At 39.8% G+C, this 72,089-nt stretch overlaps 1 protein-coding gene, 1 long non-coding RNA gene and 2 pseudogenes across 2 annotated transcripts; 2 read left to right on the top strand and 2 right to left on the bottom strand.

Annotated features, from left to right (window-relative positions):
* Positions 1-8,783: 8,783 nt before the first annotated feature.
* Positions 8,784-9,362, bottom strand: LOC149841799 (benzyl alcohol O-benzoyltransferase pseudogene; annotated as a pseudogene).
* Positions 9,363-36,718: 27,356 nt separating this feature from the next.
* Positions 36,719-47,260, top strand: LOC149841798 (kinesin-like protein KIN-4A). Its single transcript, XM_090000524.1, has 20 exons — positions 36,719-36,838; positions 37,243-37,389; positions 37,490-37,639; positions 38,209-38,456; positions 39,705-39,892; positions 39,999-40,210; positions 40,261-40,297; positions 40,669-40,760; positions 40,906-41,016; positions 41,123-41,236; positions 41,466-41,670; positions 41,760-41,875; positions 43,291-43,389; positions 43,925-44,005; positions 44,820-44,891; positions 45,737-45,830; positions 46,238-46,269; positions 46,584-46,687; positions 46,767-46,868; positions 47,029-47,260. Exons 1-20 carry the CDS (start codon positions 36,719-36,721, stop codon positions 47,258-47,260), a joined length of 2,556 nt encoding a protein of 851 aa, XP_089856650.1.
* Positions 47,261-49,878: 2,618 nt separating this feature from the next.
* LOC149841797 (uncharacterized) lies at positions 49,879-50,819 on the top strand. The gene is made up of 2 exons (XR_016431010.1): positions 49,879-50,166; positions 50,438-50,819. It is a non-coding gene; the product is annotated as an uncharacterized LOC149841797 (long non-coding RNA).
* A 19,457-nt stretch (positions 50,820-70,276) lies between these two features.
* On the bottom strand, positions 70,277-70,568 carry LOC149841796 (NADH dehydrogenase [ubiquinone] 1 beta subcomplex subunit 7 pseudogene; annotated as a pseudogene).
* Positions 70,569-72,089: the final 1,521 nt, after the last annotated feature.

The raw sequence follows: 72,089 nt of genomic DNA, 5'->3' as shown, positions 1-72,089 counted from the left end.
GCAGTAGATTAGCGACGACCACCTTCCGTCGCTAATCCGTCGCTAACCATGTTAGCGACGGATTAGCGACAACGCGGCGACAGTATGCTTACGTCGTGAATATTTCGACGCTAACTGGCGACGGAATAATTCCGTCGCCAAGTCCGTCGCTAATTGCGACGGAATAACGAGCGCTACATTCCGTCGCCAATCCGCCGGTACTAAACGGCGACCACGGCGTGGCGACGGATTTAATTCCGTCGCTAAGCCGTCGCTAGAATAATATGAATAGCGACGGAATCATCCGTCGCTAATCCGTCGCAAAAACGAAAAAAAATCAAAAAAAATTTATTTAAAAATTAATTACGGAGAACTGTACAATTTATATTTCATGTACAATTTATATTTCCTGTAAATAAAAAACAAACCACACAAAAAAATTCATATAACAAGTATCTATAATAATTAATCGTTCCACCTTAAAACTAAGAAGTTTAATTATTTACAATTCAACAATTACAATTAGGAAAAATAAAAAAAATAGAACTTCTTCAACAAAGTCCTCTAATCATCGCCAAGATTTTGTGCGTCTTCTTGTTCATTGTCTTTATCTGTCCCTTCAGCTCCACTACCCTGATTATCGCTAGCAGCCTACACAAGAAAAGAACAGTCAGTATTGATAAACAAAATATAATGAAATAAATTACACACTATATGTGATTCTATCATGTGCTCATGTGTGATCTAAGGCAATAAAAAAACTCTATATGTGATTCTATCATGCTCATATGTGTGCTAAGGCAGTCAAAAAATTGAATATGTGATTATAGCATGTTCATATGTGTTCTAAGGCATCTAAAAAAACTCTATATGTGATTCTACCATGCTCAGATGTGCTTTAAGGCAGGCAAAAAACTATATATGTGATTCGATCATGCTCGTATGTGTGCTAAGGCAGTAAAAAAATTGAATATGTGAATATAGCATGCTCATATGTACTCTAAGGCAGGCAAAGCCAAAATTTTTATATGTGATTCTATCATAAATGATATATAACATGTTCATATGTGTTCTAAGGCAGTTAAAAAACTCTATATTTTATTATAGCATGCTCATATGTGTGCTAAGGCAGTCAAAAAACAGAATATGTGATTATAATATGCTCATATGTGTTCTTAGGCAGTCAAAAAACTGAATATGTGATTATAGCATGCTCATATGTGTTCTAATGCAATCAAAAAAACTTTATATGTGATTCTATCATGCTCATATGTGCTCTAAGACAGACAAAAAGTTAAATATATATATATGTGATTCTATCATGCTCATATGTGTGCTAAGGCAGTCAAAAAATTGAATATGTGATTATAGCATGTTCATATGTGTTCTAAGGCATATAAAAAAACTCTATATGTGATTCTACCATGCTCAGATGTGCTTTAAGGCAGGCAAAAAACTATATATGTGATTCGATCATGCTCGTATGTGTGCTAAGGCAGTAAAAAAATTGAATATGTGAATATAGCATGCTCATATGTGCTCTAAGGCAGGCAAAGCCAAAAATTTTATATGTGATTCTATCATGCTCATATGTGTGCTAAGGCAGTAAAAAAATTGAATATGTGATTATAGCATGTTCATATGTGTTCTAAGGCATCTAGAAAAACTCTATATGTGATTCTACCATGCTCAGATGTGCTTTAAGATAGTCAAAAAAACTATATATGTGATTATACCTGAGAGGGACCTGGAATCGAAGATCCCCTATCCTGAACAGCGGCCTTGATCTCATTTCGGAGAAAGGGGGCGACGGTGTATTGGAAGTAGTTATTCAGTGATTCATTAATGATCTCGCGTACATCATCACCGGAAAGAATAGTCGACTGCTTGGAGCTTATGTCGGCGCAAGAAGTTGGTGAGCCGTAACTGGAAGAACCAATAACTGGTGAAGTGTTCATATTACTCCCAAACCCGAACACGCGACCTTTTTTGGGTTCACCTGCTGCAGTCACCCATGCTGTAGGATCAAATGATGGATGCTGAGTAGCGTCTTCACCATATCGCTCTACCATTTGTTGCTCATATGCCTCCTACAAAATAATGTTTAAAGTATTCATTAATAATTAATGATAACATTATGATGACTTGCATATATATTGCAATGATTATTAATAGAATTAATACATACCGTTGTCGTTCTCGCCTTCTCTGATACGAAGACTCCCGTGGTCTTCCGTTTATGTGTTTCTACAAACACATCCTTATATGGTACACTGCCTCCTTTTTCTGCTTCCTGCGAAGTTAAATGATAAAAGATTTAGTACACAAATTTGCAACTATACTTATAAAATTAATATTATATATTGATGAGTTACCATTTTCTTTAGGTGGCTCCCAAATGTCTTAGATCCACCTGTGTGTAGATGGGCTTCGGGCATCTTCGATCGATTTTGTGAAGCCTTCGCAGAGCGATTTTTAAATGCATCTCCCGCCCACATATCGCACATTTCATCCCAGTAATCTCTCCTGATAGTAATAGGACCATGGCCCTTCCACAATAATGGATCATCTACTACGCCAGATGCTTTTTTTGCTGCAGTCTTCATAGTGTGCAGCATGTCTGTAAATCGATTGGCAGCCACCTTCTGCCACACCTTCCTTGCATCATTTTCTTCCACCGTAGTTGCAAAGCGATTCGAAGCCTACAAATATTTTCAGAAAGTTAGTAGACATTGCTTAAATAAATTAAATATGAAACACATTAACTATGAGGAACAACTGTATACCATGAATGAGGACCACAATCTGTCTAATACCTCCTTTGGGTACTCTTTCCATTGAGCAACTGGTCCTGGTAGATGTTGAAGAAGTGAATTCCTAATCTCCCGTACTACTTCTTGTGGCTCAAACCTCGTGCTGCACATGAATTGTTACACAGTAAATATCAATATAAAATATTTAAAAGATATGCAATAATTGAAAACAAAATACTTACGGTCGATTATCGATATACACTATTCGAATGAGTCTTCTTGTGCCAGCCTGTGAAGACCCTGTTTCCTGTGTTGGCTGTTGACTTGTGCGATCAACTGGTGTAGGTGGGTCGTGTACAGGCGCAACATCATCTGTAAAAAAATACACACCAAGTTCTCAGAATGTGCATTTGAACTAATCAAGCATCTAATTAGTTATATGATATACCTATCACAGGAGCCCGTGAAGATGAAGGTTGAGCCTGGCTACTACTGGATGAGCGACCACTATAACCTCCACGAACCATATTCTAACAAATAACATATGTCATACAATACATTCAAATAATTCACATCAAGTATTACAATGCATTCAAGTCATTCACATCAAGCATTGCAATGCATTCAAATAATTCAAATCATTGACATCAAGTATTGCACTAATTCAAATCATTCGTTAATTGCATAAATTATAATACATTCAGATAATTGAAATCATTCACATCAAGTATTACAATGCATTCGAATCATTCGTATCAAGTATTATAATACATTGAAATAAAATTTTTAATCATTCACACCAAGTATTGCAATACAACTCACATCAAGTATTACAATGCATTTAAATAGAGGTTTCTAGTATAAGATTTTGCTCACTAGCTTGAGAATTCTTCCTCGTCACTAGTTTGACTTTCTTCTTCTTCTTCTTCTTCTTCTTCTTCTTCTTCATTGTTTGCCCATCCACTTGGTACATCATTTGGATCACATTCCTCTATGAATGTTTCATCAGCCAATGGAGATATGACATGCATATCATGCGCAACATCGTGACCATAAGCGAAGTCACAGACATCATCTGATTGATAGTAATCACTGTCTTCAGCTAACTCATCTTCTTGTAACTGATCATACTCGGGGTATAGTTTGGATTTCACCTTGCAAACTGCCCACCATTCATTTCTATCTGACTTTTTTATACTCGGATATGAAGTATAATAAACTTGTTGAGCTTGCGAGGCTAATATGAATGGTTCATATGTTCCAAACCTGGATTTATGATTCACCTCCACAATGCCTGAAGCTTTGTCGAGTCTTGTTGCAGTTGGATCAAACCAATGACACTTGAATACCGTAACCCTGTTATTCATGCCTAAGTAAGTCAACTCCATTATTTCCTCTATAACACCGTAGTAATCATGTTCATTTTCACCGTAGCTGCTACCCTTGACACACACGCCACTATTTATCGTTGATTTGTTTATACCGTAGTCTTTTGTATGGAATCGATAACCATTTACGATATACCCGTTGTAGCATTGCACAACTTTGGTCGGACCATTTTCTAAATCACATATTCCTTGATCTTTAACATCACCATGGCGAACCTACGCACAGACATAAACAATTATTGTGATCACGATCAATTAAGTAACTTAGTGTTGTTTATAAGTACAAAATTTATGTTAGCTTCTTTACCAACTGTTTCAACCACTCCACAAACTTAGTTTCACGTTCTTTTTGTACTTCTGCATTAGTGAGATGTGAAACTTTGCTTTGCAACTCCAGATCAAATCGTCTGCAAACCACAAATACTTATATTACCGAGCCATGTATCCACATATAGAACATAAAAGGATTTATAATTGAGTTGCATATACATATACTTACTCGATGTATGGGTCGATCGCTAAACAATTAAAAAGAATATAGATGTGTGCTGCATCTTGCTCTTGATCTATCAATAGCCTTGATCGGCAACTACCAAATGCATGCCCAAGTCGTTGAAATATCGACAGCTTGTCAGCTACAGTTACTTGTTCTCCATCATCGTTACGGGGCGGGCATGTGTAACGTGTTGAAATATGAGGTTCGAAGTACATAGATGAGAAATTTGAAATCTCTTCTAAAGTGTACGCCTCACAAATAGAGCCTTCTACTCTTGCTTTATTACGAACCTTTTTTTTTAGGTCGAACATGCATCTGACAAGAATATACATTTCAAATTTTAAATATCTGTCATTAAAGAGACAAATATAAAAAAACATATACCTTTCAAATGGGTACATCCATCGATATTGCACAGGGCCACCAACCCTTAGTTCATATGGCAAATGTATGATCAAATGTTCCATAACATCGAAAAATGCTGGCGTAAATATCTTTTCTAACAGACAAACAGTGGTGATGATAGAGTTCTCGAGATTCTTTACATCTGATACAATGACCTCCGATGCGCACAATGTTCTGAAAAATCCGCTCAACTCAGACAATACCCCCCATATAGGTTTGTCTAACATATCATGGAATGCTAGGGGTATCAATCGTTGCATAAAGATATGACAATCATGGCTCTTCAACCCATATAACTGTCCATCGTCAATCTTCACAGCCCGAGCAATGTTAGAGACATATCCATCTGGAAATCTCAGTTGTCTCAACCATTGACATACATGTTTTATTTGATCAGGTCCGAGCACGTACTTCGCCTTTGGTTTCAGTACTTTGCCATTATATTCTTTGAGTTCCAATTCTGGTCTTTTACATATTAATTTTAAATCCATACGGGCCTTCGGATTATCCTTCGTTTTTCCTTTAATATTCATTACTGTATTGAACACATTATCAAACACATTTTTCTCTACATGCATCACATCCAAATTATGTCGTATCAATAGGGTCGGCCAATATGGTAGTTCCCAAAAAATAGATTTTTTCGTCCAATTGTGTTCCTTCCCAAATCCACGGAAGGGTGTAGGACTGCGGGCATCTGTTAATACATCTGGAAAGTATCGCAATCTTCTTAAAATCTCTATGCCAGACAATCTTGAGGATGGACCTTCCATTTCAGTTGTGCCTGCTGTAAATGCATTCTTTTGACGTCGAAACGGATGATCGCTGGGTAGAAATCGACGATGGCAATCAAACCAGCAAGGCTTCCTTCCATGCCTCAATCTAAAAGCTTTGGAATCCTCCATGCAGTACGGACAAGCCAACCTCCCATGTGTGCTCCAACCAGATAACATACCATATGCAGGGAAGTCACTGATTGTCCATAGAACAGCGGCCTTCATGTTGAAATTTTGTTTTTTGTGGGCATCATACGTGGTAACACCGTCATCCCACAGTACTTTTAATTCATCAATCAATGGCCTTAGATATACATCAAGATTTTGGCCAGGTGAGGTCGGACCAGGGATCAACAGAGACAAGAAAAGATTTGGACGTTTCATACACAAGCTTGGTGGAAGGTTGTATGGAGTTACAAATACTGGCCAGCATGAGTATGGAGTTGATCTACCCCCAAATGGATTAAATCCATCTGTACATAGACCGAGTCTAACATTTCGCACTTCCATTGCAAAGTTCTGATGAGTACGATCAAAGTGCTTCCAAGCTTCAGCGTCAACAGGATGCGTGATCTTGTTTTCATCGTGTCGAACTTTATTTGCATGCCATCTCATGTGTTTAGCTGTCTTTGAAGACATATACAATCGCTGCAATCTAGGAGTGATAGGAAAGTAGCGGAGCGACTTGTATGAAACTTCCTTTGATCTCGTGCTACCATTGCCTCTTGTCTTTGGCTTGAACCGAGGATGCCCACATGACGGGCATGATATGTCGTTTTTCTGCTCCTTGAAATACAACATGCAGTGATTTGGACAAGCATCAATCTTTTTGTAACCCATACCTAGAGCGTTGACCATAACTTTCGCACGATAGAAATTTTGTGACAATTTCTCATCTTTAGGCAACATACTCTTCACAATCATGCACAAACGGTCAAAACATGATTGACTCAAATTATACTCGGACTTCAAATTCATTAGTTGAAGAACTGCAGACAAGATAGTGTGACTCTCACAACCGTTCTAAAGTGGCTCATCAACATCTTTAAGTAAATCATAAAATCTACTAGCTGCATCGTTTGGTGATTCTTCATCTACGACAGTTCTTACATCACTAGAACTCATAGCAGAACCCAGTTCTGTTCCTGCAGCATCAAATATCAAATTCGTATATGGATTATCGTGCACCACATTCACCCGTGCATCAAAATCGTTTCTAAATTCTTCTCCACGAAACGCCCAGTTCTGATAATCACTCACAAAACCCTTCCTGTATAGGTGATGTCTAACGCCATGAGGTTCTACAAATCGATTATTCTTACAAATCTTGCAGGGACACCTAATCCGACCTGTGGGATCTACCGTACTGACACTCGCCGTTGCAAATTCAATAAAACTATCGACACCATCCATATATTCATGCGATAACTCATTGTCCACTATCCTACGGTACATCCATTCACGGTTTGCAGTCATTCTGTCGTATGATGTTACGAATAGTATCCTAACGAATTAAGAAAAAAACAATCAGAATGCGACGATGAAGAAAATATCAAATTTATCATGCAATATACTATGTCAAACAATAACAAGAATTTTGATGCATGCATTGATAACTTAATATTTTCATGTGCAAACTATTAATGACATGATACAATCATTTGAAGCATGCTTTTATTATAAAATTTCACATGGAAGTCAAAATCAAATTGAAAGTAACTACATGCAAGCATGGATACAATTACATCAAACATTGCAATACATCATAATCATTCATATCAAATAAATGGCAAACATGTACCTGCAGCAAACACACTTCAATATCTCACTAACTACTACCATGCTTAGCATGGACTCCGTACTCCAAAAATAAGAACACTTCCATATTTCTACATTAAAATCATGCTCAGCATGATCTCCGAACTCCAACAAAGCAGTCCTAGATATCAACAACTAAGTGAGTGTGTGAACAATAAAGTGCTGCATTCAATAAATTAAATAACATGTGATACGTTTGCATCACTTACTCACCACGGGTATTTACCCGATTTGCATTGTTTTTGTCATTTACTTACCACAGGTGGCCGAGCACGAGTTGGTTCCGTTGAAAAATCTGCACAAAAACAAAACAAATTAAGTAACAAACTAACTAATCATGAAACAAGATGAAACACTAACTAAAAAAATTAAAACAAATTAAAACAACTCTAACTAATTGAAAGAAGAGAAAAGAAAAATAGTATATATGTTAAGCCAAATCTAACTAGAAGATGCTAATTTAACAAACCAGCTATAACATGTTGAACCAGTCGACTAACATAAAGTCATAGACAATTTCTAATCTGAACTACTTAGCAAAGGAATAGTAAATCAATCAATTAGTTTACTAGAAAAGATGTGAACTCCGTTTAACCACCACTATCATAAAGAATTCAAATAGCCCTAATCTAACTAACTGATTGTGAGAACATTAAATACCAATCTATCTAAGAAAAATATAATTATAAAAGACTAATAGATTGAAATACTCTAACTAACCAGATTTCAAGAAAACAAATTGAAGTAAAACTAACTATCAGTAGACATTAACAAACTAACAAATTGAACAACATGGACAACTTGTATATATACATTACAAAAAAAAATTCAACTTAAAATCCATATGGACAACATAAAACCATATGGACATCTTATATACACATATTACAAATTTTTTTTCAAGCTAATCACATGGACAACATAGGGATCACATAATAACTTTTTTTTTTTTTAAAAAGAGATCACATGGGCAGCATAGGTATCCATAACAAAAATTCTTTTCAAAACAGATCACATAGGCAACGTAGGTATCTCATAACAAATTTTTTTTAAAAAGAGATCACATGGGCAGCATAGGTATCCATAACAAAAATTCTTTTCAAAACAGATCACATAGGCAACGTAGGTATCTCATAACAAATTTGTTTGGCAATGAATTGATCTTTATTCACAAAGCAGATAAGATAAAAACAGGTTCTGTGGACTTTTGATCCGGGGCGGGTCCGTACAGCATCTTTTTGAGCTCCCGTTCAAAGATCTTCATAGCTGGAGCAGGCAAGGAAATCGGGATCACCATCCCTTCTCCCCCTTCGTTATTCTTGGAGTTGACGTAGAAGCTAACCAAGCCGGGGATTGGGCCGTCACTGCCCTTGGCTGGACCGCCGTACACCGGCATTCCCCAGCCGAGGTCCAGCTCGCTGAACCCGGCATGCCTGATGTCCGAGACCACGAAGGTGCGGACCACCGTGATGTTAGGCCGGCCCTTGAGCACCATGAGGTCCGCCACTGACCTCATGTACTCGTCTGTCACCTCCTCCTTGGCCTTCTTCACGAGCTCCACCGCATAACCTAGTGGGTTCGCACAGAGCTTCGCCGCTATCGAGACACCTGCCGGGATTACTATCAGGCATTGCCGTAGTACCCCTGCGGCAGCGGCGGAATGTACCGGGACCGCGCGTTGAAGATGCACAACAGGCGAACCTCCTCCTCCGGATCGGGCTGGAGGCCGGCAGTGCGGCACCGCCATAGGCAGGGGGTCGACCCCCCTTGCCGGAAACGCAGGGGGTCGACCCCCCCTGCCGGAAAGCACGGCAGGGGGTTAAACCCCCTCCGTTTTCGGCAGGGAAGGGGCGTACCCCCTGCGTTTAGAAGAAGAAGAAGAAGAAGAAGAAGAAGAAGAAGAATATTACCTGCGCTTCGCCGGACGGTGGCGGGAGGTTGACGGGGAGCGGCAGCTGGCGAGCGGTGGACGGGGAGCGGCGGCTGGCGAGCGGCGGTGGCCGGACGGTGGCGAGAGCCGACGGGCGGGAGGGAGCAATACAGAGAAACAGGGAAAAGAGAAAGAGGGATGGGATTAGGGATTTACGCGATATTTAGCGACGGCTTAGCGACGGAAACATTCCGTCGCTAAACCGTCGCTAAATCAAAATACAAAAACCGCGACGAAATATATACTGTCGCTAATTAGCGACGGATTAGCGACGACAGAGTTCCCTCTCTAAATCCGTCGCTAAAATGGTGTTCTTGTAATCAAAAGTAGCGACAAAAACATGCAGTCGCTAATCCGTCGCTAAGTAGCGACAGATTAGCGATAAAAGTCGTTTCTTCGCTAATCCGTCGCAAATTAGCGACAGATTCTATCTCTAGCTAATCTGTCGCTAAGTAGCGACGGGAAAAATCCGTCGCTAATTTCCGTCGCTAATTAACAATTTTCTTGTAGTGACTTAGCCTGAGCCTGCTTGACCTGGTCTGAGCCTGCCTGACCTGGTCCTAACCCACCTGACCTAGGTCTGAACCTACTTGACCTAAGTCTGAACCCAGTTGACTTGACTTGAACCTGGTTTGGTTCAAAGTCAAAGTCCAAGTCCTTCTTCGTCCGAAGTTCGAAGTTGATCCTTTTTCGAAGTCGAGCCTCGTTCGAAGCGTTTGAAGCAATCGGAGTCGTTTCTTCCTCAAATTGAAGTAAGTTCGCTTCATTAAACCATCTCTCTCAAGTATTTGATTGTTTGTATATAGCATATACTTTCTGAAGTAGTATCTTGCTTTAGTTCTTGGTTGAGCCCTCTAGGACACTTCGGTGTTCACGCGCTCGCCTCGTAACTATCGTCGGATATATATGTTCGAATACGCAGTATATGCGTTCTTCAAAATAGTATCTCACCCTAGTTCTTGGTTGAGCCCTCTAGGACACTTCGGTGTTCACTCGCTCGCCTCGTAACTACCGTTGGATACAGATCTAGGTGTATATATGTTGATTCTGCCGACACGTCTTATATCGCACAGGCTATGTAATTTACCTTTGCCGTCGCGTCGTATGATGCCAAGGCTCCCTGCTTTCTGTACTTCCGATTAAAGCACTTCCGATTATGCATTTACTTACGCCGTTGCGTCGAACGATGCCAAGGCTCCTGTTTTGTTATATATGTAGAATATTTCGTTCAGTTGCACACCCTGAACAATAGTATATGCATTTTTTTTACGCCGCCGCTGTATAAAACACAGGCTTCTGCTTATATTACATATATGGCGCATAAGTGAGCGTTCAAATGGAGATTAAATCGCCAATGCGGTTCCCTTACCGCTCCTCGTGCAAGATTCTGCTTGACGAATGAAGCCCTATTGGAAAAGCTTCGCCTTTTGGCAAAATGCTCTTTACGTAAAAACTAAATCAATTACGTATGGCCTGGCTATGGCCCAAGGTTCTTGCAACCTTGATGGATGCAAAGTACGCACAACGGTGCGCATCCATTTCCCGAGTTAAGCGTAGCGATTTCCCACCAAAGAGGGGAGATGCCGCTGAAATGGATAAAAGAAAATGCACGCTTTCTCCGTTAAAGAGAGGAAGTGCTGCTGAAATTCCTGAAGGAGCTAAGAATGACTCAGAAAGAACGTAGCAGAAGTGCTACCCAGTTATGGTACGCCTTCTACGATGTAGAAAGGTTCGTCGCACCACTGTCAGTAGAGCAGAGACGGTGTTGACAGAATGGTTGGCAGAAGAGCTGCCAAAACTAGTTAAGTGGCACAATGATGTCCTTTGTTGGAACGATGTCAGAATGACTCGTCTCCCTGGCACCTGCAAGGGCACCATACTTGTAAGAGTCGTTGCGCCAAAGTAGTGGTAGCACCTTCATGAGGTCCTGAGCTCGTTGCGTAAAAATACGCCGAGTAGCCGATCCGTAGAGATCGAGTCATGTGCATGCTCATTGAGAAGTATCAGACAACCAGACTCGTAAGGGCCGCTGAGCCGGAGTGTGTTGTTTCCACCGAAAGAGGTGAAGTGCTCGTCAAGGCCGAAGTGCCGAGAGCAGAGTTAAGCATGCATATGAATAAAACCTTTGTTCCACGGTGAAAACCGTGTGGTTGATTGGGGTCGGGTACATACTTCTCAAAGGCTGCCCTATAGGCATGCAATGTTCGTCAAGTAATTGTAAGACCGGCAGACCCCTATCAGAATTTCTCACCGAGGAAGACGGTGATGGCGCAACCTTGAGTGACATATATTTCACCCGAACCTGATAGAGTTCATTGATGGCCTTCGTCACTCAGAGGTATGGAGGTCGTGGTTATCCTTAAATATCTAAGGATTGAACCCAACTACTGCAGTAGCAGAATGCATTCGGATACCTAGTAAGGATCTCTTCCGGTATGCTGTACCGTCCTACTAGGGGGATGGGGTCAACATGCCTCTAGAGTATCTAAAATACATAGAATAATCAACCCCCAGATCATCGCGTTGTCGCCCAGATATGAGTCCCCTAAGCCGAGGGGGAGGTGCAATTATCGAAAAAAAGCATTAGCTTATGTACAGCGCTACTTTGAATGTATGAGTGGATGACGTTGTTGAGTCAGTCCTGCATAACCTTTGTGAAGGTGTCATGGTCGGTATACTACTGTACCGATTGGGAAAGAACCTCATTGATATCCGTACGACTAAGTGAAGCTCGGAGAGCTGTCCTTAGATTCGTAGGATACGGATGTGCCAAGCATAAAGGCTTGAGCTAGACATCCATTCGTGACTCTGAGGAGGTCAAGGCTAAGTCGTAGAGACTTAAGCGGTTATTCTAACTCACAGCCCTGAAGAGGCTTATGCGAAGTCATGAAGACTTGCGTGGATGTTCAACTCATAGCCCTGATGAGGCTTTTGCGATATACGCTAAGTCATGGAGGCTTGAGCGTCGTATTACGAACTGCGACCCTGAGTGATCTATGCATTTACTTGAGTTGAATAGATAGATGTTTGCCTACTTACCAGACCATCAGTGGTTCTGACCCCATTTAATGGGGATTTCAGGTGTTGAACCTGCGTGGCGATATGCGGAGCAAAGCGGCATCGAGTTCTAGGGTTTCTCTAGACAGAGTTGTACTGCTTCCTTTTATTGAACCTTCACTGCTTTTCTAAGCAGTAGTGTTGTAATAAATATGTGCTTTCGATAAAATGGAACACTTGGTGGTCAATGAGTTGCTGGGCCACATACCTGCAACGTGCTCGGAGTTTTCTAAAACCGACGACTCATTATCGTCTTATTCCGCTGCTAAAAGTTTTTTCTAAGTTCTGCTGCAAAGAAAAAAAAAATTCATGAAAATTTTAACTTAGCTTTGTTTTGGAAATCCGGGGCGTTACAAAATAATAGGCTTATCCATCCAAGACTTAAAGGAGAAGCAATAAAATGATATTTGTGTGCCTATAGGACCCACTAGTTGCTTTTATGGAATATTTTATGTGGGGATCATAATTATTTTGTGAGGCCTATTGATATAATTTAAAAAAATCTAAAATTAGTCACAAGGTTTGTCTTGTCGATACTAAGCAGTTTGGTGCATTAAAAACTTCTCATTTCGCTTAATGAACTCGGTATGACTCTTTAAACTTTTTTCGACAAAAATTGACAAGCAGATACATGTATGTATTTTAAGCATAGTTGGATCATAGATTTTTTTTTTTTTTTGTATCCTTTGGTCAATATGAATATACATAAAATACCATATATATTTAACTCAAAATACTATAAAAAATTCATGGATCTTACATCCTCCCTCCTTAAAAGAATTTTGTCCTCAAAATTCTATCGTAGGGTACTACATGAACAGTTCTGGGTATTTCTCTTTTATATTGAATTCAGGCTCTCAAGTGCAATATTTTATTCCATGATGTTTCTATCTCACTTTAACAAGTGAGATAACCTTTGACCTAAGCACTTGATCTCTACAGTCAATGATTTAGATAGGTCTTTCTTCCAAACTCATGTCTTCCTGGATGTCAATGTTCTCATATTAAATGACATGGAAAGGGTCATGGACATATTTTCTAAGCATTAACATGTGAAAAATATTATGTATTTAAGAATATTTGGATGAAAATGTTATATGGTAAGTTGTCTCTCTAATTCTCTTTAAGATCTCGAAGGGACCAACGAATCTAAGACTTAATTTTTCTCTATTTTTTATTCTCTTTAATTTCTTATACCTTTGATCTGTGTAGCACTTCTGTCGACTCTGAGAGGTAAGTAGCTTTTCTCGAATTATGCGTATTTGTTAGATGTAGTGTTGTAATACAATGAGTAAGTCTAAAGTTTGTTCACCAACTTAACCCTAGTAGATTGGTGATTGACAAGGCCTCCCATACAAAGCTTCGTACGTAGCAATCTTGATACTAGCGTGATAACTATTATTTTAAGCGAATTTAGTAGGTGTTAAGTGTGAATCCTAGTCTCCTTTCTATTCCAATGTACATGCTTATAGCATATCTTTTAATCTAATACAACTTCTACCTATCAGGGTATTCAAGTTATTTGATAAGGTTGTCATTGGAAAGTTGTTCGATCATAGTGGTATAAACATAATCCACCCTTGGATTTTGCTTTGTCTTTGGTGGTGGTGACTGTTTGAACATATGACATTATTGTGGTGGTTGGGAGGGTCCTCCTGATCCTATATTCCTCCATTGATCGTTTGAGGCCTTCTTGTGACACTCTTTTACAACAGAAGATAACCTCTTGTTGTTTCTCTTATTCTCAACAAGTTTCTTTCCTACGATCCCCTCGGATGGTTCCCAATCCTTGCTCAGCATGGTCACTATTGCTATGATAGCCTAGAATGTATGTGGCATACTCATTAGCACACAACGCCGTAATCCTTCTTTTAATCCTAAAAATATTTATTTGCCCTCTCTTGGTCAGTTCGAATAATGTAGGGTAGTACTATTTGATGTTTTAGAACTTGGTAGTATGGTCGATTAGACTCATACTGCCTTATCCTAACTCCAGAAATTCTATTTTCTTTTTGTTCTTTGGAGTACAAAGAAAAATAGTTATCAAGGAAGGCCCTTCGAAAATCCTCCCATGGGATGACCTCAATCTTTAAAAACTGAATCCATTTAGTGGTGTTCCATCACTTTTATGCATTGTCTTTAAGACGGTAGGTGCCAAAATCATTTTTCTTCTCTTAGGGCACCGATAACACTTGAAACACACGTTTCGTTTCTTCGATTCAACTCTCTGCAAGCTCAAGATCGACTTTGTCGGTAAACAATGACGGATCAAGTTTGAAGAATTTTTTGTAAGTAATTCATCTCACATGCTCATTGCAAGGTGGGGCTTGTGCCTGCCTTGTTTCTTGTATGGTCATTGCCAAGTTGTTGAGGGTTTTCAAGAGAAACCCCTAACTATTTGACTCCTCGCTCGACACAGTCTTCATTCTCGAGAGAGCCATTTGTCTATTTCAAAAGTACAACCAACATAGGTTATTTCTTTTGATCGTACATGTCAAGAACACATTCATATATTTGATTTGCAAAAGCAAACACACATTACTGTATTTATGAGTCTCGCACTACTGGCAAACATAAACGGTGAAAATAATCACATGAGTCCAATGACTCAAAACATGACCAATTTAAGAACCGTGTTTATTTTTTGAACTGAACAACCTTATATAGGTTCATCTATTCCCACAATGCCTTAGCTTGGGCAAAGGAGGATGAGTCAGAGATGGTATATTCAGAGTATACTCTGATGATGTCTACATATGAGTCATTGAAATGACATCTATATGTGAAAACACTTTTTAAAGTTAGAGACTTGAAAGAAGTATGTACAGTGCGATGTCGCGAGCATGGCAGATCTTGAACCAGGTTTTCCAAACTTGTGCTCTGATATCAGTTATGTAATGCAAAACCAATACTAGTTAAAATATCAAACTTATATTTTTTTAATACAACAGAAAGACGATGATTGATCATCAGTTTAAAAAACGTCAGGTGGGTCACAGTTATGTATTCAATAATATACTCGAATCTCAAACAAACCAAAATATTTTATTTATAAGTCTTTAGTACAAAATTGTACTACCTGGTAAAGCAATACCATAAAAACTGAGTCTATGTAAGTCACAGTTTGGATGTAAGTCACAGTTTGGTGAGACATGGATCTCGATGCTGCTATGCTCCGTACCTCGCACAGTAGGTCAACTACCTAGATTCCTTAAAAATGGAGTCAGTATCGTACCAGACTGGTAGGAAAGCATTCTTGTTCTATCAAGTATAATATGCTAAAACACAATTGACCATGAAAGGGCTACAGTTGAAAACATCCATTTTGGATCGTAGCTCAAGTCTTTACAACTTAGCATAGTATCATTCGCAGGTACCCCTATACCAAAGCATGAGCTCCTCGAGCTCATCTTAACCATGTGAACACAACTTGGGTCTTACACCCATTTGGTCCAACAATGTACCGATACAAATGTCTTACATAAGGTGATACATGATTGGCACTAACGTACATTTATTCATTCATTTGTTAGTGAACCTACAACTAATGCATTGTTTTAATATTTAACTAGATCACCCCTGGTACGTGAGAGAAATTAACTTTAATATCAGACGAAGCGTCTAGGTGTCTTTTATGCTATGTATTTTTGTGTCTAGAAACCTAAATAAACTGCCCGTAGGGGGACAATAGATTTTGCTGGGAGAACCCATGCTAGGTTGTTTCGAATACATCATGTTACTGTAGTTTGTGGTCTATCGCCTAGAACAAATGGATAGCCCAACCTCCTAACTTTCGAGTGATGGGAGACCGTTGAATATTTTGGTCCATAATAATATATGTCATTCGAGTGGTACTACTATCGTCTCAATGATGAGCGTAAGTCCTGAAGGGGTTCGATGGCATAATCTTGATTATAGGAATGTCGAGTGCTATATAGGCAACCAATGCATCATGCATGAAGGGCAATATGAACCCAACCCTACTCAGTCAATTCCAAAGCACGAGTCTTATCTCGTATGGGCAGAGACCATCGTTACATTTGTTTAGATGCATAAGGTCATCACTCTCGACACCTTTGGCCTTCATGAGCACTTTGCCTATTCAGGTGGATGACCAATTCTGGCACAACAGTACTTACGAGTACCATTCTTAAAATGGGGGATTATAGAAGCATGCATATGATGTAATTATCTTTGATCGACTATTCGAGCATTATTAGCCTTTACGAGCACCAACCTCAAGGGGTGCATCAACCACTCTAGCACAACGGTGCTTATGAGTACTTCACCTAATTTAGGCGGAGCCTACCCTAGCACAACAACGCTTACAAGTATTTCAGTTGCTCATGACAGATCAACCATTCTGGCACTATAGTGCTTACGAGTACCATGCCTATTTGAGACAGATTAGACTGAGCCTTTCAGGGTAAGGTTTCAAACAACATACATTCATACAATGACATAATTATGCCATCTTTGCTCGATCATTCTTAGCTCGTGTAAGCACTTTGCCGATTAATGCAGAAAATTTGACATTGTAACACCTTAACGAAATGCGTGGTTTATAAAAAACCTTCACCTTAATTAGGCCTTGAGTTGATGACTTAGTGATTACATGAAAAACCTGAAGCACTTTAGTGTTTTGCACAAATCTGAAACCCTTCACTTAGAAGTTTCTTCTTCAAACATCATTTTGTGCAAAATAAAGTATTTGAAAGGCTGGAGCAATAGAAACCAGTCACCATGTGTATATTATATACATATACACTACTATTGTGCATTTTTACTTATAAGCAAAGTGCATACGCTAAATGCGTATATGCCAAATAAATATGTATTATAATATATATTATTTCTATGCATATAACACACAAGTATTATGTAAAAGCATCACAATGCAAAGAAATGCATATACACCCAAATAGATGCACACATAATCATAAAATAAGCATGGTAGTATACAAAAAATGCATACATGTCTAAATAAATGCATAAACATATGACCCAGGTGCAGTACCGGGCTAAATAAATTGTGTAAGCACATGGCCTAGGTACAAAACAACATACTAGACTAAATAAATTACAAAAAAGAACATATATAGTATATGTATTATATATGTGAGAACATAATCGTATGTATACGTGAGTGGACACTGCGTGCAAGCCCACACGGTGGTCTAGATGAAATAAACCAAGGACTAAGACCCTATATCATACATGTGAGAACGTAGTTGCAAGGATACGCGAGTGAACACCTGGTACAAGTGTACACGGTGACCTAGATGGCATAAATCGATGACTAAGACCCCATAACATGAATTTCTATATATTGATACTGATGTCATCGACATACAAACATACCTTGTATTCGTAGATGAGGTTGAGCGTAAGGTTGGTCCTGGGTCATGGCCAGCACATACTTTCATTCGGTACGATCACAACAAGGCCGATTTGTGTGAGAACAAGAGAGAAATGAGAGAGTGATAGAGGTAAAGTTGACTCACGACATGCACATTTACACACTTGGTTCATAAAAAGAGCAAGAAATGAGAGATATTGGCCAAGAATGGGTCAGACATAACTTAGGTCAAAGTAGGTTTGACCCACTAGGTTGAGCCTAGTACTGATTAGAGAGACCTGAACCTAGGTTCTGTCCAGTCCAACTATGTTAGAAAAAGAGAGAAAACTAACCTGCCAAGGTCCAGTCACAATCAAGTGGGTTCAAGCTCACCCAAGTGAGCTTGGTCTAGGTTAAGTGGGTTTGTGCATTTCATTGCGTTGAATAATAACTGGTGGGGGTCTTCCTAATCTCCAAAGTACTTAGAGGGAGGACAATTACAGTCAAATTATATATAACCAACGTATTGTTTATATTCTATGGCCATTGCACATCTAAGCTTGATGAAGGTGTTTGATGGACCCACTCTCACATATCTCAAGTGAGATGCATGGTTCTCGAGTGAAATATGTGGAAGAAATTATATATAACCGCTTGTAGATTATATACAATATGACCCTCACTTCCAACTTGAGAGTGGTTAATTCTTGTTAAGAAGAAGAAGTGGGATTGGCCCCAATGTTCGCACCCACCTTTAAAAAAAAGAAAAAAGAAAAAAGAAAAAAATAGAGCAGTTATTGTCGGGCAAGTATGGTTGACAAACAAGACAAGCTACCCATGGCTTGGCTCATAAGGAACTTGTTCGGATTTATTAGATAGGTTCACTCAATTGAACATAAACAATAGGCACTAGGCTCAGCTTGACTCCTATAAGTTTGCCAAGAAATAATAAAAATATTCTAAATATATCTTTGCTTGTCTTATTAGAGCAGTTAGTGCATGTCACCTTGTGTTGGGATGTTGCGAGTTTGAATCCCAATGGTATGGTTGTATAACTGGTAGGGGTCTACCTAACTTCGCTTTCTCTATCGAAAAAAGAAAAAGAAAAAAAAAATAGTTGAAGCATTATGGCTTGCAAGCATTAGCTTTAGCTTTCTGGAGAGCAAGTTTTGACCAAACCCACGAACCATGTTTGTATACAAGGAATGTCCTTGTATTCAATGTGTCCATTAGTCTATACTAGTTTAAAACTTGATCTAGCTACTTTTAAAACATGAATATCTAGAATATTAAAACGAAAATGGATCTCATCAGAAATAGGATGGGTTCCATCATACATTCAATCCGAGCCATTTGGATGGCTCAAATTGAATGTATGATGGAACCCATCCTATTTTAAATGATGGGATCCATGTTTCATTAAAACATGGAGATGATACATATTACATTCAAAATGTCTACATTTCTTATCGACAGTCATTAAGTCATGAAAAATGAACGAAAAGGTGGTGTCTAAACTAGTTGAGTACAAAATCCCAGAACCACACCAAACCCAGCCAAGTCTAGGATCAGTAGTAGGTTAGGTTAGTCTGTTGGACACTTGTGTAACACCACCTGACAAAAGTGTCGGGTGGTGGAAGTTAAAAAAGAGAGAAGAGAATCAGGGGAAGAAAGTTCCCCATTTTCAGGAACCGCCTTTCCCCTTATCGCATGGGGGGGGGGGGAGAGGATGAGGATAAACCTCACCCCCCACGATCGATGAGTGGGGTGAGGTTTATCCTCACCCACCATGACAACCCTATAAAGAGCCCTCACGGTGAGCTCTTCGCCCATCGACAAACAAAGAGCGAGAGAGGGTGAGAAGAAATCGAGAAAGAGTTGCAGAGAGAGGGGGAGAGGCTTATCGGAACCATTGTCGACGATACCACAGGTATGCCATTTTTCTCCTTTTTCTTTTTCGATCGATCGGAGGGCTGACAACCATGGTTGTCGAGATAGTTATAGAAAACCCTCAGACAACAAGCCAGTAGCCATGGTTGCCAGTCTTGTTGTCGAGAGAGAGAGAGAGAGAGAGAGAGAGAGAGAGAGAGAGAGAGAGAGAGAGAGAGAGAGAGAGAGAGAGAGAGAGAGAGGGTCAACTCCAGCCCCTCTACAACAAATAGGGAGAGAGAGAGGGTCGACTCTAGATGTTGGCCCCTCTATAATAGAGAGGGAGAGTGAGGGTTGACTTTGGTTGCCAGTCTCCCCTTTCTGCCCTTTTATTTTAACGATCGAGTCAGTCTAGGTGCAACACTGACCAGGCTAGGTAAACCAAAAAAAAATATATTTGTTTGAACTGAACCGGTCTAAGGTCTGAATGAGTCTCAATTCTCTGTTTGGATCTGGTCTTATCTAGACCAGACTGAATCTAGCTCCAGTTTGATTTAGTTAGGCTCGACCAATCGAAGTTGAACTAGATCCAAACAAATCTGGGTCTGAATCTTGTCTGAAAGATTTGGATTCTTGATCCAGATCAGAACTGGATCTAGTTCATATCAATGTTGAATCAAGAACATACTTGAATCTGGTTCAGATCAGTACTAGATCTAGATCAAAACTGAATATGAATCTAATTGGATGGATCGGTTCTAGATCCATATCAGAACTAGGTTTGGATCCAGTTTGATAGTTCTAGATCTAGATCAAAACTGGGTCTGCATATAGTTTGACAGTTTTGGATCCAGACCTAGTTCTGATCTGGATTCAATCTAACAGTTTTGGATTCAGATAAAAAATGGATCTGGATCCAGTTTGTGATTAATTATGAATTTTGAGAATCTAATTAAGTTTTTGAAACAAACTCAGAGAGGTCGATACTAGGTTCAGTAAACCTAGTACTCTAAATACAGACCGAACATGTATTGACCTAGGATGAGTCAGGTCAAATCATAAGAGTTGAAATCACCAAATTACTCTTGTATGTACCCAAAATCCGATTAAGTAAAATAAGCATAACTTTGCACTCTACACTTAGAATTGAGTAAGGTTTGGTATGTTGGACTCGCATTATAGAGAAATTCTCTTTATCCTCTAGTTTTGGTCAAATCATGGTCACAATAATTGAGGTCTGATGAGTCAACTTAGGAGGGGTATTTTGGTAATTTTGTTAAAATATAAAGAAGTTATGTATATTAATATAAACATACTTGTGTGATGATCAAATCCTATTATTAGAGCTTCTTGAGACTTGATTGCAAACAAAACACATCATTCATACTCAAGATAAGGGATATTATAAGTAATCTTAGTTATGAATAAACTATATTGTGTTTCTTGTTATAATTGATGTGACATGTTAGCATCTTTAGAAAGGTAGCTCTTGAGTGTGAACATGATATGCATAAAGTGATCATGCATGAGATAATTATATGCACATGTTAGTCGTGATATGTTATGCATATTATAAAGAGATTGTTTTTTTTAATAGCATATGTATGTTATAATCTGCAAATAACTTACATTGTGATTAGACTCAAGTCTCTTTATTTTAATCATGTCATGTGAATTTTATATTAAAATTAGCATGCATAACCTCTTAAATCCTGGAAGTGATGACCTATAGAAAGAGTTATCTGGTTTGTTGTCAGAGTACAACAACCATAGAGAGTGGGTCATCGATGATTTAACGAATTAGAGACTCTACTTCATTGCATGCTTAGTATGATATAAAGTGTGAACCCTAATACCATTATGAGATTGAGAGTGAGATTCATCATGATTATTTTACAATATCACTCATAGGAAAATGAGTAAACATGAGCTTGAGAGTAAGGTTCGATGTAATGAGCTTAAATATGACTTAGGGTTATATTCACACAGTATTTAGGACTCTATACAACCATGGATGGTTAAAATCCATAATGGTTATGATGTAGCATGAACCATACCGAGATTGAGTTTGAGCCTGACCTCCCGGCTAGCTACCGGTGGGGTCTTCTGCTTGTTCACTATAGTGCCTGGTGATCCAGAGATCATTAGGAGTGTATGGTTCATAGTCTGGCCAACATTATAGAATTGAAGTATTTTACGTGGGTTGCTACGTTAAACAGTTGTGACCAATATAGCCAACCTAGTGTTATAGTTTAATGTGAGTGAGTGCTGGTTTAAGAGTGTTAAGGGAAAAAATTAAAAATACAAAATTTGTGTAGTGTATCAAAAACTAAACTCAGACTAGCTAGTGGCTTAGAGCCTACTACAGTTGTAAGTTAAAGTCATGATTTGCTTATAATTATTTTTTACTGATTTGTAGACTCATCCCTGTATAATTGTAATTATAGGTTCCAAGCACACTAGTGTAGGCAAAATGTGATCATATACTCTGACTTTACAATAGAGTACTTGTTAGTTTATTTTCTTGTCATTAAATAGTTATATAATCATTATTTTTGTATGTTATAAATGATGAACTTTGAGAAAAAAATTGAGTTATTAGAAGAAAAAAAATAGCCATGTTTTTTCTGTGTAAACTCTGTATGCTTTCTCTCTGAGAAGTAATACCAACTGGACTTGAACTCACGAGGTCCCAAATCGAGGTGTTACAACTTGGTTGGATCAGACCATCATGCTAGCCCTATCAACTTTGCATCTACATTGTGAAAAAATTAACTAATTTGTAGTGCGATATGCAAGTGTGTCATGCATTAATAACAAATAATTTTGGCTCAAACTTAACATGATTCAATTTAAAACACGGTGTTTTAATTGATTCATATGGTAAGGGTTTAGTATCGGTGGCAATTTGATTTGTGATTCCATGGCTAGAAAGACACTAAGACACTAATAGCAAGAACAAGTTAGGGTGTGTTTGGATGATGGAGGGCAAAACCTAGGTCTTTAGAAACCCAAATTTTGCCCAAAGACCAGGTTGATGGTAAATTTGTTTGCCAAAAACCTGGTTTATTGCTTGTTTGGATGTCAAAATAAGAAAAATTAAGTATTTTTTTCTTGTAGTACTATTGAATACAAATCAAAGGAAAATTTCGAGCTACCCATTAACCAGAAATGGCTATATTTTCTCAATCAAAGGTGGATGGCGAAAAGGGGGAAACCAAACCTAGTTCTAGATAAAAATCAAGGAGAAGGGAGAGGTTTTGTAAAAATGGGTGCTCAATTCAGTTTTTCAAAACCGTGTTTTACTACAACCTGGGTTTAGTGTCATCTCAGTCACTAAATCTGAATCGTGGCCAAATTAAACCTGTTTTTTTAACCAAATTTTGGCTTTTATTCTAGGGATACGTGGCCATAAGACAGCCGTTGGGACACTTCTCACGGATTGGCCAACAGGCTTGTGACAGTTAAACTAACATTAAGTAAACTTAAATTAATATAATCAAATATACAAGAAAACACAATTATAATGTCTGGTTAAGGGTTGTGTCCCTTGGGATTGAAGGGGCATTTCTCCATTGAACATGTCTCAATCCACCTTCCTTTCAAGATTACAAGAAGGGCTCTAGAGGCCGGATTTACAGACGCACGCAAGTGCATTATGTTACTGAATTTTTGGAATGCAAAAATCCATAAGTGAAAGGCTAGAGGTGAGAAAAATTCTCCCTCTCGGTGATAAAAGGACACCACACGCCCTTCTACTGTGATCTGTCATTCCATCTAAACTAGGTCCTTCATTTATGACATATAAATGTTTTCATGGTCCTTTTTTGTCAAAGCACAACAATATATTCAAAGACAAGGATACTTCAATTTTCTCTTGTGTGGTATCCTTTTATATATTGTTTTTAAAGTAAACATTTACAAAAATACCGTGTCCTATGTCCTTTTTGCCAGTGTCATTGTGACAGAGTCGAAGGTACAATGCTTCAATTCAGACATGCATGTTGCTAAAAAATTAAATTGGCACTCGTGAGTCGTGAACTTCACTTTTTTTAGATTCCTGATAGAAGAATGGTCCTAACTAGTGCTAGTTGGTTGGTGGTAAGTTCCAGCTAAAACGTCTCAGGCCCAAGTGAGTACGACCTTCCTAGAGGGTTACACTCTATCCTATAAAAATGATAAAGGTCAAAATTATTAGAAGTATTGAGATCTAGACTAGCAATAAAAAAGAGGAAAGCATACTTGGTCTTTACTGTCCCCATTTAATGCACTTAAAGTTCTGCAGCTACTTATCAAGGTGAGGGTTCTGTTGCAGAATGATTGTCCTTGGAAGGCCAACTACTACCAACTTAGTTGTATTTTTTTCCTTCAGTCCAAAAAAAAAGGTGTATCGTCCTTTTTTTTCATAATAAATGGTAACACTGTATGTTCCAAAAAATAATGATTCTTGAGTTCATGCAAATCAATCCAAATGAGGTTAAGGTCACTAATTTCTGCTTCACCATCCTCGGCCTTGGTCAGGAAGGCAGACCCTTGTGGTCCGGGGGAGACCCCAAGAATTTTAGCAACTGGAAGCCTGACAATGTGTGGTCGATGATTGAGGTGGGTGGTGGATGATTTCCCTTGACCTAGCCAAAAGAAAAAAGTAAAATACTGAATAAGTCTCAATGCTCACTTTCTTAGTGAAGTCTCCCATATCTTGTTTTCTGAATGCAGATGGCATTAATCTTTTGTTGAAATTTTCATGGTGTAAGAAAGTATTGATCCTTGTGCTTCACAAGGTTCTCATCTGCATAACCAACCTCATAAATATTTCATTGTTAATAGTTTTTTTTTATGGATATTCAAGTTGGGGTTAAGCAGACCCCTACCAATTACATCATAACCTTAATCACAGATTACATTCAGGGAAACCAGTCCGGTGGTTTATCCTTCCAACATCTATCAGAACCCAGGACCCCAAGTCGTTCAAGGTGTACCACAATGTTGATACACTCTCAAACTTCAAGAAGAAATCTATAATACTGACATCCAACAAATGACAGTTGATTCTTCCTTCCAGTGCAATCTTCATCACCTTCACCACATCCTTTCTAGAGCTCCCCACAATGACCTTGTCAACCTTCATATCCTCCAGGATCTCCTTCCACTAATATCTAATACCATGTGATTTTTTCAAAACTGAATTATATAACATTATTCTAGACCTCATTTAATTGAATAGACTTGTAATTAACACCTTTTTAAAACAAAACTGTTTTAAGGCAAGGCAAACATTTAATCTAAGGTGCACATTCATGAGTTAGTTGATAGTCTGCAACAGCAAAGGTAAGAGTTAATTCAATCCCCCACCCCCCTTTCCTCTCTTTTTTTCATGATGAGGAACATAAGAACAGTGGTTTCTTAGTGTGCCCGCCCTCCTAGATAGTAAACCCCAGGTGAGTATCCTAGCCCGCGAAGGACGTCCAATTCAAGCATCATTATTAAGTACCAACTGTTTCTAGTATTTAGCTTTAGTTTCTTTCTAATTAACCATACTAGTTTTATAGAAGTGGTCATGAAAATCTGTTGAAAGTATCATCTCCATTACGGGAGACTTGAAGTCGAAATTTTGTTGATGATATCATAATTGAATGACAATATATAAGTTGGCTTTTATGTTTCAAAGTAGGGAGAAGTAAGATAATTAATGAGCTAAGGCCCACATAGCTCTAACAAAAGCTACTCAAATAATTTGCAAGAAAAAAATAATGGAGAACTGTTATCATGACTGCGTCAGGTGTGTAGATTGTTCTTTGTACATCATAGAAAATGTGCTAAATTTGTAGATACAATTGGATTAACACTATGATTAGTGCTCAAAGCTTGTTATTATCCCAGGAGCAAATCATATTTATCATCAAGCCATATCTTTTCCGTCTACTGACATTGGATAAGCATCATCGATCAGTACCACCTGATTAACATGAGATTGAGAAATATTTAAATATTGAGGGAACTATGACTTGTTAACATCTGTATGTTTCTCAAAAAAACAGCTGTGGAGGTCCACAATAGGTGCTTGTCAGGCTATATCAATAGCTGTTGCCAATTAATCCATGAAAGGGTAACCATGCCATCATTGATGAACTTTTCCTTGGTGCTCTCTCTCTCTCTCTAGATCTCTCTCTGTGTGTGCGCACACACACGTGTGCTTGCATGTGTGTGCATGTGAGATCTTTATCATCATTTTGGTTATCCTTTATAACAAGTTATAAATTTCTTTCTCAGGAAAATCTCAGTGAGTGAAAATCCCACGAGATTTTAAAAATTTTGGCTTTTCATGAGAAAATTTTAGGAAATCTCAGAATATATGAAATCATAAATATGAATATGCACAATATAGAACACTAAAAGATGTTTCTTATCGCATTAATAACATAATAGAAACACAATATTTTCAAAATAGGCGATATTTTGAAAACATTAAGCTCTTTGGTACTGTATCGGCATTAGAAAGTATCATGATAAGATCTTAATATTTGTGACACAACCCAATCGGACCCACGATGAGTTGATCGAATTTGGACATGCCCTGATCCAACTTGGATCTGACCAATCAAATGTGCTGTCAAACATCTTTCTTTTTTTTGACAAAGCCACACATTTTTTTAATGTCAGAGTCATTTGTTACAAGTCATGGTTGAAAGAGCTGCATCACATCTAATGTTTATGTTATTTTAGGGTAGGTCCTTGACATCCTCTTGAATTGATTTTTTTTATTGGAGCTACTAGGGCACATTGCCCCATGTTTAGAAGCATAGCTGGGAAACCCAAAGGTTTTGTCTCTGCAAGCTAGGATTTGATTATTCCTTGATAGAAAGGGAACTTACTGTACATCATCAATCTATACCCAAATTCTTCATATTAAAAAACTGCATATGGCCCTTCATACAATAGACTAAGGTACAAAAATGCAGCTCACACAACTTGCCTATGAGTTCATGAACATAGGGAATCTCTCTCTCTCTCTCTGGAACACCATTTTTGTCTTCCTTTTGCATAAGTTGCATTAGCTAAGCATGAGATGTGGGTACATCAATACTAGGCCTTTTTCTAAAGAGAGCAGTAGAAGGCAGAAGATTGCATGAGCTCTCGTGCACCTTGGTTAGATCCAACCTTTTGGACTACCAACACCAATCCATCTTCTTAGGTCTACGTCGACCACATTTCATGCATAAGGTGGTCACAAACAAGGGTGAGATCAAACAAAATATTTGTAGGATTCCACATAAATACCATTGATCTTGACAAACTATACATTGTGTGTGTGCGCGCGCACAAACACGCGCTGTTTGTTATGACCCTCCATAGGACTGCCCAGGGCAGTTCAGACTAAGCAGCTTGAAGTGAGTAAAAGCAGGGAAAGAGCTAATGTATTAGTAGGGACAAATAGGCCCAAATAGGCCCTTGAGTTTGGTTTGGGGTTTTCATTCAGCTCATATAGGGCCACCGGAATAGGTCCAACCCATCCTTTTTAGTTTAGGGTGAATGCTTAAATAACCGTGTAATTCACATTATCGAGAGTTAATGACAATTCACTCTTTTGAGTGTTGGAGTCTCTCTCTCTCTCTCTCTCTCTCTCTCTCTCTCTCTCTCTCTCTCTCTCTCTCTCTCCTTGTTGTGACTGCATGCAAAAAAGTGTCATAACAGCAAGGAAGATAGACGAATATACAATATTTTTTGTTGGACATGGAAAAAATCAACAGTTAGGTTTCCATTAGATTTATAACATGAGTCCCACTGGGAGAGAGATTTTGATTAGGCTTGGTTTGATTTCATAGCCATAGAGAAATGTACGATGGTCATATCAAGTGCAGGGAGTACCAAGTATAGTGGTGGAGAGTGGGGACTTGGGAAACTAATGATGCATATGCAGGCCTCCTTCCCAAGCAAGATGCCACAAATTCATTGGTTTTTAAATCCAAACGGCTAAGGGAGGGTCCATGCAGTGACCCAGCACTACCAACACCAAAGCATAAGGATGATATTCTCTCTAATACCATTATAAAAAGGATAAGATTCTGGGGTTTAGTGAAATGGTGTAACTATAATATTTTCATCCAAAACTGCTGAAATGGTGGAATGAAAGGTGATAATAAAAAGGCACCGTCCAGAAAGAGGAATGGAATAAAGTGGAGGCCAAAAGCATGTGGTAGCATGTGAGGCAAAGGTCCACAAGCTTTCATAGCACTTAGGAAAGGGGCAGGAAGCCTTGAAAATAAAGAAAAAATTAAGTGCTGTAAAATATTCCTGGACAGGCAGAAAAGGAGAGGGAGAGAGAGAGAGAAGGCATAACTGCCCCAAGACCTAATTGATGATCTTATGCAAATTAAAATGTATATAGGTACATTCCAAGAGACCCTTTAGGCAAATTTCACTTGTCAGGTTTAGCTTAGTTCAAACGCGTCCACCATTGCAATATTTGGTCCATTTCATCTATAAAATGAACCGAGTTAGCCCATGCAATTTACATTGTCACCATCCATGTTAGCAATCTCTTTCTAATACCAATTGGGGCGCGGTCCGTCAGTTTGGTAGGAGCAGTTTGTGAAAGTCACCTAGGGGATTTTAACCGATCGGGTTTGGTTCAAATCCAGGTGAAACCAGACCTGGACCTGATATTCGGGTATGGTATCGGGTTTGGACTCGTTTTTAATCGGACACACCATAAGATAAACCATACCTGAACACGATAAGAACTATATGAACCAGATCTGGTAAAATAATATATTTTATCATTTGTACATTGAAAATTTGTGGGTCTTAATCGGAACTCAGTTCGGGCCTGGGTCTGATATAAAATTTCACAAACTGTACCCAGCTCCATGTATTAATCGGACTCTTCAGGTCCGAACCCGGGTCTTAATCAGGTCTTCATATTTTATCACCATACCCGGATCCTATAGGGTTTGGCACGGGTCAGGTTCGGGTAAACCCGACCCATTGACATTGATGGGACATTGCAAGTTGGAACCCTAACTGCCTGGTTGTATAGCCACCAGTAGGACTTGTCTACTGAAAAGGAGAGGGGCCTTAATCCGCCAGCTTGATCATGAAAAAAAAAAAACTCATACCATAAAGCATGTCATCAACCTTTTGCATATCTTGCTCGACGAACCTCAAATATAATGTTCATGTATGTTTCATTATCATCATGAAGCCTTATTCCAACTGTATTGTCCACTTTTTGTGTTTGTTCTCTTCATTCATTCCTATCTAGAGCTACAACTTTGAAAACCTTACCATTTGACCTCTCATTGCTTCTTTTCGAATTTTTAATCGTCTTCCTATTTTCTTTACTCTTTCCAATTGCACTTTTTCATTGTATTATGATTTTCTATATAAGGGTCTTTATCCATACTATTCCACAAGTTAATTGGGACATCACCTTCTTAAAATTTCACAATTCAAAGAAAAAAAATCATGCTTTTATGTCAAGACCACTCAATGTAGAGAGTGTGACCATAATGAAACAAACCACGTCTAATGCATCTGCAGGGTCAGATTGATCATATGAAGCTTGCGCCTATGTGTTTGTACTGCAGAGTATGGTAAGTGCTGCCAAAAAACATGCAATTGCAGTTCAATTGAAGATACGACGGGGTATGACCCGACACGTGGGTCAGAATCGTTTTTTTGAAAAATAAGATATGGCAACACGGTTTTCTTAATTTTAATTAATAAAAAAGTTATTTTAATATTTAAAATTACATTTTCATTGAGATGTTATCGAAAAGTATTAAATAAAATTCAAAATAAAAATAATGTTAGTATGTGTCAGAATCATGTCATGGCACTCCTAAAATCATGTTTGGTATTTTAAAAGGCATGTCACTGTGAGGTAGCCTCCCTTTAAAGTTTTAAATGCACATCTACTCTCCTTAATTCGCGGGATTGTCCATAAGCACGGTAGCGCTTAAGGGAGGACCAGCTGCAATGTGATTGCACACTACTGCTGCTGCAGCCTGCACCTGATCACCCACCATCTCATGGATACAGCCTGTCATTTGTGAGGCTCAACGGTGATCTGGTGCAGCAGCACACTTGTGTGCAATGGGTGGTTAGGTGCAGTCAGAGGCCGAGCTACCTTAAACTCATTGTAGCACGTGCCCACCTTGACCTTCTGAAACCCCCAAGGGGGTCTGGGTCTAGGTCTGGGTGGGTAGTGCCCACCCTGACCCACAGAGGAGTAAGGCTAGTGCCCACTGGTGCTCCGCGCGCCCAACAGCCCAAAGTCGGGAAGCTCTTCGCCTTTTGGCTTTTCCTAAAATCTATCTGCCTGACCCGCGCTGCTACTCCACATTCAGGCAGCCCAAGCCCCCCACTCTCTATTCTGCAGCTCCGCCCTTCCCGCAAGCCAATTTCGGAGTCACCTATGCATTTGTGGGAAGCAGATCAGGTCATGCTGAACATGAGCGTTTTTGCTCATGCCGACATCGTGGCCGTCTGTTTGCATTTTGGATGAATGCCACGTGGTTTTGTTGACTTTTGAGCTTTTTAAAATGCAAATCGGATGGCCAGGATGCCGGCATGACTAAAAACGCTCATGTTCAGCATCACCTGATCTGCTTCCGCATTTGTGCTCACCCTGGCTTAAATAAATTTCTGGCTCCGCCTTTAGGTGCTAAAAGTATGCAATAACATTGCACCTGATCTTGGGTTGCGTCCGCGTGGTTTGCCAGCTCGGAAGCTTCCAAGCTGGACTACGACACGTGGTAAAAATTCAACTCGTGTCTGTCAAAGATGTGGGCCCCACACCCCCTCTCTTTCCATTAGATCCGACGCGCACTTGTAGGTCCTCTTAGTCCCATAACGGTTTTTTGTTTTCTTCGGAAAGAGAAGAGTGACGGGACAGCAATCGGGTGGAGGGAAAGGGGGAGGAGACCGTGGTCATTTGGACTTTTGTGGTGGGTACAAAAAGTCCGTATCTGAACAAAGAGACTGTGTTGGCTGAGGTCATTCCGTCTCTTTTCCGAAGCTAACGGTCGAAAATTCAGAGAAGAGAAAAAATTTCAACAGGGCCCCCATGTTTTGTTTTATAGCAGAATAGGTACTTGGTATTTTTTTGGCTCAAAAGATCACAAGACTCCATCTTTTTCTCAGTCTGATTAGCTTAATCATGACTTTACTAATTAGTGATTACCCTTGTTGTAAGAAAATAAACACAACATACTTTCTCTAAACAAGGCTAAGAAAGATATTTCTTATGCAACTTAATGTGTGGTCGCTATATTTATGACTCATAAAAAGCAGAGCTCAAGATTGGCTTATTTAAGCTACGACCTAGCTTGAGCCTGGCACGACCCAACCTGAGATCAAGTTTGTGATCACGTGAAATAAAAAGTTAATCCTTTTCCAGTGTACAATAGCCAAAGTCTAATCATGACTTATTAGTTACAAATATATAAGGCTGCACACAAGCCGGGTTGGAACCGAGTTTGGCCTGGTTCGAACTCGACTCATAAAAAAAATGAATGTTCAAGCTCAGCCAAGCTTGAAAAACATATGTAGTTCATGATCGGCACTAGGCTCGACTCATGCTACGATAGAGTGTAACAATAGAGTGTTGCTACGATTCAATTCGGGCACTCTCACGTGAAAGCTCAACATCCTATTCATTGGGGGTGAGACCCTTTTTTTTTGTTAGTTTTGTCAACAAAAATTATACATGTCCTAAATTTAAGGCGTCATGTCTATATGAACCAAGCTTAATTGGGCTAATCTTGCTTCATTGAGCTTGACTGCTTGTTCAAGCTTGGATCGTTTATCTATATCAAACCTAGATTACTGTTCAAGCTTGACTCTCTCTATGTTCTGTTTAATCACCTTGATTAAGAAAAAAGTTGATTGTAGAAAGAAATTCTTATTAGTGAGGGTTTCTTTATATATATATATATATATATATATATATATATATATATATATATATATATATATATATATATATATATATATAAGCTTATGAGAACTGCCCGGCAGTTTTTAAGAAATTAAATTACCACTTCTATAAGTGAAGCTTCTATAGCCAGGAAACAAATGTTGAGTGTACAATCAGTTGATTAGTGTCTTGTTTTCAGTGTCTCTTGGTTTAGGCTCCCTTAACCGTTAAAAGATCAGGTGCCATATGATTGCACACATATTTATGCATTAATCACCTGATCACCCTCCTGTCAGTTGTGAGGCACAAGCACAAATTTTGTGCCATGTGATTGCGACCGATCGGGCCTCCTCTTAACCCATTAGATAATACACTTAGCTTTGACGGGGGCTCTGCGTGAGCTGTCAGTGCACGTCTCCTTGTGGTGATACGTTGCAGATTCAAACCTAGTGGTACCTTGACTAATAATAACTGGTGGGCCTAACCCCAGCTTGCCTTTAAAAAAAAAAATGTGAGTTTTGAAACAGCGATGTCCTTTCAGATTGAGATTACGAGCCTCAAGTAAACCAGATGAGCAGAGCCATCATAGCTAGCGGTGTCAACGGGTGAGACAATATAAGGTCGGGGTATGATGATAAATAGGAAGATTCAATTAAGATCTAAGTCTAGACTCAAAGGTCCCATTAATACATGAAGTCGGGTATAGTTTGTAAAATTTTATACCAGCACCGAGCCTGACCAAAGAAAAATTAAGACCCATAGTTTTTTAAAGAAAAAATAATAAAAATATTATTTTATTGGGTTTGGCCCAGGTCTGGTTCATGCAGTTCTTATCAGATCCGGGTATAATTTTTCTTATGATGGATCTGATTAAACCCGAGTCTGAACCAAATACCATACCCGACAATCAGGTCTAGTTCTAACTGCGTCCAAACCAAACCCGACCCGTTGACACCCCCTAATCATAGCCATCAATGCTGTTAAAATCCGTTTTGATTGCATACACCCAAACGGGTTGCCCTAGAGGCATTTGGGCCTGGAGAGAAGGTGCTGACCCCTTCAAATCAAGTTCGACTTCCACAAAGTCTGCAGGTGCTTTGGATGATTGGGTGTCGGTCACCCTGCCCTCTTGGGGTTCACCTCCCAAGGGGGCAGGTTCATTAATGACCCGGTTCTCGTCATTGTGCTGATATTCGACATAAAATCACCGATTCTAATTTTAAAATGCCTCAATCTGCCCCCGTTTCATTTGGTTGAGAGGACACGATTCGATCCTAATATAACATCGATTAGCATCCTGCATTTTTTCTATGTTTAACTCGATGTTATCAGCGTATAGGCAGGAAATCGATATTTGGCTATTTTTTAATAAATATAAAAAAATTACTAAAAATTAAATTTTCAATATTATTTTAAAAGTCTTAACGCGTGTCATGTTATGACGTAATATTTTTCAATTATTTTTTGGGCCGATACAGCTGAATGGGTGGCCAAACGATTCGGGGCCGATACCGATACTGACAACATTGGTTTTACTCAAAAACAAGTAAGAACATGAGTTCCGTTTAAAATTGTACAATCCTAGTATCGTTTCTCTTTACCCTTTTTCAAGTAAGAAAGCATATCGATTCATCATTTTAACTTGGAAGGTGATCTTCCTCCGCAGAAGATAACGTGTATCCCCTTCTTCTTAAAAAAAAAACTAACAGCGTTCACTTCAAGCTGTCTAACACCGTACTAGCTAAACGAGCGATTTACATTTAAGTCCGGTTATTTTTCTCTCTTTTAAGTTTTCATAAGAAACCTCAAACGGTAAGACTCAAAAATTGCAGGCGAGCCGCCCCGTCGCTCTCACCAGGTGCGATGCCTGCCCCCTTTGATTTCAACGTCTTCCACGAATGAGAAATTTCTTCTGTTTTGGCCGGAAACGGAAACCAAGAAATGTTGCTGAGAAAAAGAGAGCCTCAGAATTCGAGGGAAGTAAAAATACGTTGTGACCGTCATTCCCAAGACAGCGAAAGACTACTGATGGTTAATATCATCATTTTCCCTTCATTCCCATGCCTCCCTACCCCCACCCAAACATAGCAAAGCAGGTTATATGTCCCCCCCCGAACAAGACAGTTAGCTACATCTCATGTTCGGGGTCCCAAAGAGCACCACGTATGTAAGCATGTGTGTCTCGTATCCCCATGTTTGTCAGCATTAATTAACATTGGAGTTTGATGCAGTTGCAAAGACTTAAGTACCCTCTCCTCCATTGGTGCCAAAAAAAAATGATGATTCTTGAAAAGAAGTGGTTGTAAAGACTTAAGTGCCCCGAAGATGATTATTTAAGACCCAGTCTTTGCACTGCAGGATTATCTGAGAAAGAAATCTCTCCTGGAGGAGGCCATGAACATCAACCCTCTCACTTCTCTTTCTGCTTTTATGCACATTCAACAGAAGATCTTACATTGCTCCATCAAGCATCGGCTGACCTCCACATTGACTGTTGTGGAGTCTGATTCAGAGTTTTTACCCTTACAGAAGGAGGGTTTGGGGGCTCCTCCCAGCGTGAGTAGCATCATTCAACTAAATGAGTTGTAGATCCTGATTCAGAGTTTTTACCCTTACAGGAGGAGGGTTTGGGGGCTCCTCCCAGCGTGAGTAGCATCATTCAATTAAATGAGTTGTAGATCCTGATTCAGAGTTTTTACCCTTACAGGAGGAGGGTTTGGGGGCTCCTCCCAGCGTGGGTAGCATCATTCAACTTGATTCGTTGTGGAGCCTGATTCAGAGTTTTTGCCCTTATAGGAGAGGGGTTTGGGGGCTCCTCCCAACGTGGGTAGCATCATTCAACTTGAAGAGTTGTGGAGTCTGATTCAGAGTTTTTACCCTTACAAAAAGGGAGGTCTGAGGGCTCCTCCCAGCGTGGGTAGCATCATTCAACTTGATGAGTTGTGGAGTCTAGGTTTGGGGGCTCCTCCCAGCATGGATAGCATCGTTCAACTTGATTTAGAGTTTTTGCCCTTATAGGAGGAGGGTTTGGGGGCTCCTCCTAGCGTGGGTAGCATCGTTTAACTTGATTCGTTGTGGAACCTGATTTAGAGTTTTTGCCCTTACAAGAGGGGGGTCCGGGGGCTCCCCCCGGCACGGGTCTCGGGTGTCGTGGTCAAAAAATGCACAGGGTATCGTGATGAGAAATACATATTTTTGTTCCAAGCAAGGTTGGAAGAAATCAATGGAAAATCCAACAACTCATCAAGTTGAAAATCCTGACAGGTTTTTCCTAATTCGGGTAGCGATTTACAGCGATTTGCTTACTGAATAACACTAAAATCGCTATAGTGATTTGCGGAAGACACTACAAATCGCTATAGCGATTTGCGGAAGACACTACAAATCGCTATAGCGATTTGCGGAAGACACTAATCACTATAGCGTTTCGTTGGAGACCCGAAAATACTACAAATTGCTGTAGGATAGCCCGATAATACTACAAATCATTGTTGGAAGGCTAAAAAAAAATTTGGTCCGGAGGGCGCTGACCCCCCTCCTGTAAGGGCAAAAACTCTAAATCAGGCACAGAAGTAGAGAGAGAGTGAGAGGGTTGATGTTCATGGCCTTCTTCAGGGGGAACTCTTTACCTCCCTTGATTTCATCTCTAGAGAGAGAGGGTTTTACAGTGTTTTACGGAGAAGGAAGAAGAAGAAGAAGAAGATGGCGATGGAGCAATGTAGGATCGTCTGTTGGATGTGCACAGAAGTAGAGAGAAGGGAGAGAGAGTGAGAGAGTTGATGTTCATGGCCTTCTCGAGGGAGAACTCTTTGCCTCCCTTGATTTCTTCTCTAGAGAGAGAGAGAGGGTTTTACAGTGTTTTACGGAGAAGGAAGAAGAAGAAGATGGCGATGGAGCAATGTAGGATCGTCTGTTGGATGTGCACAGAAGTAGAGAGAGAAGAGAGAGAGAGTGAGAGGGTTGATGTTCATGGCCTTCTCCAGGGAGAACTCTTTGCCTCCCTTGATTTTTTCTCTAGAGAGAGAGAGAGAGAGAGTTTTACAGTGTTTTACGGAGAAAGAAGAAGACTTTGAAAAGTCAACATCATCCTCGACTTTCTGAATGAAAGACATGTTTATCCTTTTTTTGAACGAAGAAAAAAGAAGAAGACTTTGAAGAGTCAACATCATCCTCGACTTTCTGGATGGAGGACATGTTGGTCTTTTTTTTGAACTATTTGTTTTTTCTTTTTTGAATGAAAGGCATTTTTGTTATTTTCTTAAACCATCACTTTATGAAAAGAATAGCAAGAAAGGGTACTTAAGTCTTTGCAACAACACCAAAGTCCGATGCAAAGTTATGTCAACATACACGAGAATACGAGTCCCATGTGCTTGTATACGTGGTGTTCATTCAAAGCCCCAAACACAGACGTGGGATTCAGTGAATCATCTGGGGGCGAACATACACCACCCTCTCCAAACGTAGAGGTAGAGAGTTGTGTCCATATGTGGTCCCCACGTAGACAGAGAAGGAGGTGGCGAGGGGTAGGTGGTGGGCCCTGCTTGCACCCGAGCGTGCAAGGCTGCATCTCTCTGTCTCTGCTGCATCTCTCTCTTTGTTTTTTGATTTTTTGTATACTGAAAATGCCCGTTGCCCAGCAACGGCACCACTACCGACCAGCAACTCAGCAAGCACCCCACACACACACAAATGACACAAACAATGGTGTGTGCACCAAGGAACATTGTATCGTAAACATATCAAAATTGGTTCTCTCTCTCTCTCCAATTACCGCCATTCTCCCTCTTCCTTCCTTGTTTGAGACGCCTCTTCCCTCCTTTTTACTGCCTACACCTTCTACCGGCACACTCAAATACACACACACATACTCCCCTCTTCCTCCCATAGCTCCCTCTCTCTGTCTCTGTGGTAGATCTGATCTGAGTGTGAAGAAGGGGAATGGTGGTGCAGAATTGAAAAGAGCAGCTTCTTATTAGACGTTGGTTGATGGAGTCTGGTGGGGAGGATTGCTGTGTGAAGGTCGCCGTGCACATCCGCCCTCTCATCGCCGAGGAGCGATCTCTGGGATGCAAGGATTGTGTCACCGTCGTCCCCGGCATGCCTCAGGCATTTTCTCCCTTCATTCTCCTTTTCCTCCCTCTTGTACCCTTTTGAATTGATCTTTAGTTTTGCTTGATTTGGTTAGTTTGGTTGTTGGGGGGATCAAGGTTTCCTTTCTCTGATCTTTTTTTTTTACTTTGCGGTCCACGGGCTCCGTTTTCTTGATTTTTCATTCGCACTCAAGTCGTGGTTTGACTCGTTTGGGGATATGGGGGTAGCTTTTAATTGTTGGTTTTTGGTAGTTATATAGAGGGGGAGGCGAATTTGGATTGAATTGAAGGTGTAATATCTGATATTTCTATTTTTGCCGATGTTAGTTATTTTCTAGAATGTGAGTTAATGTTGGTGGTCATGATCTTGGGATAACTTGGGCTAATTCTGATTGAGTTCTGTTTAATGTACTGATTCAGGTGCAAATTGGGACGCATTCTTTTACCTTTGATCATGTTTATGGAAGCAGCGGTTCCCCATCCTCCAGTATTTTCGAAGAATGCGTCTCCCCGCTTGTCGATGGTTTGTTTCAGGGGTACAATGCGACGGTTCTGGCTTATGGGCAGGTGAACGACCTTTGATATTTAGTAGGAGTCGTATTTAATTTGAAGGTTGGCTGGTGGTGGTGTTGCTTATTGTGGATTGGTGGCTTGAATTTTGATGCAGACGGGCTCGGGCAAGACATACACGATGGGAACTGGTTATCGGGATGACAGCCAAATTGGGATTATACTTCAAGTCATGGATACTTTGTTTAATAAAATTGAAGCCCTCTCGCATAAAATTGAATTCCAATTACGTGTTTCATTTATTGAGGTTCGTTGTTTTGTGCTGATTGCTTCTTTTGCCCGTGCATCAGATCATTGGTGTTAGGTTTTCTGTTTTGTTTGAGTTGCATAACGGCAAATCGCCAAGAATGGAACATGAAGATATGGCATGGAGTTCCAAGTTAATACGCATATATGAAGCTCTATACATGCGGAAGAATGACAAGATATCATGTAATTAGGCACTATGTACATGATGTGGTCGACACCTCATATTACCAAGTATAATTCAAACACTTGACCCTAAAAATAGATAAGATGGTTTACGTAGAAACCATGCAAAACACTTATTTTTTAAAGCGTGAACAAATGGAAAATAGAGCTAAAAGCTGTCTATAACTAATTACAGTAAAATAAACTAAAATAGTGGATGCATGGTAGAACCAGGGGAAATTTTGTTTTGCTTGTGCCCATTGCTTATGGCATGTCTAATTGAAAGAAGCCCATCTTAGAGAAACAAATCTGTGTCATTACCTCTCTCTCTCTCTCATAGTTTCCTTAATTTTGTATTCCCTATCTCTGATGGGGTGTACATAATGAATATCTGTGGATGTGAAGATCCTAAAAGAGGAGGTGTGCGACTTACTTGACCTTGCATCCCTGGGGAAGTCAGATGCTAATGGAACAGGGAAGATGGCGATTCATGGGAAACCACCTATACAGATACGGGAAAACTCAAGTGGAGTGATAACACTTGCAGGATCAACAGAAATTGTTGTTACTACAAAAAAGGAAATGGTTGCATGTCTTGAGCAAGGTTCATTGAGACGAGCAACTGGAAGCACAAATATGAACAATCAATCAAGGTACTGTTATGTGTCTAATCATTCTTTTTCCCTCTTTACCTATAATTCTTTATAGATTGTTATCTTAGACAAAGAGGAAAACCAACTATAGTCAAAATATAGTCTCTCTGTCTCTCAGAAAAGCTCACATGCATGCTGTAATGCACAATATATATATATATATATATATATATATATATATATATATATCTGTGTGTGTGTGTGTGTTACGGGCACCACTATTGGTCCTGACAATATCTTGGCAATGGTTTTTCTCAGGAGAACGTAAAAATAAGTGTTTGGTTTAGAACAGCCTGAGAGTTTTTTTTTCTCATAAATGATAAAAATAACAATGATATTTACAAAAACAAAATAAACTGAATTTCTCCGAAAATATTTTGAAACTATAAAGATTATTGTAAACAAAGAGTTTTTTTTTAAATATCAAAATATTCTCAGTTTTTCCAGTATTTTTTTATAAGCTATTCAGAACATCAACAATACATACATAACTACATGCATAGTCATCTATTTATGTATGTGCTTATGTAAGTACCTAATTACGTATGTGCATATGTATATGTATATGCATATGTGTGCATGTATTCATGTATACATGTATCAATACATTATGTATGCACATATATGGGCATGTAATTCCATACTTTAGCAACAGAAACATGAACCCAGTTTTGGTGCTTGTGCATATCTACCATGGCATTACCATTCACATTGACATATGATTAAAATTTATTTGACTTATCTGTTTCAATGGTGAATTTATTCATAAAGTGCATATCTACCATGGCATTCACATTGACATATGATTAAAATTTATTTGACTTATATTCTATCCTTGTCCAATTGCAGGAAAAACTCTAGATCATATTGGGTTCATAAAAGATAGCGTGCCTATTGTGTTATGTATTATATGATGATGCTAACTTCTCGTTGTAGTATTTCCTGATGTGGATTTGTCTTGCTTTTCCATGTCTCCTTACCTGTGTTAATCTCCCTTTTTTTCCAATTTTATTTTCTTATGTTGTCATTTTATATACTCTTTTTTCTCTGTGGACTTTTTTATTCTGCAACTGCATTAAATATAGAGATGGACATTCTCACACTATCTTGCTGTTATAATGTATTTTCAAGTTCCCATAATTCTACAGTAAATGTGAATTTCAAATTGGATAAATTCTGTGGTCTGTCCATTCATTTTCTCTCCTATGTTTATGTTTTTCTTTTCTTTCGTTGTCCTGTTTGCAACAGTCGTTCACATGCCATTTTGACAATCACCATGGAGCAGATTCGCAGAGAAGATCTTGCTATTTCTGGGGAAGGCCATCCAGGAGATGATATTGGTGAAGATTATCTTTGTGCAAAGCTTCACTTGGTGGATCTTGCTGGCTCAGAACGTGCTAAAAGGACAGGCTCTGATGGTCTTCGTTTTAAGGAGGGTAAACATCTGCTTTATTAACATTTAGACATGCTGAAGTTAATGCAGTGTCACAGGATCAGAATCTTCACAGATGTTTCTTTTTTTTTCTGTTTTTCTTATTTCAGGTGTTCACATTAACAGGGGCCTTCTTGCACTTGGCAATGTTATAAGTGCACTTGGAGATGAGAAAAAACGGAAAGAAGGCACACATGTTCCTTACAGGGACAGCAAACTTACTCGTCTCTTGCAGGTTGATCTGTGCTCAATTGCATTTGATAACATGTTTTACATGTTTAAGCTTACCTGGTTTCAGTTGCATATAGCTGCACTGACACAGGCAAATGTTGTTGCCTTCTTTTCTGATATCCTTTTTTGACATTCTTGCAGGATTCTCTTGGTGGAAACAGCAGAACCGTTATGATAGGTAAAGCCTCGTAAACCTACTCTTTCCTGAGGATGACTTATGTCTTTGTAAAGGCAGGACCTTGTTTGATTCACACAGAGCTTTAATAAAACTGCTGACTCATGTAGAGAAATCTACATTATGCACTTTAAGATGTTTTACTAAAATTTATTTTGTGAGCTGTCTAACCATGCCTTTGAGATAATGGCATGTTATTCAGACTCTCCTATGTATTAGCTGTCTTGAGAAGTTGATTTCTTTTTTAACTGTGTTACCCCTGTTTGGCATCCATCAATGTAGTTTTCGTTTTTTTGTTTATCTGTATTTGATTAACATACTTTTCTCTTTTGCTTTTGAGACAAGTTTTGACATTGAATTACATGCTTTTGCAGCTTGTATTAGTCCAGCAGATATTAATGCAGAGGAAAGTCTGAATTCTCTCAAATATGCAAATCGTGCCCGGAATATTCAAAATAAGCCTATTGTAAGATTCTCCAATTCTAACTTTTTGTTCAGATTTCACTGTGTGTGGACCGACATCCTTTTTAATTGTTTGTGTTTATGAGTATAGGCTGCATTTTGTTCTGTATTTTCTTATAAATGTTTTGTGAATCTTTTTAATTATGCAGGTAAACAGAGATCCTATATCAAGTGAAATGCAAAGGATGCGCCAGCAACTCGAATATTTGCAAGCAGAGCTACTTTCTGCTCGTGCAGGTGTTTCATCAGATGAAGTACAGGTAACAGTTGGTACTAGTAACACATTTGTTCACAACTAACAATTTCTTCCTTATTTGAAAATTCCTGACTTAAGAGACTTTATTTTATAAATCTGGTTTTCATTAGGCTCTTAAAGAAAGGGTTTCTTGGCTTGAAGCAACTAATGTGGAACTTTGTTGGAAACTAAATGAATACCGGAGCCCGTACCTGCATATAGAGCAGGGTGCAGCAAATATGCAGGTTTGGTGTTGCTTCAATTGCATAACATATTTCCCATGTTAATCGAGACTCTTAATAAGTTAAAATAAATTCAATAGGTTAACGTTGTGGATTTGGCACCACAAAATGTAAACTGCAGCAAAGTCTGTATGCAGTGTGCGTCTGTGATTTGAGGATGCCTTTGATAAATAGAACTTTTTAAGATACTTTAAACATTTCAAATATTTCATAATTGTATCTTGCTCTGCAGAAAAGTGGTGGTTGTTTTGAAAAGTCAGAAGGTTTTAAGAGTGGACTGCAAGGAATGGAATCATCTGATTATAGGGCAGTGCCTGTTTCTAATGGAACTTATCTTGCATTTCATGATACTCTCTCAAAAACATTTCAGCCATCCAACAGAACTTATTCTGACAATTTGGTGCCAATGGAAATAGGAAGGACTACCGTTGGTTCTGGTGACTTAATATACTGCCTTTGTATTATAGTTTCTATTTTTACAACTTAAATTGCACTTCTTATGCTTTTTACTACATACCTTCATCAGGTGATAATTACAAGGAGATAGATGAAGAATCAGCAAAAGAATGTGAACATACTTTTCTGCAGGATACCATGGACAAAGAGTTAAATGAGTTGAACAAACGTTTAGAGCAGAAACAGGTGAACTTTAGGCTAGTGCAATGCTATCAATTATGAGACATGTTTTCATTGTTACAAAAAAGAGAAATTCTTTTGACTAAATTATTACAATGAAAAAAATTGATCTTTTTATTGTAAACTTTTGGTGAAATATGGGCCTGTGATTTTTAGATTTCTTTAAAATCTATTTAAACTTCAAATTATTTCAAACTTTTTGAACATCAAAATTTCTACTATAATGCATCTTTTCCACTAAATCAACTATGGAGATTGCATCTGTAGGGGATGATCTACAAAACATGCAATAAAATATTAAAAAACTAAAGGAGGTCTACTAGATAGTATGGTACTATAGGCAGTACTAATAGTATGATTCTATTGGTAATACCAAATATGTTGCCCTATGTGTATCCATTTCTAGATCTTTATTTTACATTGTAGATTCAGACTGAGAAGTTCTTAATGCAAAGGAAGTGCTTACTTCATTCATCAGGAAGAAATAGTCAAGTATTTGATAATCCAAAAATTCAGATTCCAAGGACAGACTCTGTCCGAACTTTTAGGATGTATGTAGTTCACTTGTCAGTCATATCAGCTCCCCATTCCACACTCAAAAGTGTTTTATGTATAGGGCATGACCATTTCAATGAATTTTTTACAATTATCTTTAATTATTTTCTCCAGTGTTTAGGTGGAAGATTCTTTGTTTTCTTTGGCTAATTGTGCTGTAAGACTTCTAGGATATCTTATATCTTATGCTGATGTTTTTATTAGACTTTTATCTGTGTGTCTTGTTATTCACGACAATCTCCAAAAGCCTTTTGCACAGATACAGGAATTCCCCCTTTTTTATAATTACAATTCTGATGATCCAATGGCTTATCTGATGCCAGTTTCTAAAAAAGGCCTTGTTTTCATTTCACCATCTGCATGTGATGCCAGCTCATCTAGATTTCTCTTTTTGTTTTGAGCTTATTCTGGTTGTTGCCTACTCTCTGCATTCTATCCTTCTTAGATCATCACAGGGCGTTACCATCTAGGAGAGTAGATTCAAGAAGCCTCACATATGGTCTTTTGTTTGGTCATTCTTTTCCATGCTACGGGGTCTATTATTATGAATTGACATTGTTACCTCTACCATGATTCTTGTCACTAGTTTCCTTTTATTATTAAAAAGTGCGATATTTTCATTGTACTGGGTTATCTATACCAGTTGAGTGGATCTTATCCATAACATTTTATGTATGTTGTGTCAAAAAGTTGTGCCAATAAAGAATTTATAGGTTGAGAATATCCACATTGATATATGATGATATCTTGAAACTGCACCTTGATTCATAGCTATGGAATATCTGTGCATTCAGTTTGTGCTGCTTCACTACATTACATCAGCATCAATAATTCTACTTAAATCAATTTTGATCTTTTCTATTCAGTCGGAGATGAAAATGATTGGTGGGTTTGACACCAAGTCCCTTAAGCAGCACTTTGGGAAGAAGCTTATGGAGCTCGAGGATGAAAAAAGGGCTGTAGCGGTAGATGCAAAACCTTCAACTACATATGCTTCCTTCCAAGTTTTTTCAGGATTACTCATATATTCTTTCTTGTCAACAGCAAGAGAGGGACGGACTTTTGACAGAAGTTGAAAACCTTTCTGCATCTTCAGATGGACATGCTCAAAAATTGCAGGATATGCATTTGCAAAAGCTGAAATCTCTTGAAGCACAGGTTCAGTAGTCTTCTCAATTCAACAGTATTGTTGTGTACAAATATATGCCTCGGGTTCCTATTCTCAACTGGAGGAGGTTAACACTCATTGTGCAGATTTCAGACCTTAAGAAGAAACAAGAAACCCATGTTCACCTTTTAAAGCAGAAGCAAAGAAGCGATGAAGCAGCTAAACGGCTACAAGAGGAGATACAATCTATAAAGGCCCAGAAGGTTTTCTCAAAACTTCCCACACCCCTCACCAGTACTCAAGCAAATTGGTTTCTACATATCCATCCTTATATCTTTTACACCATGGAGGAGTTTCTGTAATATTATTCCTACTCATTTTCCAATAAATAGGTTCAATTGCAAAACAAAATAAAGCAAGAAGCAGAACAGTTTCGCATGTGGAAGGCCTCTCGTGAAAAGGAACTGTTGCAGGTAATAGTAGATACATCATGTTTGATTTTTTCTTGCTAAGCTACTCCTGTAGCACTCCCCTTTCACACGCATGTTGCAAATCATGTTGAATTCAGTTTGGCAAACCCATCAAATTGAACTCCCTTGGAATAGCATACTGTCCAAGGGAATTTTTGGCAGTTGGAAATCTGTTGTGGCATGTACGTACACTCAACATATTTGATCCATGAAATCTTGGTGGCATATCTTGGCTCTTTGATTCCATGAAAGGCACGAAGTCTTCTCTGACAAACTGCTGAGTATCATCATAAGTCAGCATGCACAGAGTACAATTTGTGAACAGCTCTTGATTTTCGCAACTGAAGGGCAAGGCATGATGCCCTTGGAGCTCCTGATAGAGAAAGATTGGTGCTGATTATTGGAAGTTGGAACAGACTAATAGGTTTTATCTGTATGTCATCCGCATGATACAAAATCCTAATTGGACTTTGTACTTGGCCACAACTAATCTTGGAAAGGAAAGCACACTTAATGCTTGCTTTTGCATCCCCCCCCCCCATCCCTCTCTTTCACTCATGCCAGACATATGTGCATATATACATACATACAATGTTATGGATGTTCCACTTCGGTTCAATTTGTGGAAGAACTGACATATAGCATGCCCGGTGATGTAGAACTTATATGCTCTTTCTGAAAATATGGATGCAAACATCCATTGTTATTGGCTGTTTTTCCCTAGTTCCTTTCTTGATGTCATTACGAATTCTATGTGGTTTCCTAGTTGCCCTTTACTGACTTTCTGCATTTTTGTAATCTGCATGGTCTTGTTTAGCTGAAGAAGGAGGGGAGGAGGAATGAGTATGAGCGGCATAAACTGCAAGCATTGAATCAACGCCAAAGAATGGTACTACTGCAGACATTGACTTAATGTTGCTTTAGATAAATCAACTCTTAAAGAATGGATTGTAGATGAAAGTAGAAATAATTGTGTGAATTTTCAAGTGTTTGTTTTAGGCTGGTTGACAGTGATAATATGATGATTTATTATTGCATGAAAAGATGGATTACATGCTTATTTCATAATTTATTAGTTCAAGTAAGTTCATGATGGGATTTTCTGACATACCAGTTTTATACCTGTGGTGAAGGTTTGCTTCATCTACATGTATGTGTTCTAATTCATGTTTTATATGTTCTGTGCATCAGCATGTGCAAGTTAAGCTGGTATATAGACTAGTATGAGCTAAAAGCTAGTTAATAAAGTGAGATTGTTTCAAAGGTTTTGATTTCTAGTGCTCAAGGCATGTTGTGATGGTGACTCGTTCATGCATTTCATATAAGTAATTAGACATCAAGACGTACTGATAGATCAAAAAATATCTAAGAATCACCACTCTCTATTGGCTTAAAGTAGGTGCCCTGAATAGTCTAGTCTCAAATCCCATAGATCTAGTTTTCACTCGTAACCTTTCTAACAAGGAAAAGGCAAATTAATGTGTCCAAGTGGCTCTATCTGTCGATCATGATTAACAAGGACGTATACATTGTTCTGCTATGACCCCTATATGTCCACATGACATTCACGCATAAAATCCCTTTCTGTAGAAAATATATCTCCTTACTGGAATTTCCCTTTATGATGTTTTCACATTGCTGTATGATTTTTCTTTGTGATTAAAAAAAAACTGTACTGTTATGGTTTTGTATTAAGAGACCCCTGCCAAATAAAACAAAAACTCTTTTCTCTAGGTTCTGCAAAGGAAGACTGAAGAGGCTTCAATGGCCACCAAGAGGCTTAAAGAGTTGTTAGAAGCTCGCAAATCTTCAACACATGATAATGCAGGTGATTGTTAGTCTGTGAGAAACTCATTTCGGTTGTTCATCTAGGGTTGGGCAATAGGCCAGCCCGTCAACAGGCTGCAACCAGGTCAATCAAATCGGTCCAAATGGATGACTAGGCCTCAGCCTAGTTTGGGTGGACAGAGGTTCGAGTCAACCCAGGCCCAGCACAGATGGATCACGCCATGGTTTACCCATGGGCTGTTCATCCTTTTATAAGGATTAGACCATGTGCACCGACCTGCTGGGGTCCATGTTTGACTGGGCCACCGAGCCCATTCAACCACAGGCTGGCTCCCAAAAAGACTAGCCATCCATACAAGCCTGGCCATGGGTGGCTTCTCAGCAGCCCTGCCTGTTGCACACCACTAGGTTTATCAGTATTTTTCTAACATCCTCTTATTTTTCCAGTTTGCGCTAGTGGAAATGCTCCAGCTGTCCAGGTAACTTGTGGATTAAGATTTATACATCTTTCGTGCAGTTTATTTTAACTTGTGAATTTGATACATGGAAAAAGTTTAAAGGTTATGAGCCTTGCATAGACTTGAATAGAACTTAGATTGGACGTGTGCTACATCCACTCAGTGTCACTTGGGAAAATCCATGTAATTCAACATAAAATACAAGTTATTGGATCTGTATACATCGTATATCTCCCATCATGAAGTTAATCTGTATTTCTCCAACATTTCCCGGCAACATCATCCTAGATATTTCATTCCATTTCCTCAAAAAACTACCGACTTATTTGTTTCAGCCTCAGAGTAATGAAAAATTGTTACAACGGTGGCTTGATCATGAACTGGAAGTGATGGTGAACGTTCATGAGGTCCGTTCTGAATATGAGAAGCAAAGCCAAGTGTATGTACTCTCTCTCTCTCTCAAAATGTAAAAAGTTGCTTCATATATCACTAATTTTTCTAACTGTGCTGTTTTCTAGACGAGCTGCAATGGCAGAAGAACTATCTATTTTGAAACAAGTGGATGAAAACATATCTAAAGGACTTAGTCCACCCAAAGGAAAGAATGGAGCACCTATTAGGTATGTCCTTTGTGAGTTAGTTCATCTTTCCTGTTTATAACAAATTTGATCAGGCATACCAGGGCAGACATGCTTATGTAATGAACAAACAACATATAAGATTGTATCTATGTTCTACATACTATGAATGGACTAATGTTTTTTGTACCTTTTCATTCAGGTTGTCTACCATGACACCAGATGCAAGGTTGTCGAGAATCACATCACTAGAAAATATGTTGAACATATCTTCAAATACACTTGTAGCAATGGCATCACAACTCTCTGAAGCAGAGGAGCGTGAACGTGCATTTACAGGGCGCAGTCGATGGAATCAACTGCGTACAATGGGAGATGCAAAGGGCTTACTTCAGTACATCTTTAACACTTCTGCTGATGCCAGGTATTGCTAAAGACCTTAGTGTTAAAATTGCTTTCGTTTGGTCTTTTTTTGTTTCCCTATATTAACATTTTTTTTTGTGCAATTACTTCTCTGGGTGATTCACTGGTTAGCCCATTTTGTTAAGTATTCACCATAACTTATTAACAGATGCCGATTACGAGATAAAGAAATTGAGAACAAGGAAATCAAAGAACAAATGAATGAACTTGTTGGTTTGCTAAGACAGAGCGAAGCACGAAGAAGGGAAACTGAGAAGCAACTTTGGTTGAGAGAGCATGCTATCGCAACTTCTCTGACCCCATCATCATTGGTGAGACTATCTTTTTCAATTTTCATCTCCTTTGATTGGTCTTTAATTTGGTTTCTAATGCAGATATGCGTTGGGTTAAAGTACTACTACATTCCTTCATTTTGTTTCTGCCATAAAATGCCAATATGGTTTTTAATGTTGCTGACATACAGAGACCCCAACTGCCTTTACCTAGGCCAGATCTTTTGAGCAAGTTAGGCTTATTCATAGATACTATAGCAAACCCGTTTTACTAGGTCAGTTAGACAACATTGCTGTAACATGTTTGGGTTCTTTCAAGACTCCGTAGAGATGGTGCTGATGAGATAGTGGAAGTCCTACCTAGTTAAGTAACTTGTCACAAGGACTTGGTCAAAACATTGCACTAGGTTACTTGAGTTTGCTTTTACGTTTTGGGATTCTTTCAAGACCCTAGAGATGGTGCAGCAGGGAGAGTGGAGCACTCAAGTTGCTGTCTTTTTTGCTTTTACTTTCTTTAATGAAACAGATGGTAGGCCCATCCATGAAATAGGTCGTGCAGAATGAGGACTTTCACTGTGTTGACTATCTTGATTCTAGAGCTTGTGTGGAATCCAGTACTTTTATGTAAAGATGCCCTAGTTTCTTGCTCTCTATGTTTTGATCTTTTAGTGGTTCAGTATTATTATTTATCCTGGGCTAGTGTATGCTTATTTATTCTGGGTTATTGTTGTTGCGAAATACAAATATAACCTTTTGCCAGATATGTTTTATATTGTTACTCTTAATTTATCATCTCGTGATCAAATTTAAACATCTTCTGTCTCCTTTTCGTTTATCTTTTCCTGGTTTTATCTGCTCCATTGCATTGTCCACATAAACAAATGGAGTAGCAGATATGATCACTCCTGTCTTTATATCATCTTTTGTCTCTCCTAATTGCCAATTTATTCTAGCCATCTCACCTGCCAACGTGTAAGAGAGTTTTCTTGTCAATAGGACAGTTGGGCACCACACTGTGGATAAACCATGTAAAAGATATTGGCAAGATATTCATTGTGATATTATCATAGGATATTCACAGGCCATGAAAATCCCAATAGTATTTTGATATATTTAGGATCTTGGCTATATATTGTGATATTATTTTATTTCTATATTTTTATGCTGTTTAAGGAAATCCTGAGAACAGAATTTTGACACTTGTGGGGAGAGAGAGAGAGAGAGAGAGAGAGAGAGAGAGAGAGAGAGAGAGAGAGAGAGAGAGAGAGAGAGAGAGAGAGAGAGTTTTAGGTAATATGATATTTTTGTGATAATGCCACTATTAATGTTATTAAAGGATGAGAATAAAATACACTATCATTCTATAAATTCGGGATATTTTTTAAATATCATGTGTATATATAGTGCAAATTTTTGAATAACAATTCAACTCATCATGATTAAAAACATTAAAGAATTAATTTAAGTTGCTAATTGAAATGTAATATAATGAATGACAATTTTAAAAGAAAAAGCACAAAAGTGAATACAAATAAACAATTAAAATCATAAAAAAATAGATAAGTTTAAAAAACAGTGTTGGTTGTACCCAACACAAGTTTGACCATATCCATGAAGAGTCATGGTGTGTCCAGTGTTGTTCATGTTGATACGGGATACACATGTTAAGTCAAGTGTCTGTCTGACATAGATCACGTGAGTAAAGTCATGGATATAGCATCGGCCATGTCCAACGTATGTTTGACAATGTTCACAAATGGTTGTGTTAGTGTCATATCTAAGTCAATGGGCTAAAAGGAGATTTCTTCATGATGCAGAACAGGTTTACTGACTAAATCAGGGTATACTAGCTTGGTGGCATGCATACGACCACATTCTTTCTACAAAAAGCTGTTACAACTGGTCGAGTGGTTTAACTGCTCTTATCCTCAAATTACAACTGGTCACTGGTTTAACTTATGATCTGCTAGCTTGTATCTGTTAGTATCAACATGAAAATGAATTCATGCATCCACAATTTCTCCAAAGCCAAAACTTTAACTGTGCAAATCACAAGATTCCAAATCCTAATAATTTTATCATGCAATTGACAGGCAAGTCCACATGGGCCAACAAAGCACTCTGCAGATGATACCAATGGCTTGTCCTCACCCACGAGTGTTCCAGCACCAAAGCAACTCAAATACACATCTGGAATAGCAAATGGCTCAGTTCCAAGAACTGTGTTGTTCCCTAGCCAGACACGGAAGGCATGTTATCCCTTGCCGATATCTTGCATTCTTCAATTATCTGGTTGTATCACTCTTAATGCTTTGTCACCACATAGATTTTTAGCCAATTGGAACTTGGTGTTTCAGATGGCCGCAGGGGGACAATTAACTGTTGGGAAGAAGCTGGCAGTGGTGGGACAGGGAGGGAAACTTTGGAGATGGAAGAGGAGTCACCACCAGTGGCTTCTTCAGTTCAAGTGGAACTGGCAGAAGCCATGGCGACTATCAGAATGGATCAGGCATAATGATGAGACCATTATGAGAGCCAGGCAACGGCCACAACGTTTGGCCAATATGATATGATTCCCTATTGTTTTCCATTCAAGATGCAGCCACACACCTGCAACATGCAGCCACAAGGCGTTAGTTAAAAAGGTTATAAGGGATTTTCCTTCATTCTATTCCCTATCTACAGAATTCATGGATAATAAAGAAACTCTTTGATATTCCTGCACAAACCTTGAAGCTGTTAATTGCAATAGCCTATAATCTTCGATATTTCATTGGTAGTGAAGACCATTGATAGGAATTCAATTTGCTGTTTATTGATCCTACATAGTTCACTACTCCACCCATGGGTTTTTTCTCCAAAAAACAAATTTATTTGTTTTGTATAGATGCTGACTGCATGTAAATCGTCTTGCAGGAGGATCGGCTGATTTGGACAACAGTTGGTTGGTTTCCTGGAGAGTAAGCTGTTTGATGTTTTTCTTTACTTGCTGGAGATTTAATAGCGTTGGAAGCATCTCTGTACAGTGTAGAAGATGCCCCGAAGCCATTGATAGAATTTAGAAGCTTTTGTGCAGCTATGGTTTTTGTACTCTCTCTCTCTCTCTGCTTATTCTTTTCTTGGAGAAGAAAGGGAGGATGGTTCTCACTTCTCAAGAGTGTTCTTTGGTGTTTGTGGTTGTTCAATGTGTTTTTATAAATAAAGTCTTAATTGTTTGTCATTTTACTTGTGGGCCTCTTCGTTTTGGCCGCTGTGTTACTGTTCATTGCAGTGGAAGGAAAAAAAGAATCTCTCTCTCTCTCTCTCTCTCTCTCTCTCTCTGTGTGTGTGTGTGTGTGTGTGTGCGTGTGCGCGCGCATGACCAAATTTGCGTGTTTGTGAATTTTCAGAAGATATGGAGCAAGCAGCGGCTCGTGGAATGCTAACTGTCTTTGATATGAGAAGATGGCTTTGAATGAACTCGCTTTTTATGAGATTAGTGATCTTATTGTTCCACCGTCCAAAAGAAATGGGTAAATGATAGTAGGACACCACATTATATACCACTTACTACTCTTGGTGATGAAGTGAAGCAGCACAAACTAAATGCAAGATTTAGGTGTTTTTTTTCTTATAACTGACAAGCTGGGGTTAGGCAAACCCCTACCAGATTACAAAAAACCAATTACACTAGAAAACATGTCTGAAAGAAACCAATCAGGTGGTTTATCCTTCCAAACCCTATCCATTCCCAGGACCCCAATCTTAGGGAGGTAACAAGCTACTTTTTGGGGGATCCATTTACACAGAAAACTTTCATATTCATAAAATCTCTCTAAGCTGTTCCTGTGAGATTTCTGAGCTGCACCAACTGAGAGTTTACATTATAACAAAAACGCCAAATCAATTTGATTAGAAATCATAATGTCATAAATCTCCTTCCTGACCCAAGATCTACCCAAGCCTCTCACATTCCAAGATAATACTTTCATTTGGCATGAACATTGAGATTAATCCAGGCCTCTGTAGAAGACACCTCCCTATCTGTAACATTTGGACTTCCTTATGGTATGTCTGCATTAACATCCCATTTAAGAGTTTTTTTTTTCACACCAGCTCCCCTATGAGATTTTGCATTTCTTCTCTTATTGAACTCCTCTATTTGTTCAGCCATACAAGTTACTCTTGACTTGTTTTTTCCTGCCTTAGGACTTGGGCTTCTCCCTAGATCCGTTTTGATCTCTTTATCCTCAAATCCACTACCTTCAATGGACCCACATATGAATCTCTTAGATCCAATTAAATTTGGACCTGTTAAGAGCAGGACGTTACTGGACTCCAATTTCTTGTAGGGTCTCTTATTTCCAGAAGAATCCATTTCTTTGCTATGACTAATGGTTGCATTATGGATAGTAAGTTGAAAATTGGATTCCTTAATCACTTTATCCTGAAATCATTCAGCCTTCTCATGGTAATTGCCTCCTTGTTGACGTAGCCATCTTTATAGGGATTAGATATCTCCTTTGTCTGAATGGCAAGTTGAAGATTGGAATCCTCTTGCAATAAATTCTCTACGGGAGTGTCTTTTGTACAAGCCCCAAAACAGGCATTTTCATTATAAAGTAAATCCTTTTGTATTCTCCCCTTTATGAAAAGATCAGGTGCAATATGATTGCACAAATATTTGTGCATTAAGCACCTGATCACCCTCCATCTTGGGGACAGGCCTGTCAGTTGTGGGGCCAAGGCCTGATGGAGGGCAATCAGGTGCTTAATGCACAAATTTTGTGCCATGTGATTGCACCTTGTCCGGACTCCTTATATAAATTAGGGGTGTCAACGGGTCGGGTTTGCTTCGGACCCAGGTGAAACCAAACTTAGACCAGATTTTCGGGTATGGTATCGAGTCCGGACCCAGGTCTAATAGGGTCTACTATAAGAGAAACCATACTGATAAGAACTACATGAACCAGATCCAGACCATACCCGGTAAAATAATATTTTTTATCATTTTCACATTGAAAATTTGTGGATCTTAATCGGAACTTGGGTCAGGCCCAGGTGGTATAAAATTTCACAAACTATACCTGGATCCATGTATTAATCAAACCTTCGGGTCCAGACCCAGGTCTTAACCGGGTCTTCTTATTTGTCACCATACCCAAACCCTATAGGGTTTGGTCTGGGTCGGATCCAGGTAAACCCAACCCGTTGACACCCCTAATACAAATGCATCCCCATTGCTCACTTTGTACGATAAATGTATTAATTACATAAAGTTACTTGAGTCCATCTAAAAATATTGGACTTCCAATACAAATTTCACAATCCTAACACATCTCAAACTCTCAAATGAAGACAAGAATGCGATTTATAAGAAATTTGTCCGTCAAGATTCATTTTACCTGCTCAAATTATCATAATTTTTTACAAAAAGTAGTGATATGCTAACTTCAAAAAAATGCTTGAAGGCCAGTGCAATATATAGCAGCCATGTTCATATGGCCAATGGAGCATTGAGATGACTCCAGAACAATTACACTAAGGCTATGTTTGGGAGCTTTGAATGAGAGGTTGTGTTGTGGTTTCGGCCATGCTCTAGTACTCTCCTCCTGTTTAACAGGAGTGAGGCCCAACGACACATAATACCTTTCACCAGGCAACACATTGAAACAGTAGCCGAGCCACATTGAGGCTAGGGTGACCAGAAAATTCCCCCAATAGGGGGGTTCAGATCAGGGTGGGCAGTGCCCACCCTAACTCAGTGAAGGTCGGGTCAGGGTGTGCAGTGCCCACCCTGACCTGACTGCTCACCCAATGAGAGATCCGGTCAGGGTGGGCACCACCCGACCTGACTTTTGTTTTAACTTCATTATGGATACCTGACATGATTAGCGCAAACTTTAGATCTAGATTCAAGCCCAGGTCTAAAAACTAAACCGAGAATGTCATTTGATTGGAGCAGGTTGTAAAAGGGTCAGACATGTTCCTTTCATAGGTTCAACCCACTTGAAAGTGGGATGATCAGGTCTCACTGTCAAGATCTGACCAAAATATGCTTGACCAGTTTACTGCCTGACTTGATCATGGCATACTAAATCCAGAATGGTGTAAATCCAACTAGAAGCATATATGCATGGGTTGGATCAAGGGTTTGGACCATGACTCTATAGGAATATGCTTGATCTGCATCCAACCTGTTGGATCAGCTGGTTCAGATCTATTCATCTTAACTTGGTCAGAATATGTGACCAATGATGGCAATTTTGTCCATTGCTAAGTAGGAGGTAGGTAGCTTGAAGAGTAGGTCTTCTACGGGGAGTCATTTTCATTATATTCGGAAAAGTAAGGTGCATTTAATTTGGTTTTCTAGAATTCAAATTGGGGAAGCTTGTCTCAATTAGCATATCTATTGATGATGTTTGTTACGATTTTAGGTTTTGATTTAGTTTTTTTATTATGACATAAATCTTTAGTTATAATATTAGGGTTTTGTGTATTTTCAAACTATTTGATGCGGACTCGGTGAGCACCGATCCAAGATTCAAACGGATCTTAACACTTGCGAAAGGTTTCACGAAGATGAGTTCGAATAGAACTCGAAAAAATAGGATTTTTGGGACCCGTGCACTCTGTTTCGACAGAGGTAGTCCAAAAAAATTTTGTGCGCGACTTGCACACCTTTCCAACGAATCCAAAATTACTAAATTCGGATTAGAGGTGTCCGTTCCACAGACTCGAGACTGGAACAGACATACAAGTCTATGACAGACTTTCGAACTCCACGAACAGTCTGTTCGAAAGGGTTTTTGACCATTCAGACAATAGAGTTTGCAGAAACCACCAACAGAGAAAACACATATCAGATTCAAACCTTTCTAACAAGCTAAGATTTAGATTTTTTTTTAGTTTTCTACGAGTCTCTACGACTTTTTGAATTCTCAAAATGGTAGGTGATGTTGTAGTAAAATGTAATCGAGGATTCGTCACACGCAATCACATCAACAAGAATTTCAAGCTTGTAAACATATGAATCAGATGAAGCTCAAAACAGTAATTAATTTCAAAAGTATCCAGCTAATAATTCAAGTTTTAGGTTCATAAATCATGCAGGAAATTAGAATTCTCAGATTCTAAAATCAGGATATTGACAAATGAATTAAATTCTCAACTATTCGACAGTAGCAGAAAGAGGGTTAATTTTGAGACTTTTAAATGAAGATTCAACTATGATAATGAACACGAAAGTTTTAGAGCTATGTCTTAGCTTTCCACAGAATCAAACAAATTAATTTTTCATGTAGAGAGTCTCAAGATAATTAAAAAATATGGAACACCACCAGGTGTGTTTTGTAACAAATAAGTGACAGTGAAATTCAGTCTGTCTGAAACCTTATCAACAGTTTTCAAGTATGCAGAAAGTCGATTCACGAAATGGCCTCAACTACAAAGTTGTAGATGATTGTCTTAGCTTTTCAAAAAGCTAAAGAATGCCATAAATCAACCAGTATCGAGGCCGATATGATCATTTCTTTGGAGCCATCCCTGACAGCTCGTAACAGAAAATCTTGTTTCTTAGTAGAAAATGAGTTTCGCACTTTCATAATGAGTTGGGATTTCCTTTCAACAACAAATTCAATTCGTAACATAAAATACTTCTAATCATTCATTCGAATACAGCAAATAAACCACTACAACTCACAAGCAATATTCAACGAGAAAACACATAAAAAAATAGAATGAAGGAACAAGTAAATCAACAATTTTGTTATCTAGATGAAGATGACAATGAGATGTCGCTGGGAAGCAGCCAACACCAAACTAAAACCCCACAAACTGCAACTTGAACCACCAGCCAACACGAACAAAAAAAAAACGTTTGCTAAGCTCTCAAGGTCGATCTAGACAAGATCACCTTACATGCCCAAGCGAAAATCGACTTTCTTTCACTCCAAGAAGATCTCTTTTCCAACCGAGATTTTCAGCCACACCAAACAAAATTTCTTTCAAAGAGAAGCAACCCCACTCTATCTTGGTCGACCTCCACCTCATAAAGGGCTTGGAGCTTGGGGAAGAGCCACCATAAAGATGGTATGGCCTTCCCAAGCCTTGCTCCAAAAACAAGTTTGAATGACTACTTTTTGCCAAGGGCCATTAAGGGACTAACAACCATATTGACTTGGACCAGTCAAGGCTGAGATTTGAATTAGGTCCAAAATGGTCCACTCTAAATAACGCCAACTAAGGCTCCATTGAAATGGATTGAGATCCGAATCCAGATTGTACAATGAATTGAATCCTGCACAAAAATGCATTAGAAAAATGCAATTACGAAAAATAAAAACTACCTGCATTCCTCATACACCCTCTAATGCCACAAAAGAATCCTACTCCAACTCTTAAAAAAATAAAAATAAAAAAATAAAAAATAAAATTACATGAAATAAAGATTGTAGGTAAAATATCCAAAAAATTATGATTTCATGAAGACGCAATGGAATCGAAGCATCTAGCGAAGGAGCACGACGACCATCGACTAAACTGTAGATCCACTAGGATAAGAGACGTCCTACACGCTTGTGGATCGCCTCGGGTAGCGATGCTCGGATCGGGTCTTGAGAGTTGGATTGGAATCCAACTCCGCTTCTGAATTCTAAATCTTTGGATGCTCTGCATCACTATTAGGCATGAATTTATGAATAATGAATTCTTGATTCTTAATAGAATATTATGGGCTCTATTTTTTTAGCAATTAGCATAAATACAAAATTTATGACGTTTGTAGGAATTGGGGTTTATAAATTTTCATGAACATTTAATTATGATTTTAGTGTTTCTATGTATTTTTTCTTTTTCAATTAGCATTAAACATGAACCAATGAATAATAAATGCTTGATTTTTGTTAGAATATTAAGGATTTCATTTTTTTATCAATTACTATAAATGAGACTTCCATGATTTTTATTAATTACTAATTTTTTAATGAATTAGCAGTGAATCAATTGTGAATTGTTTTCTAAATATGAAAAATCAATGTTGTCAATTGTAAAAGGTACAACACTTTAGATAACTATTTGAGTTTTCTAAACATATTATTATAGCTTATTAATAATTATTTTTCCTTTTTTACTATATATTTATGCCCACCCTAATTTAGATTTTTAGCTCCGTCGCTTTGTGTTTGCATCCCATTGCATGGCTTCCCCCCCCCCCCCCCAAACAAAAGGCTAGCTAAATGCCAAAAAAATGGCACTGGGCCTCTTTTGGCCTTAGTAGTATTTTAGAAGCTTATAGGTTGCATTACATAAGTACCACATTTTTTTCCTCAAATTAACTACCAATCACTTTCTAGGTATAAAAGGGAATACACATGGCCCATATTGCCAAACATACGACTAAGTTCACCACTCCTGTACACTCTATACTAGACGTAATTTTATAAAAAGTAAAAACGTTTTTTTAATACTAATTGTGGCAATCAGTAGCATTAGATGTTTAAGAGAGAGAGGAACGTGCTAGAGGGATCAAGATCATTCGATCTCACTATTGAATAGGGGTGGGCAACCCACTCGGCAGCATCGATGGACCAAACCGACCCAGCCCGCCATGGTCCAGGTTTGGGCCATGATTTTAGGCTCGGGTTCATTAGGTACCAGGCTGAAACTTAGCCCATTATATACGTAAGCCCGGGCTAGGCCTGAGTTATTTGTTAATTTTTTAATAATATAAGATTTTTTGAAATTAACTATTACATAGTAACTTAGATAACTATTATTATTTACTTAATTAGTTGCATAGAAACTTGCTATTTGTTAATCATTACTATTTACTTAATTTGTTACACTAATTAAGAATTAATTGAATGAACTATTCTGGTTAACCCATAATTTCAATCAAGCATTTATGCATTTTAAGATTGTGTTAGGCCGGGCTGGATCAAACCCGGTCCACCAATAGATCGGGCTATGAGTTTCTTTTAGACCCGAACCCGTCAAGAGCAGAGCTAAAACCCGGTCCGTTAGTAAATGAGCCCGTTCTGATGCCCACCCCTACTATTGAATAAGGCGGCGTGGTGGCACATAGATAGCGAAGCAGGTTATATGGTCCCCTCCCCCCCCCCCCCCCCGAACAGGGCCGGTAGCTCCATCTCATGTTCGGAGGTTCCCAAAGAGCGCCACGTATTTAAGCATGTGCATCTCGTATCCCCATGTTTGTCAGCATTAATTAGCATTGGAGTTTGATGTGATTGCAAAGACTTAAGTACCCTCTCCTCCATTGGTGCCAAAAAAAAATATTGATTCTAGAAAAAGAGTGATTGTAAAGACTTAAGTGCCCCGAAGATGATTATTTAAGACCCGGTCTCTGCACTGCAGAATTATCCGAAAAAGAAATCTCTCCTGAAGGAGGCCATGAACATCAACCCTCTCTCTCTCTCTATTTCTCCCTTCTCTTTCTGCTTCTGTGTACATCCAGCAGAAGATCCTACATTGCTCCATCAAGCACCGACTGACCTGCACATTGATTGTTGTGGAGTCCGATTCAGAGTTTTTACCCTTACAGAAAGAGGGATTGGGGGCTCCTCCCAACGTGGGTAGCATCATTCAACTAAATGAGTTATAGATCCTGATTTAGAGTTTTTACCCTTACAGGAGAGAGGTTTGGGGGCTCCTCCCAGCGTAGGTAGCATCATTCAACTTGAAAAGTTGTGGAGTCTGATTTAGAGTTTTTACCCTTACAGAAGAGGGGTCTAAGGGCTCCTCCCAGCGTGGGTAACATCATTCGATTTGATGAGTTGTGGAGCTTGATTTAGAGTTTTTGCCCTTATAGAAGGAGGGTTTGGGGGCTCCTCCCAGCGTGGATAGCATCGTTCAACTTGATTCATTGTGGAGCCTGATTCAGAGTTTTTGCCCTTACAGGAGGAGTTTTTGGGGGCTCCTCCCAGCGTGGGTAGTATCGTTCAACTTGATTAATTGTGGAACCTGATTTAGAATTTTTGCCCTTACAGAAGGGGGGTTCAGGAGCTCCCCCCGGCACGGGTCCCGGGTGTCATGGTCAAAAAATGCACAGGGTGTCGTGGTGAGAAAGACATATGTTTGTTTCAAGCAAGGTTGAAAGAAATCAATGAAAAATCCAACAAGAAGCATGCCAAAATCAAGATGTGGATGTCAAGCGAGAATGATGTTGTGCAACTCAAATAACATAGAATAATAGGGGTCCGGTTTTTAGTTAAAATAGAAAATAAAATGACAATAGAAATCGCTGAAAATTTACAGGAATAAACTAGACTCAATAATGAAGACACCACTTTTTACGGATTTGGAATATGACCTTCAGTTAGGGAGATATGACCCTGATAAGTTGGTTCTAATTCGGGTAGCAATTTACAGTGATTTGCTTACTGAATAACACTACAAATCGCTATAGTGATTTGTGAAAGATACTACAAATCACTATAGTGAGATCCAACAATACTATAAATCGCTGTGGGGCTCGTTGGAGACCCCAAAACACTATAAATCGCTATAGTGATTTGCGGAAGACACTATAAATCGTTGTTGAAAAGCCGGATAACACTATAAATCGTTGTGTGGCTCATTGGAGACTCGAAAATACTACAAATCGCTATAAGAAAGCCCGATAATACTACAAATCGTTGTTGAAAGGCCCCAAAAAAATTTGGTCCGAAGGGCGCTGCCCCCCGCCTGCTGACCGCGCAGCGAGATCCGCGCCGGGAGGGGGGGAGCCCCCAGACCCCCTCCTGTAAGGGCAAAAACTCTAAATCAGGCTTCACAACTCACCCACGCTGGGAGGAGCCCCCAAACCCCCTCCTGTAAGGGCAAAAACTATGAATTAGGCTCCACAACTCATCAAGTTGAACGATGCTACAGTCAGTGTGCAAGTCAGTCGGTGTTTGATGGAGCAATGTAGGATCGTTTGTTGGATGTGCACAGAAGTAGAGAGAGAAGGGGGAGAGAGTGAGAGGGTTGATGTTCACGGCCTTTTTCAAGGGGAACTCTTTGCCGCCCTTGATTTCTTCTCTACAGAGATAGGGTTTTACAATATTTTACGAAGAAAGAAGAAGAAAAAGATGACGATGAAAAGTTCAAACAGACATTTTTGATGACTCAGGTCAACATCATCCTCAACTTTTTGTATAAAGAACATGTTTATCCTTTTGTTTGTTTTTTCTTTTTGGAATAAAAGGCATTTTTGTCATTTTCTCAAACCATCACTTTATGAGAAGAATAGCAAGAAAGTGTACTTAAGTCTTTGCAACCACACCAGACTCCAATGCTAAGTGATGTCAACCTACACGGGAATACGGGCCCATGTGCTTGTATACGTGGTGCTCATTCCGACCCCCAAAAGACGTGGGATTCAGGGGAGAACATACACCACCCTCGATCCCCATAGATAGCAGCGACGAACGTGCTGGAGGGGTCGAGATTATTAGATCCACTGTATTGAATAGGTCAGCGTGGTGGCACAGAGAGAGAGATGGAAATGGAAATGGAAATTGATGCTTCTGCATCTTCTTTTTCACATTTTCAGAGCGGAGGATCAGCGAATGTGAGGGGTCTGCTGGCGTTGGCTCACCAATTTATCCAGCAAGGGATGCCTTCTCATGCTCTTCAAGCTGTACGTGCTTACCCCACATCGTCTCTTTCTCTCTCTCTCTTCTTTGCTTCTGGTTTCCTTCTTTTTTATCATAATATTGGTTTTTTGTTATCACTCTCCTACTGAATCATTTGTATAAGGTTTTGAGGAAAGAAATTGAAATGAGCGAGAAAAAGAATGCTACAGATTGAATCGGCCGTCTAGGAATAACACTCTTGTTGCTGCAAACGGAATCTTGTGGGTTCGGATTCTGGAGTCTTTGATGGGTTTCTTAAGAAACCCTACATGCCAAGAAACTGAGAGAGAACGTAATCGTGTTCTGGATCGCTATGTGAGCCTTCTATTGGGTGCTCAACATGGTGGTGGTTAGTTTGCAGAATTCAAAGATGGGGAGGTGTTCAACACTGCCTTGTTTCAAATCATTTTGAGAAGATGGTATTCAATATGGAGGTGTTTATGTGATAATCTCAAAGATGGGTAGTACAGACTACATGGCAATTGATGCGCTGGTTCTTTTTGTACAGCTTTCTGAATACAATAAACTATGAAAAGAACAATGAAGGAAAACCTTAGCTTGTAGGAAACACTGCCTTCCACAATCATCTCTCCTAATAGCAATGCTAACAGCAACTTGGGGATCAGATCATGACAGTGATGGTCCTCTTTGAAAACAAAAAGTGGAAGATATCTTATTGAAACCAATTATTATAGAGACCCGTTGTGCCATCATGCCATAAGGCATCAGTTAGCAATAATGGAAATAGACCAGCTCTTGTGTTTACTGTTTGCAGACGCGAGATATGGTCTTACTCTTCGAGGTTGATTCTTTTAGTAGTAACAAAAATTGCTGTCAATGTCTCTTCAAATATGGAATTTCTGGGGAATTTTCAAAAAAGTTTTGAAACAAGAATATAAAAAAGAAAAGGAAAAAGTGACTTAATTTTGTTAATTTATTCCCTTTGGGAAGGAAATGGAACTTTTGTTAATGTATTCTGCTTTCACTCTACTGTGACAACTATAACATGGAGAATGTTAGCAATTCTCTTCCTGCCAATGCATTGAGGGAGGCCAGTATTATGAGCAGCGCAAATCATGTAGTAGGCATTCTAAAAAAATCTCAGTTAGTCCCTGACCAAACTACTGATCCACTTAACTCTTTTGGAGCGACAGCTCACTTCAGAGCCACTTCACCAACCACAACGTGAGAGACCGGCACATATTTCTTAATTCCTCAAACCAAACTCGTCAGAATATTTGGGCTAAGAAAATCCTATCAAGCATGAATCTTGCAACCAGACTCATAGAAATACTCTTATCTTCCTTCTTGAGAAGGCGGTTAAATAACTAGGAAGCGGTGAGACATGCTAGCAATTATTGAATACTATATAGGAAATTAAGGCAATGAGCTTAACCTTCTGGCTGGTTAGAAGGATTGAGCTCTGCACCTACTAAGCCACTCTCTGCTTTATCTATAATTATATAGCCTTGGAAAATCTTATCCAACACTCAAAAACAGAGAGATCCAGTTGAACTTCAAGGCGCCTCACTAGATTACAGTCCATGATATTGCTGATCCCTCCAAGCATTAGCTTGGGCAACATGGAACAGTGATTCTGTACCAACCAACCAGTACTTGACATCTGCGGGTGTGTGTCAGCGCATGCACGTGTATAAAAAATGAATAAGTGCTTCTCATTAGAGAAATATCATTTTGTTTTTTACATTTATTCTCATGATTTTTTTGCTTAATGCATGTTAAGATTTTTTTAAAAGTTTAAATTTCAGGCCTTCATTTGAATTTTAGAAATCTGATTCTGTGATATAAATAGCTTAGGAATCCATAATTAGTCTCTGTCTTAATTAGTCTCTGGCATTCAGGTTTGGGTCTTTGAATTTGCATCTGGGGAATTTAGTGCGACTTTGGCAATCATGTATGACATTTTATTGTTCACTTACTGTGGAATGCTGCAAGCAGGTGGTGATGGCAATGAAATCTTGTGGGGGACATGCTGCTGTTTTCCAGACAGTGGACAGAGCCCGAGAATTATACTTGAAAGAAGATTCAAGCAAACACTGTAGCAGATGAACTTGCATACTTGTTTGCTGAGTGTGCTATTTCTGAAACACAACCAATGACCCCTGAACCATTATCTTTTGATACTGGAGGCTCAGCACTTACCCCAGATGCTGAAGGGAACTCAATACTTGTGAAAACTGAATAAATGCAGATAATGTTGGATGCCTTTGCAGATGGCGGCAGCTTTGTTTGTTTACTGTGTGGAGGGCTGATCAGCAATCAACGCAAAGATGAGCACCTTGCATACTGGTGTTCTCCAATTTGACAGCAAGTACATGTATATGCTTTTGTCGTTCACGCATGGTCTGTTTTTTTTTCTGGTTTATGTGCCATCGTCAGATGCCTGTGTCAAGCAGTTTCAGGTATCCTGCAGGAACCATGTCTTCTATTTCTTATGATATAACTTCAAAGATGTTGTAGATGTTATGATGACTGGAGGTTTTGCATCAATCTTTACAAGTAAAATTGGTGAATGCTGTTAAAATGATCACAAATTCTATATGACCATGCTAAAAGCAATAAAGGATCTTCGGTCTTTAGCTTTTCTATCATTTTTTGTCACATATTTGTGGGGGAACGTTTTTCCATTTCATTTTCCCGTTTTATGGGCATTTTGACCAATTCTTTTTCCTAGCATCTTTCTGTGAGGTTCTTGCTCTTATTTAACTTGCACTCCCTTGCAAATTGAACCTGCTGATGTCTTTTGGTACATTATTCCGGCATCCATTGTTAGAGCACATAGATTAATGGACTATGATAAACCATATTCTTCCATTCCAGTTCTACTTGTAGATATTATTGTTTTCACAAAATAGTGGCTCCTTTTAGAACCTAAAGAAACTGGAAACCTCACTTCTAACAACCGCTTATTCTATGAAGGAAAAAAAAACTTGTACTGATAGAGACCGTTGCAGTATTCACCCCTCAATTTCATGTTTATTTTTAAATTGAGTAGCAGATACACATGCCACGTATCTGATAGTAGCAAATCATGAGAGTCTTCCTGAATACTTGGTCTGTCTTGGGTTTATATATGATCAGCAAACCAAAAAAAAAAAAAATTGAATCACAAAAAACTTGGGTTCTGCTTATGCTTTAACCTTTGATTATTTAGCAAGGGACAGTTCTTGCATCAAACATGGTTTTGCTGCTCCAACCAGGAATAAGTGGTAAAAAAGAAAATTGATGTTTTTTAGGAGCAAGATTGGCATACGAAAATTTTTCAACAAATAATGTATCCAGTCGTATTGGGTTGATGATGATGGTAAATTTTTGGTACCAATGAAGGTACAAAACTAATGAGTTAGAAACCGTTTTATTTTTTATAGGACTTGGCAAATGTGATCCACACGGTTTATTTAGTAGGGAGTGGGTTTTGAATCATGTAATTGTGACATGTAAGCATGTTTCTTGAGAGCAGCAAAAATCAGCAGGGTACAATGTACCAATCAAAAAATCATTTTTCTGCATCAGGAAAATACAAACAAGATCCGTTAGTAAAACAAACTATTTTGAATGCATCTATATGGCTGGATTGAATCGATACAACTTGCACCTATGATTTCCAGCACAATAGTTCGGTACCTTCATTAGTACCAAATATTTACCTGGTGCTGACTGCAATTTTCGTCAAGGATCTTCTGTCAAAGCTAATTAAGTTGAGATAATTGACCAAATCACCTACTTTCACTAGGAGGCAGTTAGAATTGGCCAACGAATAGACTAGATGACCGCATAGATCTTTTTGAAGTGCTATTGGCTCCACTGCATATTTTGGGAAGCAGATCAGGTCATGCTGAACATTAGCGTTTTTGCTCATGCCGACATCCTGGCCATCCGATTTGCATTTTAAAAAGCTCAAAGTCAACAAAACCACGTGGCATTCATCCAAAATGCAAACAGACGGCCACAATGTCGGCATGAGCAAAAACACTCATGTTCAGCATGACCTGATCTGCTTCCGATATTTTGTTGTCAATCTATCAATAACCAAAAGGCTCGTAAATCCATGGAAATTTGGGGCCTTCCGCTCGACCTCAAAATATAAAGCATGTAGCAGTTACACAAGTTACCGAAGTTGAAGATGGCACATGGTTTCTCAAAATGAGACCGTATCAGGTCAGAGGCCTTGGATGCCGTTCATCCATGAGATGAATGACAACCCAAACACCACCATTTTTTCTTAATTTTTCAGCCATTTATTTTTTGTGCTTTGGATGCCGTTTATCTACAAGATGAATGACTCTTAAATTGTTGTGGGACCCATCTGAGCGGTAAACAATTTAATCATGGTTTTTGGTTGCTGTTCATCGGCATCCAAGGCACCTTGACGGTAATCCGTGAGAGGTGCCTCTCTCTCTCTCTTGCCATAACCTTTGTCTTCTCCTTTCTCTCCATTCCATCTCCCAAAAATGGCCCCAAAACTCATCACCACTGCCTTCTTTCTCAACTTCTGGTTTTATCTCTCTCTCTTATTTGTGGTCATTGAAACCTAAGGCCGAAGAGGGCTACTCTCTCTCTCTCTCTCTCATGGCAACGCTCTTTTTGTGCCCTTCGCACAAGATCTCAGTTGCGACGCGCTAGACCGGGAGACTGGTAGTGCGCATCATGTTTGTCTTTGAATTTTCAAAAACGCTTTGACTGCCATAGGTGTGGTTCATCTTTCCTTGCTCGTCGTCATCCTGTTTGGAAGCGAAAGCGAATAAATGCTCCTCACCAACATTCAACCGGGAAGCCTCTTGACTCCAACGAACCTTCTGTGTTGGGGACCCACTTTGCCTGTCAGAGTTCTAAGCGACCTTCGCGACGTACTTCTTTTTCGCCATGGGTGCAGATTGGAGATCTTCAGGAGCCGCAGACTTCTTTTCATGCCATTAAGATTGGGACTATCTGGGTCCCGGTCCAGTTATCACATGCTCTGCCAAGGCAGCTTACCAGGAAATCTTTTTCTAATACGGCTCCGGCTTTATCATCTACATCTTCGACGTTCGTTGCCAAACCCAACACGTCTGCTCGACTTCTCGCTTTCAACGGTCGTCGAACGTGCTGCTGGGGAGCCCTAAGATATCTGCCGCAACTAGTTCTGAATATTATCCTACTGGTGATAAGTCTATCATTATTCCACATGCTCATGCCCATCATGGTTTATCTGTTAGTGACTCTGTGCCTTACACGACTAGCGCCCCTTCTCGAGGTGGATTGGCAACTCGGTTAGACAGTCATGCTAAAGGTGAAAAAAGGTCAATTTTGTCATCATCTTTCATTATTTTTCCATTGAGGCGCTTTGATTATATGGCGGTTCACATTATGACATTTAATGCTCGTTCGACTGAGGCTCACAGATGCATGATTATTGGTTTATCGGTTCCTTTTTCTTTATCGTCGGTCGTTACTGAGGCCACTATTACTGCATCTACCGTCACTGATTCTGTGTGTAGTTCTTGGAGGTGTGAGGCTCTCCCAAGTGTGGCTCTCCCTTCCTCTCCACCTGTTCCTCGACAGTCCCCCCCTCTGTCGCCCTTGGGTGTTGAGGTTGAAGAGGCAGCCCGGATGCTTGATATCTCTCTCTCCTCAGCTCAGCTGCATCATATAACTGTCGATATGGTATCTACCATTTCGGTAGTCTCTACTATCCTAGGTGGCTCATTAGGTCCTTCACTTGATGTTGTCTCTGATCTAAGGGGTGATTCTCCCGGTCCTTCGAGGGCTACTCAGCGTATGGGGGTTGTTCGGCACCGACAAGTTAGCAGTGGTAGTAGAAGCAAGAGGAGCAACCCACTCAATGTTACGACTTTCGATGGCAGGTCTCCACGAAGGTCAGCGAGGTCACACACCCCCCGGATTTTTCCAGATTGTGTGTCATGAAGTCTCTTTGCTGGAATATCAGGGGCTTGAATTGCCCCACTAAGCGTAGGTTTCTGGCGAATTGGGTTAGTCAGGAGAAGCCTGACCTGATTGCTACTTGTGAAACTAAGATGGATGAAGTTTCTCGCTCTGTTGCCTCTAGTATATGGAGGGGTGCTGACTATTTTTTTAAGCCTGCGGTCAACCATGCCGGTGGTATCCTTATTTTGGGGAAGCAATCTTTAAATATTTCTCAACTGGACATGGGTCTGTTTTCTTTGTCTGTTGCCTTCACTTTGCAAGACAGTGGCAGGAGGGTTGTGGTCACTGTTGTATATGGCCCTAATCACGTTGTCATGAGGCCTGCTTTCTGGAACGACTTAAATAGGATCGTCGTCTCAAACGGGGAGTACCATTTTCTTATGGGAGACTTTAATTGCCTTTTGTCTATTCAGGATTCTAATAACCCCGTTCTTCCAAATCCATCTATGCGAGGTTTTCAAGATTTTGTTCATCGGCATCACCATTACATCCCTTTTAGTGGGGAGCGTTACTCTTGGGCGAATAGGCGAATTCGCTCATGCTGCAGAGTTCTTGACAGGGTTTTTGTCACTCCAAATTTGCTGGATCTCATTCCATATGTCAAATGTGTCTTGTTGGCTCCTTCTATCTCGGACCATGGTCAGTTAATCACTACTTGGGGGGGTGGTTTTAATTCCGCCAGGAGTTTTGTGTTTGAACAATGGTGGCTCCAGGAGCCAGATTTTCATACTATTATTTCAGACTCTTGGAACAAGCCCTCCAATGAGCAGTGGGCAGCTATCCGGTGTCATGAGAAGTTGTCTCGTCTCGCTAAGGATATCAAAGCTTGGCTCCATAATCGAAACGTGGTTAAATTTCAGCAAATGACTGCTTGGGAGCAAGAGATTTCAGCATTGTATCAAACTATGTCTTCCCCGGAGTCTCTATCTGATTCACACTTGCAAAGTTTGCAGGCCAGATCTATTGAGTTATCAACGCTTTTGAAGAACTGGAGGGTCAAAGAGGAAATTAGATGGAAGCAACGGGCAAGGGTGAAATGGCTTGCGGCCGGAGACGGTAATACTAAATTTTTTCACTCATATGCTTCTCATCGTCATATGAGGAATGTCATCCCATCAATCACCATTGGGAATGTTTCGTTCCTTAATCAGCACGTTATTTCAGCTGTCACTCAGTATTTCAAAGATTTATATTCTGTTTCACTTACTGCGAATGGTGTCATTGGTCCTGTTTCTGTTGGTTCGATTCGGCAAGATCAAGCTACAATTATGCAAATGAAGTTCTCTGAAGATGAGATTTTTAGGGCAATCAAAGGTTTGTCAGGGTGGAAAGCTCCAGGTTATGATGGGTTTCATGTGGATTTCTTCAGAATTTTTTGGCCTTGTGTGAAACCTGATGTTATTAACATGTTTGATGAGTTCTATCGCAACTCCAGATTGCCTATTCAAACCCACTTGGCAATTATTTCTTTAATTCCGAAAGATGATGCTGCTACTGATATCTCTAGGTTTCGTCCGATTTCTGTTATGAGTGCCCTTTATCGGATGATTGCCAAGGTGTTGGCTAATAGGTTGAAGGTCGTGGCTCACCAAATTTTTTCTAACTCTCAGTTTGCCTTTATCCACAATAAGAGGATTCAACATTCATTCATCTTGGCCTCTGAAGTCATTCACTCCTTACATCTTAGTGGTCAGGCCTATTTTTCTCTTAAATTAGATTTTCATAAAGCCTTTGATTCTGTGCATTGGCCCTTCTTATTTCAAATGTTATCCAATTTTGGCATTGGTCGTCGTTTTTCTGGGTGGGTGAGGGAATTGGTCTCTAATGCTCAGGCCATGATTAAGATTAACGACACTAGAGGTGGTCAGATCAAATTGGGGCGTGGACTAAGGCAAGGCTGCCCTCTATCGCCTTTGTTGTTCAATGTCATTGCTGAGGGTCTCGTGGTGTTGCTCAAGCGTGCTGCGGAGAAGCGCCTGATAGATCCTCTAGATCTTCCGGATTTTTCAGACCATATTCTTATTTATGCTGATGATATGATTATTTTTGGGCGAGCAAACGTGCAACAAATACTTAGATTTAAGCTTATTCTCCAGTTTTTTCTTTCTCTTTCTGGGCTTTCCCTAAATGATAGCAAATGCTCTATTACTATGTTCAATGTTTAGTATCCTATGCTTGCAGCGGGTCAACGGATTTTCAATTATGCAATCTCTGAGTTGCCGATGACGTATTTGGGCCTGCCGTTACAAGTGAAGCGCCTATCTTCCGCTGCTTGGGCTCCAACTATTCAAAAAGTGAAAAACAAGCTTTTTTCGTGGCAGACATCTTATCTCTCCATTGCTGGCCGTCTGACTTTAATCAGACATGTTCTTTCTTCTATCCCTGAATTCTTCATGTCAATGTTCGTGATGTCGGTGGGCGTGGAGAAGCAGATTTGTCGTTTAATGACGGATTTTCTTTGGTCTGGGTGTCAGCTTAAGAGTAAGCGCCATTTGGTTGGTTGGCGAACGTTGGTGTTACCTAAGCGTATGGCTGGCTTAGGTGTTTTTGCTCCAAGACAGAGGAGTATTGCTCTTGTAGCCAAGCAATGTTGGATGGCCCATCAACCAGGTTCTCCTTGTGCTCGTTTGCTTCATGCTAAATATGGTGCTCCTGATTTATCTAACTTTCGTCATGGAACCCGGGGGCTGGCGACCTCGCACTTGCGAAGCATGTGGCTGAGAGCCTTATCGTCCTTCAGAGATCAAATTGGGGATACAGGTAATTATGATCAGTGGTTGCATTGGGCTATTGCACCAAATGGTGCGTTCCACACCCATAAAGTGTATAGATCGTTGCTCCCCCCAGGGGCAGATTGGTTCCCTGAGTGTGCGTTATGGGGTAAGGGCCCTACTCCAAGATCTCAGGTCTTGGCTTGGTTAATTTTGCATGATAGGGTTCAGACTCACAGTTATTTAAAGAAGTTGGGCTTTCAGTTCCCAAGTTGGTGTGTGCTGTGTCAAGCTGCTGAAGAAACTACTTTTCATTTATTCTGGTCCTGCCCAATCTTCGTGGCCCTATTTAATAGCACGTGGAGATCTCCGAACGTAATTGTTAAAGAAGAGTCTTTTGCGCTTGATCTGCTCCTAGGCCCTATTGAAATTAGACGTTGCAAGCGGTGGAGACTGATCTGGAAGACATGGTTGCTTACTACTTGGTGGTTTGTTTGGATGGCACGCAATGATGCTACTTTCCGTCAAATTCCGGTCATCCTTAACAATCTTGTCCATAAAATCTTGGTTGATGTATACGCGATTCTACGTATGCATCTTAGAGACCTCTCCTTCCGTCTGAATAACGTTCACTCATCGGTGGTTCCTTCTTTTCCAGAGGATCCTGGTTGAGCTTGGCTTTGTTGTTTGTTGCTAGCTGGCTGTAGTTTCTTTTCCTTTTGCTTTTGTTTTTCTATATTTTAGTTTTGTTTTCTACTTTGTTGGGTTCAACATTTTGTTGATCTTCATGTGTGATAATGTTGATCCTCTCTCTCTCTCTCTCTCTCTCTCTCTCTCTCTCTCTCTCTCTCTCTCTCTCTCTCTCTCTCTCTCTCTCTCGCGCGCGCGCGCGCGCGCTCTTTGGCAGCGTTCGACCGGCCAACACAAAAGAGAAGAGGGCTTCTCGGCCACTCTTCCTCCCTTTTTCTCTCAACCCTAACCTTCATCCACTGCGTGTCCTAACCTCCATCCGGTGTCCTGCGTCCTCTCTCTCTCTGGCATCGTTCGACCTCTCTCATTAACTGGTGCAACTTTATTTGGGCGGAGCCATTGTGGAAACATATTGCCCTTCCTCCTGCCCATTTCTCCTCCTCGCCCCCCTCCTTTGGGTCTTCTCTCTCTGGTGTGCTTTGCTGCCCCACCCATCGCTCGCCAACACCACCTCGTTTGCGTTCAATTGGCCTGCCGCTGCTCACTGGTGTGCCCTGCTGCCCCACCCACTGCTCGTCGGTGCCACCTTGCCCTGCTGCCCCACCCATCGCTCGCCAGCACCACCTCATCGGCGTTCAACTAGCTTGCCCCCCTTCTCGCTGGTGTACCCTGTTGCCCACTCGTTGCTCACTGATGCCATTTCTTTGGCATTCAATCGGCCCACCTTCTACTTGTTGCACACCCCTATTGCTTTACCTTTCTCTTGGCAAGTTGGAGGGACAACGTGACCCTGATCATCTCGCGTTGGCGGTTTTGGGGATAAATGGAATGGGTTGCTTTTGCTGGTCCTTGAGCTTCTTCTCCTTATCGTTTGGATGACCTTCTCTATCATCAGCTCGTGCTTGCACTTCTAGTAGTGGTGCCTCTCGCTCTCGCACTTCCAAGGGAGATAGATCTCTTTGACCCTGCATTTGTTGAGGGGGATGAGGAGGTGGGCTCACTGGTCTCTGCAGAGGATAGGGACCCTGGCCTCCCCATCTCTTCCTGAGTCGCAATCATCTTCTTCGATGATCCCTCCACCTCCATTCTGCAACTCGCCTCTCTTTCTCTCTTTATGTGCCCCCCTGACGGCTCATTTTTGGGGCCTCACTCCAAATCGCTTGTTGGGCTCAAACCAGCGAGCCCTTCATTTTATCCAGGTTGTTATCAATGACTAGGGTGACTGCCTTTGCTCTCCGTCGGTGGGGTATTGGCGTTGTTCTCCCTTTTAAGCTTAAATATAGATTTTTCTCTTAATTTGCTTTCGGCGTCGCTGCGCTCCTGCCTTGTCGTGGGCTCGCTTCTCATCTCAAATGTTTAGCATTTCTTGTGTGGGGTAAGACTGGATCCTCACTGTGTGCTCTGCTTAGGCAATGCTAGTTTCACCATTCTTCTTCCATGTGCCATTGGTTTGGGTGGCAGAATAAGTCGTGGCAGCAGGTTCCCTCTTCCTAACAGTGTTCCTTCAATGTCGTTCTATCTAGATCTTAGTTAAACCTTGCCAGGCTGAGGGATTGGTGGTGTGTTGCTTGTTTCTTCCTGAATTTTCATAAATACCTTCACTGCCACAAGTGTGATTCCTTTTTTTTATCTCGGCGTCATCCAGTCTGGATGCTCAGGCGTTCTGCCTTCTCTCCTCCGCTCTCAGTGGGACCGTCTCTTCCTTCCCAAGCCCTTGCTAGGTTGGGGCATTTTCATGCTCGCCAGAGTAATCCTCAGCAAATCAGACATCTATCTTTCTCATCATTGTTGCAAATTGGTGATCTTCAACAGCCAATAGATTCCTTCATCACAGTCAAGATTGGGTCTATCTGGGTCCCGGTTCGGCCACCGCCCATTGCTAAGGTTTCTCAGTCCTCATCTTCGGCTTCCCATGCCTCTTCTTTGGTGAAGGATATCCTCGTTCCAACCCAGCTTCTTGATGCGTGTGTCTCCCAGTCGTCGGTTGTTTCGCGGGGGTCTGGTTTTTCTGGCGCTCTTTCCCGAGTCTCTATGGCGGCTCCTCCAGGTATGCTTGAATGCAGTGGGGAATCAGACCTTCATCATTCATCATCGTCGCTTGTGTTGTCTGGTATGGGCTCGCATGCCTATGCCCAGGCCTGCATTGATTTCTCTAATACAACTCATACGGTCAATTTATCTCCTTCTTGGGACCTGGCACCTTTTTCATCCCTCTTTAGGACGTCGACCATTCTGCATGGGGATGGCTCCATACAGTCTATCCCTTTTAATGATTTCTCTTATCGAGACCTGGCGGTTTTTTCTCCTCCTGGGCGGGGCCCTCATCCTGCTTATTCTTGCGCGACTTTCCAAGTCTCATTGGTGATGCCTTCAGGTTTGCTTGCTCGATGTGGGCTTGTGGTGCCTCTACCTTCTCTTTTACAGCTCGTGCCGCTATATTTGGGCTTGCAGTCTCATGCCAAGGCCTGCTCTCATTTCCATTCTCCAGGCCAGTCGATCATTTCTTCGCATCCTTGGAACCCGGCATTTTCTTTGACCTTCTCCCTCTTCAGCTGCTGCTCAGTGGTGCGGGTGGACAGTCTTGCTCATGGTGGCCTTAGTTCAATC

This window comes from Nuphar pumila, chromosome 3 (assembly GCF_984573655.1).
Source record: "Nuphar pumila chromosome 3, dmNupPumi1.hap1.1, whole genome shotgun sequence".
Classification (NCBI taxonomy): Eukaryota; Viridiplantae; Streptophyta; class Magnoliopsida; order Nymphaeales; family Nymphaeaceae; genus Nuphar; species Nuphar pumila.
This window is presented reverse-complemented; position numbering and strand designations above follow the sequence as displayed.

Bases quoted from the DNA above. Each gene is read 5' to 3' on its own strand.
- LOC149841798 (XM_090000524.1), top strand. From the start codon at position 36,719: ATGGAGTCTGGTGGGGAGGATTGCTGTGTGAAGGTCGCCGTGCACATC. The intron at 40,761-40,905 runs GTAAGATTCTCC...TTAATTATGCAG, and splicing joins ATATTCAAAATAAGCCTATT to GTAAACAGAGATCCTATATC. The intron at 41,017-41,122 runs GTAACAGTTGGT...GGTTTTCATTAG, and splicing joins TTTCATCAGATGAAGTACAG to GCTCTTAAAGAAAGGGTTTC.